Raw genomic sequence first — 72089 nt, forward strand, 5'->3', positions numbered from 1 at the left:
GTCATTTGTAGAGACATGGATGGATTTAGAGACTGTCATACAGAGTGAAGTAAGTCAGAAAGAGAAAAACAAATATCGTATATTAACGCATATATGTGGAACCTAGAAAAATGGTACAGATGAACCAGTTTGCAGGGAAGAAATTGAGACACAGATATAGAGGACAAACGTATGGACACCAAGGGGGGAAAGTGGCTGGGGCGGGGGGAGGGTGGTGGTGGGATGAATTGGGAGATTGGGATTGACATGTATACACTAATATGTATAAAATGGATAACTAATAAGAACCTGCTGCATAAAAAATAAATAAAATAAAATTCAAAACAAAAAACAAAAAAGAAAGAAGGTCAGTGTGTCTGGAGGGCAGAGGGCAGAAGAGGGTCAGAGGGTATGCGGGGAGGGGACCCCTGAGAGAGATGTGACCAGAGCCTTTGCACAAGGGAGGGACTGGATCTGATTAATATTTTTAAAGATCCTACAGGCCACTGGGGAGAGACTGGTGTGTGGCGGGCCTGAGGGGAAGCTGGGAGCCAGGTTAGAAGGCAGAGACGGCGGTGGTGGAGACGGACGGGCCCAGACTGGCCGCAGGGCCTGACGCTGCTGTCTCAGGCCGGCACTCATCCCCTCCCCTGGGTCTGGACGCTCCGAGTGCCCTGCACACTCACGCTCATCCCTTAACTCCGTCTCAGACCTCCACACCCAGCCCCGTCGCTGAAGCCGGGCCTGCAGCCTGGCCCTGCCTGTACCCTATACAGCACCCACCTCCCCGCCGGGACCAGGAAATCTTTTGTATTTCCCGTGTCTTGCAGAGTGCCTGGCACATGCTGGTTTGTGCTCAGTAGCTAGTTGTCCAGTGAGTGAATGAACTTATTAACTCATTTTAGAAAAATAAAAAGGGCCCTGCTCCAACCAGGCAAATCTGAGCCTAGACCTTGACCTGAAAAAGAGGGCTTCTATTTCCAAACCCAGCACATTTCCCTCTCATTAGATGTTAAAAAAAAAAAAAAAAAAAAAAAGAGGAGAAGCTGACACCCGAGGCTGTGGCACCCAAATTACAGCCTCCGACTATTGTTTACGCTATATTTGTCTTGTCTCCAGGCGTCATCCTCTGGGACAGGGCTTAACATGCCAAACGGTCCCTCTGGCTGCAGCACCCCAAGGAGGAATGTTGCCCTACTGCGCCCTCTCGTGGCGAGGGCGGACACTGCATATGTCCCAAGCGGTTTTTCCAAAGACTGCAGGAAGAACAGGAGGGTTTTGATGATGAAGACTTAGAAGGAGGCGTGAGCTGCCCGAGAGGCTTGGGAGCTGAGGTCCTCTTGGGTTGGTGGTCTCCATTAACCTGGGATGTTACTTATCCTGGGTCGTCCCCCAATCTCAGGGTTGCCAGACTGTACAAGAGCTGGAGGACAGTTCTGCTGGACAGGGGATGGCAGCCTTTGCCAGAGGAGGACAGACACACTGAGCCTTTACATGGCTTTTTATGGTCCCTTCACAGAGCTGTTTTATTTACCTGCTGCATGGATGAAGTCTAAGAAAAACCCAGATCCACCATATAATTTGGAGCTAAGTACATGATGGATGCCCAGAGATTTAAAATTAGCCAAGTAAACTTAATACCGGAGCATTATGCTTGCTTTCAAGTGCCTGGATGTCTGTTAGGGAGGCATCACTTGTGAAGGACTCTTGATAAAATAATCAGATTCTGTTCACCCTAGAAATTAAAAAAAGGGACCCACTCTGAAGGGGACCAGTTGTCCCAAATGTCCTCCAACTAAAGCAATGAGTAGAGCTGGTAGTCCGTGTGGGATTATTTTGCGGTTTGCACAAATCAAAGTGAGGTTTGAGGTGATTTCCAAAAGGCAAATATACATTTGCTATTTTATAAATACATCCCACTCAGCTTTCAAAACGAAGTCTCTCCCCACTCTATGGTAGGAGGGATGGTAGGTGGGGTGGGGCAATGAAGAGGCTCGACCCTTGACACCTCCTCCTGCAAGTTCGTGATAAGAAAAGGGATGGCATCAGTTCACATGAAAAGCTAGCATATGAGGGAATGCTTATCCTTATGCGCTTTACTTGCATTATTTCATTTATTTCTTACAACTTCAGGAGGTAGATATTATTATCTCCACTTACCTAAATGAAGAGGCTGAGGCTTAGCCTGGTTAAATGACGTGCCCATGATCATGCAAGAGGAAGTAACGGCAGAGTCAGGATTCAAATTCAGGTCTGCAGGACAGATGCTCAAGCATCCTGCGCTATTTTCTCCCAGAGTAGAGTGGAGTTCACCAGTCCACCAGTTACGCCTCAGATCCTGCCTTCTGTTGGAACCATAGGGAGACAATCAATCACACCCTTTATTGCCCTTGAAAGTGTGCAAACGACTGAGAAATAGATTGTATTAGTTATCTGTTGCTGTGTAACAAGCTCTCCCAAAATGTAGCAGCTCCAAACAACAATGAACATTCACTACCTCCCAGTTTCTGAGGGTCAGGCATCTGGGAGTGTATTAGCTGAGTGACTGCAATGCAGGGCTTCTTATGATGTTGCAGTCAAGAGGTCAGCCAGGGATATGGTCGGCTCAAAGCTCTGTTGAGGCTGGAAGATTTGCATCTAAGCTCACTCGCTTGGTGTTGGCAGAAGGCCTCATTCCTTGCCATGTGGGCTTCTCCTAGGGACACTCATGATATGAATGGTGGCTTCCCTTAGAACAAGCGATGGGGAATTAGAGGGCTCAGAAATGACATACTATTATTTTTGCCATATGCTTATGGTCGCAGAGACCACCCTGATACAATATGGCTCTGTACCAGGGCAAAAATACCAGAAGGTCGGGATTATTGGACACCATTTTGGATGCTGCCTATCATGTCGACAGAGAAGTTGGAAGGATGGAGAACAAAATGATGGCTTTAAAACTGGAAAAGCTGCATCAAATGATGCGGCGTAAGGGACTTCTTAATAGTTCATCCCTGAAATAAACACACTTAGCCACCTGGTCAGAGGTGGGACTGGAGAACCATAGCTCCCCCTGCAAGAGCACAGCACGGAGGCTTCACACATTAAGGAGAAGAGAACGCGTGCTGAGAACAAGACATTCTGCAAAGAGAATGGGCTGAGCTGGGCAGGCTCAGCAACATCTCCCACCTGCCCAACTCGGGACATTTCTCCTCCCCCAGGAGTCTGGGAATGCTCCTCTAGTAGACTTGTTCTCCTATGAACATATGGCCAAAGAATGCATTTCTCACTAATACCATCCCTGGACAATCAATTCTCTGTTCCACCACCACCTGCTACATCTCACGGATGCTTTATGGACCCTTGTAGGCAAGGAATGCTTCTCCTTGATTTTGGTGTCCCCAGAACCTAATGTGACACGTACCATCATCACCATCACCACCACCATCATCATCTAGCATGTGACAAGCAGTGTACTAATTCCTTCACAGGAATGACCCCATTCCATCACCATAACCCTCTGCAGCAGGTACTGGAACTACCTACATTTAATGGAAAAGGCAAGTCAGCCTTAGAGAAGTTAATGTGCCCACGGTCACATACTTAGCAGGTGGCAGAGGTGGGAACTGAAGCAAGCATTCTGACTCCACAGGCTTGCTTTTAAATCCCATGCCAGAGAGGCCATTCAGTCAATATTTGTTGAAAGAGATTAACTCAAAAATAACTTTTGACTTACAAAAAGAAAAGAAAGCCTACGTAAGTAAAGTTGTTGGACCACAGCAAGTTCTAGAGAAAACCTAATTCCCACAGTGCTTTTTCCGGGTCTTAGGAATAAACTTAAGGTTGAAAAAGTGACAGCATCTTGCAAAATAAATAATTAGTTTCTAGGAGGCAGAAGCATAGGCCAGGACATGGCTTCCTTTTCAGTGTAGAGCTGCTTTTCACTCCCATTCACTTCTGTAGGTGCTGCTTCCGTGGTTAAAACAAGGGCTGTCCATGAGATCTGAGCAATGCAGGAGTAGGTGAGAACTTTGCTCCTCTAAATGACCACTGGAGGCCAGCGCAGTGGTCAATGCAGATGGCTTGTTGGCTGTGAGCACCAGGAAATGGGGATGGGTTCATGCTGCACTTCCCGAGAAACAGAAACCCAGAGTTTGTTTGCTTATGAGACAAACAAAGGAAAAGCCAAGAGACAAGATGCTTAGAGACTTAGTGCTTCCACTTGAATTGTTGGCCTGCCTGGGAGCAACTGCCCACTTGCTGTTACCCACTGGTGTCTTGCATGCCTCTTAGGCCTCCCCTAGCCCCCACCAGCTGTGTCCTTCTGGCTACACCAACTCATTTAAATGTCTTAACCCAACCAGAGGCTAGAGTTCACCAATGGCCACGAGAGCACCAATTATGCATAAGACACAGGGCAGGGCTTATGGGGAAACAAGGTCTCGTGAGACACATGGGGAGACAAGGTCTCATTGGGGGAGATAAAGGCGAGATAAAATCTCATGGGGAGACAAAGAGGTATAAGGAAACACTTACCCTGTGGGGAGTTGAATTTGGGTTTTCATTTGTCCTCAAGGAGCTTGCTTCAGTCTTGGGGTGATTTAGGGGTCATGGCACAGAATAAAAGGGTGATTAGCAGGAGAGAGGCTAAGAGGCATTGGCCACAAGGCTTTAGTCCTTCAGAGGAAGGAGGGAGCGCTTGGGGCTGGGCTGAGGAGGGATGCTTTCAGGGGGAACATGGGATCTGAGGAACTGGGAAGATATAGCCCAGTGTTCCCCAGCCCTCATTCTCAATAATTTTGGCAATATTTGGCTATAGCCTGTACTATTGTTTATTTGAGATTTTCTTTAAATTGAATCATTTTTTCACATATAAATAGATTCCTCTTTAAGGGAAACTTTATATCACCACAGTAAGTGGAAATCCAGTAGCACCTTCCATCATAGAATGTAGCCATAAGCTAGAGACAATGAAAACTGAACAGTAGTATTAAATTCTAGCCAGACACTATTGTTGATGAAGTCTCTGACTCTTAACAGGTGTTACAGAGGTGTTAAAGACACAAGAACACTTAATTCACACTTTCTCCATGATATAATCTGAAGATTAGAAATGAACACAATTCCTCTTGCAGGAGTATGGCAAATCAGTTCCTCCGAAGACCCCTCCCACTATACTATAACTAGACCCTAGCAAGATTACAATAAGCATTCTTGTATGATTGCTAGGTTTGTATGAAAATGAGGACAATCTCCAAGGTTGGTGGGGGGATAGAAGAGAATATTAAAATGACAGTAGAATGGGAATAGTCAGCAAATGTGACAGTGAGAGATGGCATGAGTACCAGCCCTGGAATCAGGGCACGAAGCCTTGAGCCCTCTGCAAGATGGGAGAAATAAAACTGAGACTCCTGCTATAAGCCCTGAATCTCTGAATGGAGCCCAAAGTGCCCGCCCAACGTGGTAACAGCTCAGCTACTGAAAAAAAGCAAACATAAATCGTCCCTGGAAGAAAGCATCGCCAATTTAGGCTCTCAGGATCCCTACAGATTATGTTCAACCAAATGTAAACTCACCATAAAAAATGGCCAAGTACTCAAAGAAACAAGCTTCATGGAGTGAGATGAGTAGAATTAACAAGACACGGATTTAAAATCATATGACTTTCTGATATTGGAATTGTAAGATAAAAAATATAAAGCATGAAATGTTTATAGAAAAAGCTATGTTATTAAAAAATGAACAAAGAACAATAAACTATAAAAATTGACCAGGAAAAAGAACCAAATAGAACTTTTAGAAATGAAGAATATACTCACTGAAACTCAATGGATCTGTTTAGCTGCAGATTAGACAGATAGTGGGTGAACTAAGGAACAGATGTGAAGAAAGTATCCAGAATGAAAAACAGAGACAGGGAGGAGGAAAGTGTCAAAGATAAAAAAGTTATGAGAAAGTATTAGATAAAGTCAATTAAATTAGTTAATATAGGTAAAGAACTTAGAATACTGCCTGGCAATTAATATGAAGAAAGACAAATATTGGTTCTTCAAAAAGATCTATAAAAATTTAAGATCTCTGGAAAATGAATCAAGGGGAAAAGAAGACTGCCCAAATAAGCGAGATCTGGCATAGGAAAAGAAACTGCAGATGTAGCTGAAATTAAGAAAATAATGAGCATATACTATAAACATTATGCCAATTAATTGGAAAATGTTCATGAAATAGACAAGTTCACAGAATATATAACTTACCAAAACTGACCAAAGGAGATATAGAAAATTGAACAATCATATAATTATTATGGATATAGAAGTTTTAAATAATAGTTTAAAATGACCCAAAGAGAATACAGCAGTCCTAGAGACATTTACAGGTGGATCCTACCAAACTTGCAAAGAAGAGATTATTGGAGGGAACATTTCCCAATTTATTCTATTAGACAAAGTTTTGACATAAAAGCCACGCAAGAATAATGCTAAAAAGGAAAATTATAGGTCAATTTCACTCAGGAACATTGATGCAAAAATTGTAAACCAAATATTACCAAATTCAATCAACAATCTACGAGAAAAGTAAGAAAGACCAAATTGGATGTAATCTAAAAATACCAGGGTAGTTTAACATGAGAAAAATTTATAGCACAATTCGTCACCTTAACAAATTAAAGGATAGAATCACATGATCATCTTAATAGATGTCAAGAAAATCATTTGAAAAAGTTAATACCTATTCATTAATAAAAAACTCTCAGCAGATTAGGAATAGAAGGGAATTACCAACAGCAAGCATCATTCTAAATGGAGAAACACTAGAAACATTCTCTTTGAAATCAAGAGCCAGACAAGGAGGCCCACCCTTCCTATTGCTATTTAACATTGGACTGAAGGTACTAGTCAGGGCAATAAGACAAGGAAAAGGAACAAGAGTTTAAGGATTGGGAAACAAAAGTGTCTGTATTTCAAGATAACATGATTATCTATAAAGAGATAACCCAAAAGATTTTCAGACCTAATTATTAGAATTAATAAAATAGTTTAGCAAAGTGACTGAAAATGAGATCAATATATGAGATCAAAAATCAACTGTATTTTTATACACAAGCAACAAATGAAAACATTAATTTTTAAAAAGATGTTATTTACAATAGCAACAAAATAGAAGGTACACAGGAAAAAATATAACAAAGATGAGAAAGAAGTTGATAGAGAAAATGTTTTAACTTTTTTGAAAGACATTCTTTAAACACTAAATTAGTACTATATTAAAAAGATATTATCTCCACATTAATCTATAGAGTCCATGGAATTTCAGTCATAATCCCAAAAGGTTTGTTGGGGTTTTTTTTTCTTTTTTTGAGAAATTTGAGAAGCTGATTCCAAAATGTATTTGAAAGAAGGGTGATGGTCCTAAAATAGTCTAGAGCTTTTCTCAACTGAGTTATTCCTCTGAACTGCAGAACACAGAAGATGATTTTAGTGGTTATTTTCTCAGTTGTCTCAGGTATGGAAGTAACTAGTACCAACCTAGATGCCTAGGAGATAAATAATTCTTTATGTATAATAAGCACTTCAGGGCATTAGAGTGAAGAAAGGCTGGCTGGAAGGTGAGGATGGAGGAATTTGCCTAATTCCATATCAAGACTTATTACAAAATTATAGTGATTAAGATAGTGTGATGTTGAAGCAATTACAGACATAATAATCAATGCAACAAAACAGACTCCCAATTATTTGCAAACTTGATAGATGAAGAAGAGATGTAGCAGTTCTATGAGGATGGATCATGCAACAGATACTCAGACAACTGGTTATCCATCTGCAGTAGGAGTGGGGTTGAACCCTTACCTCACACCTTACACAAAATCAACTCCAAGTGGATTAACAACTTAAATGTGAGAGGTAAATTTGTTAAACTTCAGAAAAAATTGTGAAAGAATATTTTCTATGACCTTGGGATAAGGAAAGATTTTTTTACATAGACTTAAAGAAGAACTTAACACACTGAGTTACATAAAAATTAATAATTTCTGCTCATCAAAAGACACCATAAAGAAAAACAAGCCGTGAATTGGGGGGTATATTGCACACATATAACCGCAAAGGATTGGTAGCACATAAAGAATATATATATATATATATATATATATATATATAAAATTCCCACAAATCAATAAGAAAAAGACAGATAGCCTAATAATAAAACAGGCAAAAGGATACAAGCAGGTCTTACACAGAAGAGAAAATGTATTTGATGGATAAAAATATGGACTGATAATCAGCCTCATTAGTAATCAGGTACTAACTTGCATACAGGACCCTAACGAACTGTGTTATTTTACACCAGACTCCAGAACCACACTGGCTGAGTGCCACCGTGGCTCCTCCAGGACATGGGAAGGCAACAGCTTCTCCGGGCCTCAGCTTCTTCTATGTAAAATAGGACACTAACCCAGTAAAACCTTATTGAAAATTGGCTCCCACCATCCACCCAGCCTGTTTTCATTCCATCAACTTGATAATAATGCCACCTAGTATCTTAAACGGTTGGGTTTTTTGGACCTCGTTTATAGGATTAGGTAGAGTTTTACTGTAGTACCTATTTCATAAGGTTGTCGTGAGGATTGCATGAAAATTAGTATACGGAAAATACAGAACAATGCCTGACACATAGTAAATATTATATAAGAATTAGCTATAGTGTCATTGAAAAGTCTGAAATTAACAAGTGGTGACAGATGGAGAGTAATGGCAACTCAGCTGTTGCTCAGGGTTGGGGGGAAGGGTGTCAACTAGAACAAGGAATCACTTTGGGAAACAATTTAGAATTATCTCACAAAGTTAGTGTCTTTGTTCATTCTGGCTACAGTAGCAAAATGCCATAGATTGGGAGGCTTATAAATAACAGAAGGGTTTTTTTTTCACAGCCCTGGAGGCTAGGGCATCCAAGATCAAGGTACAGATACAGTGTCTGGTGAGGTGGCTCTTTCGTTGTGTCCTCTCTTTTATAAGGGCACTAATCCCATTCATGACCTAATCTTCTCCCAACGGCCCCACTTCCAAACACCATCACCTTGGGGGAATAGGTTTCCACATATGAATTTTGGGGAGACACAAACATTTAGCCTACAGCAGTTAAACATGTACTTGCAAATGCACTTTCCCTATAATCTAGTAATTCCGCTCTTAAATTTATACCTGTGTTTTTCAAACTTTAGTGGGTATCAGAACTCCCTGGAGGGCTTGTTAAAACCCAGATTACTGGGCTCCACTCTCAGAGTTTTCAGTTCAGTAGGTCTGGTTTGGGGCCTGAGAATTTGCATTTCTAACAAGTTCCCAGGTGATGGTGATGATGGTCCAGGGACCACACTTTGAGATGAACTGGTTTAGAGAAATTCTCAGTTGCGGGCACCGAAAGACCTGTACACGAGTGTTCATAGCAGCACCGTTTATAACAGCAAAAAACTAAAAACCCAACCCAAATGTCCATCAGCAGGAGGTAAAAAATATACTGATAGTTCCACACAATGGAATATTACACAATAGTGAAAAACGGATGAACTATGCTACATGCAATAACAATGAATATTAACGTAATTTTGAACGAAAAAAAAGAAGCAAGTTAGAGAAAACTATACACTTTAGGAAACTTTTTTAGCTCGTAAACAAGAAAATTAACTAATCGTTGTTTAGCTACATATACATATGTGGCAAATCTATTTTAAGAAAATCAAGAGGAGAATAAATACAAAATTTGTGATCATGTTAGCTCTGGAAGTTGGCAAAGAGAAAATCCTATAGTATTGGTGATATTTTCATTTTTAAGTTGTTTAATGAATTCACAGATATTAATTCACTATGGTGCTTTATAATTTATGCTTATGTTATATATGTTTTTGGCATGTGTCAATTATTAAATAGCTTTTTACAAAAGAAAATTAAAAGGAGAATAACTTTCTCACTGTGTGATTATTATTTGACGTAATGGAAAACACTTTGTAGCAGAGGTCAAAACTTTTACCACTTCCTTGGAGGTAGGTGGAGAACGAGTTTTCCTTCATTTTTTATAGGTGTCCTCACTTTGATCTAGATTTTGAGATTAGAGGAACTGAAACACTCTAGTTATCACTAACACAGTCTCTTCTGGTTTGGAACAGTCCTCTAACATCTATCCATGCTCTTTTTGGGAAATGCTCAACTTCTCTCTCTAAATAATATCTGGGTGCAGGGGAAGTTTTCGCATCTCGTGGGAACAGTGGCTGTGGTCATTAAGTATGATGTGAGTACTCTGGCTTTGTCCTTTTGGGCATCCTGCTTGCCTTTGGGCATTGGCCTCTGTCCTTGCTGAATAGGCTGGTGATGTCATTGGTCCTTCCTGCTCTTAAGCCACAAGCTGGCATCTGCTGTTGCTGCTGATCTTCGGCTCTGCCATTTGTTCTGGTCATAAGGTCACTGCTGCCGGCGGTCTCCCAGGCCTGACCCAGGGTTCCATGGAGACCACTGGTCCTCTTAGCATCTCTTTCCTTGGGGGACATGAGGGACTTCTCGCTGTGGGGAGCCAGCTGTGTCATTTCAGGATCACCTACCTGGAACCTCTCTGGACAGCTCCCTCCACCACACTTCTTCCTCGCCATGTTGCATGTTTCTGGAAGCAGAAGTTCAGCCCATATATTCTTGGGATGGGCCCTCAACCTGTCCGGGGTTTCTGTTTTCTTCCCATCACCCGTGACCTTGGGCAGAGCCCCGAGGGGCCCAAGCAGCATCTGCTCTCCCCTCTTCTCCCTTCTGGGTGTCTTCTTTACTCTTTTTCTCACTTCAGAAATGTTCATCACTTCCCCCCTAGGCAAGAGCGGCCCAGGAGCTGCTGGGCACATGAGTCTGGAGCTTAAGTAGAGATCTGGCAGGAAACATAAATTTGAGAGTAGTCAGTACTTAGAAACCATAATTTTGATGAGAATGGTTTGCAAAAATATATGCCACTGGGTCATTTGAGACATTTTCAGTTTCTGGAAAGTACTTATTAAACGACTACTAGTTTGCCTGTTATTCTTTCACTTAGAGACACTTTGTTTAGTTGGATATACTCGAAAAACAGTCGGGAAAATAAAAACATTTCTCATTTCAAGACACCTTTGCCAATATAGTTACATAAATTGATTTTTATCTGATCACATGCTTTACATATATTTTCACAAAAACCCATAGAGCTGCGAATATTGCTCATTGAATTAATGGGAAAATTCTGCCAGGAAACCTAATTGTCAAAGCCAGCTCTCTATCAAATCAGTAAACCAAATCAGACATTCCTTCTGTCAAGAGTCTAACTTTATTTCAGTTCAAAATAACGTGTTGTTATACACCTTCTTGAGAATTCTGATTCTTCTTCTGAATTCTAATTTTAACATGAATATATAGATCTGGCAGGAGGCTTGTCCATGAGTTTGCCTCCTATTTGAAACAAGGGGCCTTTGTTTCTCTTTGTTCTCCCTTTGCTTTGGTCTCTCAGGGCTTTCCCTCAGAGCCATGCATCTGGGTTAAGAGCCAGAGTATGGAAGAGGCCAGGTCATAAAATTAAATTGTCATCACTCTGGCCACGTAAATTCAGAATAACCCAACGTGGGTCAAAATACCCCAATTCTAAAGCTAGATTTCACCCTTCACAGAAATATCCCTACAACAAGAAAAAAACATAAAGCTCTTCTGCGGATTTATGGTGTTTTGCTCAGAGGAGGCTATGCAGACACCAACATTTGAAATTGTCCCTCACTTGTCCTTAGAAGGTTTTTGCATCCTTTAGGCAATGCCCCATTGTAGGATGAAGGAGGATTCAGAGATTCGTCTTCCTACAGCAAAGGAGAAGAAAAACAGTTGTGGAAGGGGAGGTAGATCCATGTTAGGAGGAAAAGAACCCATGTGAGTTGCGAATCTGAAAACTGATACCCTTTAAACTTTCCTGCCTGTGTGTGTCCCCTTGGTCACTGCCGCCTCCAGTGGTGTGCTTCCCACTTGGAAGGCTGCTACTCTGCTCCACTGACTTATTTCTTTTCATAACCCTCAGCACAACCTCTGCAGACCTTATTTATTTCCTTATCTATCATCTGTTTCCCCCACGGCGTGTAAGAGGCTCAGAAACAGCCATCTGGATGCCTTGCTCCCTGCCACATCCCTGGAGCCTAGGACACTGCCTGGTACACAGTCAGATGTTCAACAGATCATTACTGAATGAAAGAATAAATAATGTGTGCTGTAGCTCCTTGCTGTTATGCCAGTTATAAAAACGTGATCGGGTTCCCTGGCTCTGCTAAGGAAACAGGGATTTACCTCCAGTAACATCTCCCAGAAACTCCCCTGCGCCTCTCACCTATCTCCAGGACCCCTTAAACGTGCTGCTCCAATATAAGGAGAGTCCTTGCCCCATCTGAAGGCAGCTGGGGACAGGGATGGGGGCACAGAGGCTCTGAATATTGGACTGCTAACATAAAAGCTGTTTGCTTCCAGCTTTATTAGATTTTAAGCCTTTTCCTGTTTTCTTAGCATGGCCAGATCCACCTCTTGGCAGATACTAAAGTCCAGATTTTTGAATTAGATTCCTGAATGGCGATTAAAACAGATTTGGGACCTCAACAAAAGAGATTCCAAACTACCAACAAAATCCAGACTATTCCAAAGAAACCGTGCCCAGGGGAGCGAGGCAGGGTGGGGTCTCGTCCTTTGGGCCTCTTGGCCTCATCTCTGGGGATGGCACTGTCTGCTCTGGGCACGGGATTCCAGGCTGGGATGGCACAAGTTCTGTGGTGGGGTTGCTGCCATCACCAGGGACGTGGGCAGGAGCTGGCAGCGGAAAGGGTGAGTGAAGTTGCTAGAGTTCTCACTGACTCGCATGGACTCGCCACCAGCATTTTCACAAGCCCAGTTTCCACCCAGGGAAACAGAGAGAGAAAGACCAGGATGGATGTCTTTAAGGCCACCACCCTTCAAGAGAGCAGTAAGATAAACAGCAGCCTCCAGCCCTGTCCCGACTCGACTTCCCAGCCCCCCACACGGAGACACATTCATTCAGATTGCTTGCCAAGCAGCGCCGAGTCTCCATAATGAAGGGTCCTCTGAACACACCAATGAAAGGAGCTTTCTGTGTGTATCGGTCTGAATTTTCAAAAACAACCATCTGCCCCAATGCTTGTCCATCCATTAAAAACTCAGTGTTGATCAGGAAAAGAAAACAACAACAACAACAAGCGAACAAAACAAAAAACAAACGAACAAAAATCTGATTCTATGCTCTCAACCCATTCAAGGAATCAGTGACCCTTTTCTCCCAACCATCCAACATACCTGAATTCAAATCCACTGATCGATTCAGCCAGCTTTTTCTTTTGGGTGGGGGAGGGAGGAAGGGTGGTATATAAATAAGCAATTTGTTGTTATTACACTGGAAAAAAAAAATTACCAGTGGCCTGTGTAAGTGCTTTCTGCATTTCTTTGGTGCAGTGTGGAGCCAATATCAGATTCTGAGTAAGTAAAATGGGGTGTCTCACCTCCCCAGGGAAGGGAGTGTTCACCCCCCAGCCAGGTCAGAGCTCTCCATTCTCCTGGAGTCTGTGGGTCCCTCTCTGTGGCCAGCAGAGAGGCCCAAGGCTCCCCCAGGACGACAAAGTGCACAGAAGCCTGTTGATCCACAGAGGTGAATGTTTTCCTTATTGCTTCAAGCAAAGGCTCCACGCTTTTAATAGATCAGGGAAAAACTGAACATCAAACCTCATTCCTCGGCCCAAGACAGCCACAGAGCCCCACCTCGGCGACGAAGACTCAACCTTCCTCTGCCAAGATGAGGGGTGAGAGTGGAGAGGTTGATGGCATGTGTGTCTGTCAAGTGAAGACAGAGAGGGGACAACCGGCTCCAGGCAAACGTCACAGCACAGCTGCCGCTGCTGGGCGTGCAGTGTTTCCTGAATGAGTGAATCAATGAGTTACAATAGTGAATGAACGACAGCATGAATCCTGAGCTGCTGCTGGACCAAACGAAATTATGAACCAGCTAAAACGTGTCTTTAGCATCCCAGAGCTTCCTGTCTTATGCACCTTCTCCTTCTTGGCGATGTCCAAGAAACGGGTCTCCTTGACATCTTATCAAAAGCTGCTCTTGGGAAAGGGAGAGAAAGCCATTCACAGCAAACTCTGCCAGACTTATAGTGCTACCTGCCATCCTTCCTACGTATGCTTGCATTCTGAAAGGGATCAGGTTTCTAAAAGGGATTTAAGCTAAGGAATGAATATTGTTTATGGAACTTTAGCCCTCAGCCAGTTTGCAGGGGGACAGGGGTATGTACCAAGATTTGGAGAGATGCCCCCAAGACTTTTCCAGCATCCGAGAAATCTCACAAGCCACCTGTTCATTCTGTCTTTGCATAGTCAGGCTGGCTGGAGGTATATGGTGTGCTGTTGACTCAACCTCCAGACTGAGCTGGGCTGGGATTCCTCGACGGTAAGGATCTCCTAGCAGTCCAGATAAAATCACAACTCTCCTTTCACAAATATTGATGGAGCACATAACAGAGGAAGATGAATGTATCAGCAAGCTCCTGGCTGCAGGGAGCTCAGGGTATCCTCAAAGGGGGCAAAGAGACACCATAGCTTAGAAGGCATTGGCTCAACCCTTTAACTACAGTCAGGTGGGGTGAGGTGGCCCTAATGCTGGGAGGAGATCCAGCCAGGCAGGGGGACAGAGTAGGGGGGTCTTCAAACTGTGAATGCACACGGCTTTCCCCAGGGGTAGGCCAGCAAGGGATGGGTTTCTCAAATTCTCAAGCTTCGTAGGTTTTCCTCTAAAACTGCTGGAAGAAAGTGATACCTTCATGATAACTCTTTCACCACTTACAAAAGAAAGGCAGCTCCTCATCCATCCTGAATTTTATTATGGAGCATTTTTCTGGGGTGAAAAATTCTCTTTAGCCCCAGGGTACCAAGACACACTGTCTTTCCCTGTTTTGCGTACCTGCTGTTAAGAGAAGAGTTTGGCCTATGCTGGGGTGTTCTGAATTCAGGATCAGGAGGTCTTAACAAGGGATCAGTTAACGTTCACGTGTTGACGTTGGGAAATGACATCGGGGCCTGCTCAGGTGACACACTGAGAAAACTCAACATCCTTCTGTGGTCATCCAGCCAAAAATGCACACCTGAATCTAACCATGAGGACAGAGCAGACAAACCCAAACTAAAGGACAGTCTACGAAGTAACAAGCCTGTTATCTTCAAAAAGCATCAAGCTCAGGAAAGGTAAAGAGAGGCTGAAGCAGAGTTCTGAGATCTTCTGGAGACACGATAGCCAAAGAGGGATGTGATGTCATGGATTTAGATCCTGAAAAAAAACAAATCTATAAAGGACATTATTGGTACAATTGTTAAAATTTGAATATGGGCTGTGGATTAGACCATAGAACCCTTTTAATATTAAATTTTGTGATTTTGCTAATCCAACTGTGGCTAAGAAAGAGAAGGTCTCTGTCCTTAGGAAATTCACACCCACGCATTTAGGGCTAGAGGACATTGATAATGAAACCAATATGCAAATGTTTGTAAAACGTCTGTAAAACAGAGACAACAATGAAGCAAATGGGGCAAAATATAAGCAAATTCATGAATCTGGGTCAAGGGTATATGGGAGTTCTTGAACTATTCCAGTTTTTCTGTAACTTTGAAATTATGTCAAAAGAAAAAGTTGCAAACAGACATACAAGGAAATGTGAGCATATGATAATTTTTCTATTTTCCTGTTTTTCCCATTCCTTTAATGAATGCATATTTTTTATAATAAAAACTTAACACATGCGCAACATTTAAAAAATTTGTGAGTGATGCTGACTCTTTGAAGTGTAGCTGGAAAGTTTTCCAGGTCTTTTATCAAAAAATGTCAAGATGTATGGTTAAAAATACGTAGATAAAAATTTTATATAATTTTTCATGATCATTGTGTTATCAAATCGCAACATGAAATATTTTTTCCAATTACAGTCAGTCTTCATCTTATTTCTTTTCATGAAGCATTTAATATGTACTACCTCCCATTAAAAATAGACTTATTTAACTCTATGATGAAAAATAATTGGTACCTAGTTTTTCAAAATTCCTTTAGGGGGTCTGCCAGCAAAGTTGTGTGCTGCCCATTGGAATAGGGCATGCACTAGTGTGACTGACAATAGGAGGGGCAGTCAGCATTGGGGTGACTCCTGGAGAGAGATGGGGTGCTTTGGCAAATAGAGGTAGTCCAATGGGTCAGAAAGCCAAGCCAGCAGCCTATTAGTGGAATGGCAGGAGCCAGACTCCAGATGGGGTCCTGATGCAGAACATTAGTTCCTAGGTGGAACTGGGAGATAATCGGGTTTCCCTGAGGGAGCCTTGGGCCCAGGGAGCCAGACAGGGATCTAAGGGGCTCTCAGGAATCAGGCCCAAGGCGAGGGTTGGACTAGCAAGGGATGAGTTGATGCCGAGTCCTTATTTAGCTGGGTTTCCTTAGGCCAAAAGGAACCAGTTCCACTGAGTCCATGTCAAGAACCTCTGCCCTCGAGGCTAGGGCTGGCTGAGGGTTCAGGTGGGCACAGGTGGCCATTGGAGGACTCGAGAGGCTGAGAACCAGGCAGGGCCTGGCGGAAACGACCATCACAGCAACCATAGCAGTTGTACTCCGTGCTGTGCGTAGAACCCTCCAAAGTGGGAATAACACACCCATTTCAAAGAAGCAGAAACTGAGGCTCATGTAGGCTGAAGAACACCATGGAGCTGAATTGTGATTCTTAAACACTGAGGCTCTTTCCAGCAAAGCAAGCTGCTGTGATTCCTTCAGCCCCAGCACTACTCCGTACCCGCCATCCCTACCCTCAGCCTCATCCCATTCCTGCTGTAGATACATTTTGGGCCCAGGTCACTCACCTAAGTGCACCATTTACCCCTGAGTCACAGAGGTGCCTTTAATCTCAGCGATATCTCAGCTCCAGAGCAGTGTGGGTTGAGAAGCAAGGGAAGTTGTTGAGAAGTCTTCCCAGGCAGCCTGGAAGTTCTGCCTGCTGCCCTGGGACTGTGCAGGGGCCTCAGAGAACACAGGGCACAGGAGAGATCCTAACACTCATTCTGCACCATCCCTCAGGGTGGAGGGTCCCAGGCTGAGGGCTCTGGCTCTGCTCCTTCTCCTTCTGCAGCTTGGTCTCCCACCCTCAGCTTGGGGTGCGGAGGGAGGCTCCTACTTCTTAAAAGTAACGTACAGACCTCTCCTTCCAGATCCTTAAGCAGACCCAGCACTAGCCGACAGGCTCATGTCCTGCAGCAGAGGGGCTGAGGCCCCACCCGTTGTTCTAGGCGACCCAGACGACCTGCGCGGTCTCTAAATCAGTGGATCTCAAAGTGGGGCCCCAGGCCCAGCAGCAGCGGCATCCCTGAGCACTTGTTAAAAATGCAAATTCTCAGGCGCCACCCCAACCTATGAATCAGAAACTCTGGAGTGGGGCCCAGCTCTCAGCATCTTAATCTTAACCAGGCAAATCTGATGCACACTTGCTTTGGAAGCCCCTTTGGAAACCATACTGCTTTGAAAACCTGTCTCCTTGGATGTAAGATGGGTATTATCAGTGTTCTTAACCCAAAGGATGTCCTGAGGATTACATGAGATAATGCTGAAGGTCCCGAAGTTCCCGGGTAAATGTCACTGTTATCTGACCAGTCACCGCTTTCAGAGCTCAAGCTGTTTCACAAGAATGTAGGAATCTCCTGGCATGTACCATCCTTGTTTCCTTCTTCCCTCAACTGGGCTGGTCTCAGACTTCCAAATCCCCTGTGCTTCACTGCAGCTTCTTTAGTCTAGCCCTGAGTCATCCAGGTGCACAGTGGTTCCAACCTCTGTACCCAGGAGCAGTGTCCCCTCTCTCTCCTCTGCCGTGGCAGTTGTTGAGGAAGGTCCCCCACTAGGCCCAGCCAAACTCCCCAGTTAGACCAACAGTACCTGGCCCTGTCCCCAGACCCAGGATGGCCTCCAACAAGATCCAACTCCTCTACCAGCAGGTCAGGTGACCAACCTTGTAGAATCTAAACACATCCCTGGAGGGCAGGGGCCAGGGTGGGTAGAGGCGCTTCTCCTTTGTCAACTGGAAAAAAAAAAAAAGTGCACAACGTGAGAATTGTGAGTTAAGTTTTATTTGGGGCAAAATGAGGACTCTAGTCCAGGGGACAGCATTTCAGACAGCTCTGACAAACTGCTCCAAAGAGGTAGGGGAGGATTTCTCTGGTGGCTCAGTGGTTAAGAATCCGCCTGCCAATGCAGGGAACACAGGTTTGAGCTCTGGTCCGGGAAGATCCCACATGCCGTGGAGCAACTAAGCCCGTGCGCCACAACTACTGAGCCCGCATGCCACAACTACTGAAGTCCACATGCCTAGAGCCCGTACTCCATAACAAGAGAAGCCACCTCAATGAGAAGCCCACGCACCGCAACGAAGAGTAGCCCCTGCTCGCCGCAAGCAGAGAAAAGCCCGCACGCAGCAACGAAGACCCAACGCAGCCAAAAATAAATAAATTAAAATAAATAAATTTTAAAAAAACCCAAAGAGGTAGGGGGAGACGTCAGTATCATATATGATTTTAGTGAAGTGGGGTACGTGCATCAAGCACACATTTTGGCAGAGGCTGGCTGCTAGTCACAAGGAGAAGATGTCACCGTTAATGATTTTAGTGCTTTTCTAGATACAAGGAGATGCAAGACTTTGGCTCATAAAATCTTCTCCTGGAAACATCTGACTATCTGAAGGCCTGTCCCACCAGTTTTTCCCAGAGCACAGAGTGCCTCATTCCTGATCTCCAAACGCCTTTCAGGGTGTGTTGAAGGTCAGCGGTCACAGGTCACAGCAGTTTGTGACTTAGTCCTTGTAGAGGCAGATGGCAAGTGCCAATTTTTAGTTGGCACCTTCAATCATAACCCAGCCCCAAGCACCCTCTAAATGAGCTGCACTGAACCTGTTCTCCCACCGAGGCTGCATTTCATCTCTGTTCCCAAATGAAGTCTGTCTGTCTTTTTTTTTTTTACTTTGGAGTGGATTTGCATCTATTCTCCATTTTGCAGGATAGACGATACAGGTACCATGCGGTCTCTCAACAAACATTACTGGTAATGCAGTAATACCAATAAAACGCATTAACGTGATGGGGGAGTCAGTTCAGCTTATCCTTTCTATCTCCAGTTTTCTCTTTATGTTTCCAACCCCTTGACTCTCCAGGGTCCCTTCCTCTCCTTATTTCAGGTGTCAGCTCCTATCCTGTAGCCCCAGGACAAGACTTCACCTGGGAGATGGTTAGAAATGCAAAATCTCCCCAGGAAGCTTCACAGCATTTTAACAGTGACTCACAGGGTCCCGCTGTTTGAGAAGGGCTGCCAGGGGGCTCTGTTTACTAAATATCCCTGGGGATCCTGGCTTAAAATATGGATTCCCCAAGGGTCTAATTAATGAGTAGAGGGTGGGACACAGGACTCTGAGTTTTTAAGCAATCTCCTCACGTGATTCTTATTACAAAGTAAATTTGGAATCTGGGGTTTAGGAGGAGGATCTGAAAACAACCAGTTTTCACCTCAGGATGGAGCTTTGGGGCATTCGTCTTCTGGTTCTTTTTGCTGAATGGAATTTGTGGCATCTGGGAGTGGGCCACCTCTCCAACTCCTCCCCTTAAAAGAAAAAAAAATTTTAATTCCAAGCGTTCAAAAGGAAATAAAATCAAAACATAAATTCTCTTCCTGTTGCTAACGTCCAGGACCTGAGATCAGGGCAAGATTGCTTAAACCAGTAAAGTGGGGACTTGGGGGCCAAGGTCCAGGATTAAAGGGGACGAGTCCCAGCTGGAAGTGCACACAGGTTGGTGACCAGGTGGGTCCCTTTGACATCCTTGGGCTGCTGCGCCCCACCGACTGCGCAGGTCTGTCCTGGGCCCCAGCACCGCAACGCTGTATCCAAAGTAGGAAGAGGCGGATCTCGCGCTCAGCCTTTTTTCCAAAACTGCCGAAGCCACCGGGGCTGCTAAGCTCCCAGCCAGCTCTCTCCGGCAGCTCCCCGGGAGCCCGCCCGCTCGCGGCCCCTGAACAAGGGCGCAATTTACCAGCGCGAACCGCCTCTGGCCCACCCAGAGGAGGACGGCCACTTTTTTTAAAAAAACATCAAATTCAATATTTACAAGAACAATCCCTTGCTTGGTTCTAAAATGACTGGCCACACAAGGAACAGTTTACTTCTAAGAAGAAAAACCTACTCTTGTGCCTTACTCTTAAAAAAGGGAATAATGATGTTTAAAAATCACCAAAAAAAAAAAAAATTGCTTACTGCCTGCCTGCCCTTTCCCTCCTGTCGGGGAACAGAATAAAAGCCAATGTTGCCGGGGCTCGGGCCCTCCGCGCGTGCCGGCAGCGCCCCGCGGCCGCGGCCCTGTAACTTTAAACCTGGCCTGAGGTCATCGTTTTCGCGCTGGCCAAACAGAGGCAGGGGGCGGTCCTAGGGAGCCCCGAACTGGGACCACCTTACCGCGCGGGCTATCCCCGCCCTCGCCCTCTTCGGGAGAGATAAATGCTGACTCTGATCCGAAAGTTCCCAACTGCAAAGTTTGCTCCTCCGGCGGCCGCTGCGGGCGAAGGCGGGGACCCCTCCTGCGCTGGGACTTTTGCTCCCCGCATTTTCCAGCCCCCAGTCTCGCGCTCCATCAAGCGAGGGCCTGTGGCTGAGGAGCTTTTTTCAGAATCTTCCCCCAGCACAGAAACGAGCTGCTCGGCCCCCCAAAGAGCAAGTCAACTAAGAAAATGTGGAAGGTGCCAATTCTGTTCTTCGTTTTGGGAAGCGCATCGCTCTGGCTCCTGGCAGAAGGAGGTAAGACCCGGCGGGCGGGGCTCCCTGCAGCTGCTGGCGGGGACGAGCGAGCTGGGACTTGCGGGAATGCCCGGGCCTGGTGTTTGAGGTTGCCCGGGAGAGCAGAGGCGAGCTGGCAGTGTATGTGTGCGCACGAGTCCGGAGGACCCGGGAGAACGAGAGCCAGCGGCTTTGCTGGTGCCGGGTCGCAGAGAAAGAGCTGAGCGGGGTGCCCGGAGGAGACCCCGAATCCACAGGCAGCAGGTGGGGAGCGGAGGGGGTCTCCCTCGGTGGCGGCCCACCCCCTGATGGCTCCTGAGAGATAGGGTGGAACGGTAGCCGCCAGGAGCCTTCCACTGGCGGCGCTGGGCTTTCCTACAGGGCTGTGTATTGGAGGACCGCCCATGGCCTCAGAAGAAACTGAGCCCAGGGAATCGGGAGGGACAGGGGCCGGGGGTGGAATTCCCCTGTGCTGCGACTGCCTCCCTCTGGGGGGCTGCCAGGTCTTATACCCTGTAGGAGGGCACGTTGGACACACTCAGGACCCTACCAGTGGAGACCCATTGGAAGAGGATAGTGTGTGGGGAAAGGACTGAAGTGGAGGGTCCTGAGTGCGTGAGGGAGTGGAGGATGATTGTGAACATTGAGGTTTAAGTTCCTTTGGGGCCATGTGTCGAACTTGGCCAGGAGCGCCAATGACTGAGTGTTGGTGACTCCTTAGACCTTCGCTCCGCTGGATCTGATGATGGGAGCTCTGCCTGCCCATTATCTGCATCGTCTCCTCCCCTTTCCCTCTTTCCCTTACATCTTCTTCTCATCTTGCCTCTTCCTGGCTCAGTGTGCTGTGTTTGTGGCATCCGTGAACATTGGTCGGTGTTTAATTTTTCTTGGGTTTTTATTCTTAATCCGTTTCCACAGTAGAATATAAGCGCCCATGGACACAGCTATGTCTTCGCCTTGATCCCCAGGGCCACACAACATCTGGCACCTCAGTGGTTGCTCCCTGAATATTGGTCCAAGGTGTTGTGAGCTAACTTGTGATCTTTGGAGTCGGAGGTTGAGGAAATTAAACTCTTTTTCATTTTCCAAATTGAGGATGGAGGTAAGCCTGATGCCAGAAGAATCCTGCTTGAAGGGAGGGGTTTGAGGGAGGACTCCACACAAAGACAATTATACCCAGCCCTAGGGAAGTGATATCGGGTCTATTACTCTCTGCCGGGCCGTCCGCTTCGGGGAGACTGAGCAGCTCTCTTTGCAGGGCCGTGAGCTATTCGTGGCAGTCCTATCTTTGGAACTTCTCTCTCCAGGGCGATATACATGGCTCTGTGTTTCAGTTACATTTCCTTTTTGGCAAGACGGTGTGCAAATGACAACATTTTGTGCTCAGAGGGGCAAGGTGTGGGAGGCCCGCAAACTGAGCCGCTTCCCAGCTCTGCCCAGGAAAGACGGCCGCTGGGCGGCATCCTCTGTTTTCTCCCAGGGAAGGGTTAGCCGTAATTATCTTAAAGACAGTCCCGAATATCAACGGTACTCCTAAAAAGAAGTGGTAAACCTTGTCTGAAAAAAAACAGCCACCCCTAGTACTAGCAACTCGATTGCTAAAGACAGAAGCATCCCCGGACCCCCTCCCCGGGGGCTGTGTGTCAATGCACAGTTGCTGGGCTGCTGGCGAGGATTTGAGGCCCAGGAGGAGGCTTTGTCTGAGGATAATGAGTGAGGCAACTTGAATATGGATGAATAACTTCTTTGAGCTGAGCCATTGTGGGCTCTTGTTGGGGAGCTGGGCTGGGGGTAATTACGGTGATGAATTTTATTATCCTTCTCATGGAAGTCTACTCCCCACTGGGTTTCCCTCATCTAGTGTTATAATCTGGTTCAGTTGTATAATCTGGTCCCATGTGTTGTCTCTTGGGATGTTAGTGGATTCAAAGGAGCTCTGCTGTCCACACATCTGGCATTTTCCTCCTTTGTCAGGCCCAACCCTCACTCTGAACTTTCATCCAAAACACGTACACGGGCCTCTTCATGAGGTTGTTTATTTTGTGAAATTCTGCAGGCTGCCGCTTGCTGAAAACCCACATGTGCTTTTCCGGGACCAGTCCACCCAGGATTAATCATGCGGTGAACAAATTTCCCTGTGATTTCCCCAAAACCCTTGCCAGTTTCGGATGCTCGGGAATCTTCACGAGTTGCTAAGAGTTTTTGTTGCACTTAAAGCATCTCAGGTCTGTTAGAGCCTTCGTGAGGGAGGCTATCCATTACACTGGCGTATGAGATCCAAGATAGCATTTAATATAGAAAAGCACATTTTTAAAAAGTATCCAAGCATAAGAAGGCTAAGTTGGGACATGGCAAATAGGGAGGAACCCAGGCTGAGCAGAGGTACATGGCCCCTTCTCATCCTCTGTCCTCCGTAATGAGTGGCCGGTGAGTAACTCTATACTGAGAATTACAGAGACCCCCAAACCTTGGAGTGACAGTGGATGGTGTGGCCAAGTAGGAAGGACACCACCTCCCTCCCATTCCCATCCCCCACCATGTGCTAGGAATGTCACAGTTCCCTCATTTAATCATCACAAGGCCTTGAATTATACATTATTATCTTCAGAATATGCCAGAACCGGGATTCAAAAAAATGGGCCTAACTCCAAACCTCAAGCTTTTTTTGCTACATTACACACTGAAGAAAAAAAAAAAAGGAGAAGAAGGTTGAACTTGAAATTAAAGGTTAACCTTGCTTTAAACTCCTTAAACATGAAAACAAAGTTTTTTTAGGTATAAAAAGTTCTTTACATTGAATACTTAACCATAATACTCCTTTAAGAATGAAGATGTCACAGTACCTTAAAATAGGATTCATTAATTCATTCCCCAAATAGTAATTCATCATCTCCTGAAGTGCTGGATTTGAACGCCACGCACTTTTGGAGGAGGCACACCTCGCGTAAAGCACGCACTGCAGTCCTCACCAGCAAAACGACGAAGTGTGCTTTCAATTCCACTGGCTTATCTGAATATTTGTCATATTTCTGGCTTCCAAGAGCAGGCATGCCAGGTTACCACTTGTGGAAATATTACGGGGGAGGGTGTAGAGAGAGAAAAGTCTCATGTACTTGGCAGTACCCTTTTGAAACTCACTTGAGGAAGCTAAATCAGATCCTGTAAGGCTCTCCAAGGAACCTGCCATTCCTTGGATATTCCAAAGAAATATCCAGTGAGAGTGTTTTGTTGGAAGAGAATCAAATGATTGGGGGGGAACGGGTGGGTTACTGAGATAAGTCTTAGGATTCCCGTAGGGTGGGCAGGAGATAAAAGCACCTTTTGATTGGAGTTCTGAATCTTTCCCTACTGATGTCTTAAAACTTTTTGGGGAAAAGAAAGTGATCAAGCATTTTATCTGAGGGCTCTGAGATGGAGCCAGGTTAGGGAACAACCGGGATTCTGCCAACCTTCTCCAAGGCAGGAAAATAAGGTGGCTGTTTCCTTCCCTCTGTCTCACCCCAGCGCCCAGCAACCAGCCTGCTCATGGTGGCTTGTCCACGGCAAGCATTCCCTTGAACTTCAACAGGTAGGGATGGCCGGGCTCTCCCGCCATTTCATCAGGCCGAGTGTCTTTGCCTCGGGAATTGCTCAGAGGAGATGGGCTTAATTCTTTGAGGGGAATCGCGCTAAAGTTCAGAGGGAAATTTGCAGACCTGCCCACCTCATTCACCTAGTTGCCTGAGGAGCTGCAAACTGAAATTGTCAGGGCAACACTAAATTTTATGCAGGGAAAAAAAACACCCACAAACCAAAAAAACAACAAACCTACCAGTAGGATAATCACCTTTCCGGAGGAAGGTGTGCTCTCGACCTCTGTCCAGAGGGTCAGGGCTTCCAGGGCTCCAGGCAGTAGAGAGAGGTCACTGAGGTCCCTCCCCCCGGAGCGGGGGAGGTAAGAATTGTCACTGGTACATTTGTATCAGGCAGGGGAATGACAGTTATATGGAACATAGGTGGGAAGCAGGGAAGGGCCACTAGAAGATGCGTCAACATATTACTGATGAGAACGAAGCATTTCCTGTAATTCATCACACTGTCTCCATCTGGGTGAGTAAAACTCAGCTAATATAAGCAAAGCTGTGATCCAGTGAATGGTATCCTGCCCAGAGGAGAAGGGAGTCTATTTGCCTAGAATCTAGACAGGGAGGGGAAAGGAATAAGGACTAGATGACGTGAAACCTGCCTTGCCCAAGGAATGCATTTATTTAACAAATATTTACTTACTAACTTCTTTGTGAGTCAGGAGAGGCAAACGTTATCTTTGCTAAAGGCTAGTATGCAAGATGTCTTATCTGGTGGCTTCTGATCTCAGTCAAGGTGTTCCTGTGAATTAGGGATCCCTGTTCTTTCACAGTCTGGAAATGTATTCCACCCAACTGCTTCACCCCAGACTTTGTTCTATCTGCACCAGACAGCATTTCAGGTATTTCACTCTTGAGAAGGGCACGCCTTGAATAGCAAATATGGGTAGAAAGCCTTGGGAAACTATTTCCCATTCTAAATAAGCTATTTGATTTCCTGGCCTCTTATGAGCTTGGCTAGGGTGAAACAGTTTCATCTGAGCTAGATCACCGTGTAATAAGATTAAATTTCTGAATCTGTAAAACTAAAGGAACTAGATTCTGGATGGGTGGTATTCATAGCAGTAACTCTATAATAACAGCTAACAGTTACTGAGTGCTTAGTGTCAAGCACCTTCCAAGCCCTATTTCATTTAATCCACACAACAGACCTACAAAGTAGGAACTATTTGTATTTTATAGATGGGTAAAGAGGCTCAGAGAGCTTCAGTAACTTACACACAGACACACAGCTAGAAAATAGCAATGGTGAGACTTGACTCCAGGCAGCCCAACCCCAGAGCCCACACCCCTAAACATTCAGCACAACAGCCAGCTGTGCTTAGGGTTGTGGCCGCCAAGGACACTCAAGAGATGTCAGCAGGTTGATTTCAAGTAACTTTTACAGCAGTAAAACTCCACTTGTTATTTGTTGGATACATAATTCAGATTGAAGAACTAGACTGACGTTGGGGTACCTAACTAAAGGACATAATCCCTGTTCCCTTAAACATTTATAGAGCACACATATTATTAAGATCTTTAAGAGTTAGAATAGAATCATACAGTGGGGCTGCAGCTCACACAGAGAGGCAAGGCAGATGTGTGTGTGGTGTATCCAGACAAGGCAGCACAAAAGTCATGTCCTGCTTGGCACACACCATTACCTGCTGCTAGTTTGGAGATGAGATTCTTGTGGGCTTCAGGAGCTGGAAAAACCCTTGTGGGGAAGATGGGACTTGATCTTGGCTGTGAAAAATGGTGGGGTTGGTTGGGCAGAGTGGCAGGGAAGGGCAGTCCTGGCAAGAAAGACTGCTTGAAAAAATGCGTGGAAATTAGAACAACCTGGAGTTTGTGTGGGAAGAGGTGTGGGCACCTAGGGCTGGGAAAAACCATGAAGGCTGGCTGGAGTCATGGGTGTTGAGTTGGGGAGGGGTAGGAAATCAGGGAGAAGGCTGAGTCCGTGTTGAGTGGGAGGTAGACCTTTTTCTGTAGGCAATAGGCAAATGGGAGCAGATTGGGCCATGAATAGTGATTGCCAGAAGAAAACGTAATGACAAGGACACCATATGGGATTGAATCTAGTTTATGGGACTAGTCTTGGGGGAGGGGGAGAGTCAGGAGAGAAAGAGACTAAGTGTGGTTACAGAAGAAGGGCGAATGAGGTCAGATTTGGGGGAATAAGAGCCAGCAAGACTTGTAGCTCAGTATCTCCAAATTTCTTCTTATTCTTTCCTCATTTTCTGATTTCTTCTTATTCACCTCTTACACCACTCATCACTGCTTTAAAATTTTTTATTGATATGTAATTCTCATGGCATAAAGTTACCCCTTTAAATGAAACAATCCAGTGGTTTTTAGTATATTCAGAGAGTTGTACAACCATCACCACTGTCACTATTAGAATATTTTCATCACCGCCTCCTCCAAAGCCCCACACCATTAGCAGTTGCTCCCATTTCCCCCTCCCTCACCCCCTAGCAACCACTAATCTGCTTTCTGTCTTTATGGGTTTGCCTATTTTAGGTATTTCATATAAATGTCATCATACAATATGTGGTCTTTTGTGTCTGGCTTTCACTTAGCATGGTGTTTTCAAGGTTCATCCATGTTGTAGCATGAGTCCGAATTTTATTCCTTTTTATGGCAGAATAATATTCTATGATATGGCTATACTGCATTTTGTTTAGCCATTCACCCATTGATGGACATTTGGGTTGTTTCCATTTTGGGGCTATTATGAATAATGCTGCTATGAACATTCATGTACAAGTCTTTGTGTGGACATATGCTTTCATTTCTCTCAAGTATGTCCCTAGGAGTAGAATTGCCAGGTCTTATGGTAACTCTATGTTTAACTTTTTGAGGAACTGCCAAACTGTTTTCCAAAGCAGCTGCACCATTTTACATTCTTCCAACAATGCAAAAAAGGTTCCAATTTCTCCACATCCTTGCCAACACTTGTTATTTTCCATTTGGTTGAGTGTTTTTTTTTAAAATAGTAGCCATCCTGGTGGGTATGGAGTGGTATCTCATTATAATTTTGATTTGCATTCCCTTAATGACCAATGACGTCACACTTCTTTTCATGTGCTTAAAGTCCATTTATATATCTTCTTTGGAGAAATATCTATTTGTCTCTTTTGCTCATTTTAAAATAGGGTTGTCGTTTTTTATTGTTGAATTCTGTGTGTATTCTGGATACTAGACCTTTATCAGACATATGAATTGCAAATATTCCTCCCATTCTATGAGCTGGCTTTTCAATCTCTTGATAGCATCCACTGAAGCACAAATTTTTTTTAATTTTGATGAAGGCTAATTTATCTATTTTTTTCTTTTGTTGCCTATACTGTTGGTGTCTTGTCTAGGAAGCCATTGCCTAATCCAAGGTCACAAAGATTTACTCTTATGTTTTCTTCCAACAGCTGTATAGTTTTAACTCTTACGCTGAGGTCTTTGAGTCATTTGAAATTAATTTTTTATGAATTAATCATGGTGTGAAATAGAGGTCCAACGCCATTCTTCTGCATGAAGATATCTAGTGGTCTCAGCACCATTTTGTTGACAGTTCTTTCCACTGAATTATCTTGGTACCTTTGTCAAAATCAATTGCCCGTAAAAGTGTGGGTTTATTTCTGGACTCTCAGTTCTATTCCATTGATCTATACGTCTGTCCTTATTCTGGAACCACATGGTCTTGATTACTGTAGTTTTGTAGTAAGTTCTGAAATTGGGAAGTGTGAGCCCTTCTCTTTGTTCTTTTTCAAGATCGCTTTGGCTACTCTTATCACTGTATTTTAATTATCTGTGTACATCTCTTTCTCTTTAGAGAAGAGAGCAGGACCCGTCTTATTCAGCACTTAAAAGAACATATGGTTGGTACGTAGTAAACATTTGGCAGGAGGAAGAGGGAAGAAACACAGTGGCCCAATCCGTTTGGCAGGAATGGCAAGAAGGCAGGTGATAGAAATCAGATTGGAGGGATGAGAGATTAGGAACCAAGGTGATGAGAAGGAACAGGAGGTTATGCATTGTCTTACAGACACAGTGAGTTTGAGGTACTAGTAAGACATCCAATCTGATGTATCTGATGGGTACCTAGGGAGATCTCAACGAAAATGGCATCAGAAATAAGCCCCGGACACAAAGTTTGCTGCCTGAATTCTCCATTCTTGGGAACAAGGGAGAAAGACGGCAAGGAAGCTCAGAAGAAATAGGCTTAGGCTCAAGGCCAAGGGCAGATAGTGGAAACACAGCTACATACTGTGCGTTCCTGTAGGGGCTCACAGCTGGGCTGTCTGTGCAGGATGTCTGTGCATGGGTGGATGGTGAGGTCAGAGCCGAAGGGGCTTCTCTTTTCACTGTTGCAAAATCAGGGCCCGCTCAGCTGACAGCCCTGCGTGAATCACAAGCTCAGTTTCCGAGCAGATGGTGAGTGTTTCCCAAACACCCCATCATCCCATTGAGATGCTGTGCTCCAGGCCAGCACTTCTAAAGCCCGCTTTAGTTGTTTGGTTATTCAAGTACTGAGCGGTCCACCCTAGGAGGTGGCCTCTTTGTGCAGGACTGCAGGCCCCGGCCAGGTTCCAGAGAAGTTATTACAGAGGTGTTGATTCCAGTCTACAAAACTGTGGACTCATTTCCTCTTTTTACTGAGAACATTCCTCTCTTGGTCAAGAGAGAAACCTCTCCCCAGGTTGAGTAATCTTGGTTGAGGTTGTAACCAACAGCCTCGAGTTTTGGCATTTGAAGGGTCCTGAGGCCTCTTTGAGGTTGGGGTGGGTGGGTAAGTTGATTCATTCTCCTGAGTCCTGAAAAGTGTAAGTATTTATTCATTCATTCGTTCATTCAGTTATCAGAGACTATGCTAGTGGTTGGGCCATAGACTTAACAGCAGAAAGGAATGCTGCCCTCAAGAAGTTTGATAAATTGATAAATGCTAGTAGGGAGAAAGTCGTGAATGCGGTGTTATCAAGCCCTACACTAATTTAGAGGAGATTACTTTCTCCTGGCACCTCGGGAGGGTGCGGGTGGGCTCTGAAGAAAGAGGTGTTTTCCCTGGGCCATGAAGAGTAGGTAGGGTTTGGGTGGGCAGTGATGGAGCTGAGTGGGGGAGGAGAATGAGTGGGAGCTGTGGAAAAGTAACCAATACACATAAAGGCTGTGTAACGGAGTGGTTAGAGCTGGGGGATTTCTTTGGAGTCTGACACATCTTTTGATGTGTAACCCCTGCATCACCCCTTGCTGGCTACACGGGTAGATTACTCTCAGCTCCACCATCCTCATTTACAAAATGAGGATGATGTTAGTCTGCAAGGCTTTTGTGAAGATCAAAAGAGAGTGCTTGGCACAAACGTTGCTCACGTTCTCCTATAAAATAGTCGCCATTATTAAAATACCTACCTCGTGGATGGTCACGGAGATTGATTGCGAAGATTCGTGAAAGGTACACACTAGGTCTCAATTCCTTTTCCCCCATCGAAGGGAAGAGAATGGATGCGGTTGGGAGACCTGTCTTACGGACTGTGTGTCCTGCACCTTCCACCTGCCAGTGAGCGGCGTGAGTCCTTGCTTCTGAAATGAAACAGGAGTCCCCAGCCATCACTGGCCCCTCTCCTTTCTTTATTGCCATGTTCAGCAGCAGAGACTTTCAGAACGCTGCCTTCAGCTTTGGGAGATGACCCAGAGGGGTCAAAGAAAAATGCCCCTTGGGGCACTGAGCATAACCTCCCCTTCTCTGAAGCCAGGGGAATGTTCGCTGCTCCAAATCTTAATGGGTAGCATTTCTTCTGATTTCTCTAGAGGAACTAGTGACACTTGTCTGATCTCTGCAGGCATGACATGTTTCTCTTGAGTTTTATGGGAGAGGCACGCAGCCCCGATGCCGACAGCGGGCAGTCTCAGCCTCAGCCTGCATGGGCTGACAGGACCGGATGCGATGAGTGGACCGGCTGCTGCTCATTAAAAATCAAACGGCAGAGCAGCCAAGTTCATCCTCGTAGGGGAAGTGTCCTGTTTTCAGCCCTGCTGTCTCTTTCATCAGGGGAAGGCATTGAACAACTCTTGGGTGAAGCAGGGTGGACCGTGGTGGGAATATTACAAGGTAAGGGGGAACTCAAAAGACATCTGCTACTTGGCTGTAAGTGTACTCATTCAGTCAGTCACTCAGCAAACATCTGCTAAATACTTAACCCTGGTGCCAGGCATGGGGAATATGGGGCTCTGTGGGCTGGAGGCTGTACTGTTTTGCCTGGAGGAAAATTAAGAGCACGTGTGTTGCTGTGGGGTACTGAGTGGTGTGGCCAGACTTCTAGGAGTTGCCTAGATTCTCCATGGCCAAACTGTGATGCAGTAAGCAATTTACCAGGATCCTTGGAAGGGGTGGACGTAGGTGGGAAGCCCACAGGCCACATCAGTGATTGTACTGACCACAACCCGGGGTCTGCCAGGAGTTGAGGGTCTGGGTCAGCAAATGGCTTTCAATATTCCACAGAAAGCCTACTGTACAAGTCAGGATGTGGGCCAGCCTATGGGACCAGAGGGGTCCCGCAAAAGATGTGGTAAATAAAAGCAAAGTCTGTACACCTTTCTTCCGGCTGCAGAAACCCTCATCGTGGTAACGAAAGGAGTGCCATCAAACAGCTAAATTGGGGATGTCTTGCATGGAGATGAAAGACTGTACAAAGATCTGACTGTCTCGGTGATCACAGTGGGTGGTCTGCAGAATGTTGGAAAATGTTGGAGGTTGACACCCCTCTGCAGTTTGGGGTGTGTTTATTTTCAGGCTTCTGAGCACAGTTTGAGACATGATAGAAAAATAATGTATAAAAGCCAGTGTCTGGGCAAAGAAACGGAAGCAGGTATTTTTGGTTTTGTTTTCTAAATAGGTGTTTTGACCTCCCTCTAAAAGCATTACATTCTCCCAAATTTAATTGGCATTATTTGTTTGTCAGTTATCTTACAGTTTCTCCTACAGGGAAAATCCAGAACTTCCTAGGATGTTGCAAGAAAAGAAAAAGAGCATTCTACTTCTCGATGGCCACAAAAATCATTCCAAGGCCATGCAGTCATCCATCTTCAAAGATGGATGACTTCCGTCTTCATTTGTGCATTTAGATGCTGGAGCAGCTCAAGACGCTAGAAAATCCAGACAACATGAAAGATGCCTTAGTCTATTGGCTAACACCACCGGTTTTCTTTGAAACCCTGGGGGTAACTCAGCTTGACTTCTTTTAAAATCAACTTTCCCACTTTAATCTCCAGCTGTTGGATTCTGAAGCTTCAGGTCAGCAGAAATAGGACCACAGGGAACTTCTTCCTCATGTGGAGATGGAAATGGGGCAGAGGCTCTTTACCTAAACTGATGTAGGAGACTTCTGTGGCTGTCCTGATAAGACAAGGTGAAATCCAGTAAAGGACTCAGCATCATGTGGGAACATCCTACTTTTCTCAGTTCACCAATTCATACTCTAAATGTTGTTATCAGGACTTCCCTGGTGGTCCAATGGTTAGGGCTGTGCCTTCTAATGCAGAGGGTAAGGGTTCGATTCCTGGTCAGGGAGCAAAGATCCCGCATGCCTCACGGCCAAAAAACCAAAACAAACCCCAAAACCCACAAAATAGAAGCAATATTATAACAAATTCAATAAAAGACTTTAAAAAAATAAAATAAATGTCGTTATCCACAGAGCTGCAGCAGGTGGTAAAATGAAGTCTCGCCGCTGAGGTTTCATATTTATTTCTGATTGTTGGGGTAATGACTTCAGATGCTGTCCAGCCATCACCCGTCCAGTTCTTTCCCTTCCCACTGCTCTGTCCTGGTGCAAACACCACCCACTTCTGCCTGGACAACAGTCTAAGTGATCTCTCAGCTTCCGTCTGACCCCAGCACCATCCCTGACACCCACATCTCTTCCGTGGCACTAAGAGTGGTTCCTGGGACTGGGGTTATGTCCTGCCCCCACTCAGAGCATCTCCTGGCTTCCTTTCTACTCCAGTTGAAATCAAGACGCCTTCCTTGCAGAGTTCCACCAGACGGGCCCTCCACGCCTCCCCGGTCTCCTTTTCTTACCATCCAGCCACACTGATCACCCTGTTTCTGGAGTGTGTGGTGCTCCAAGCTCATTCTGGGCTTCAGGGTTAGTTAGACCAGCTCTTCACCTACCTGGAGATCACTCAGTCATTCAACAAATGTGTACTGAGTGCCTTCCCTGTGCCAGTATCGTAGGCAATGGGGACATTGAGGTGAAACAGCCTTTACTGAGCTAATGTTCTAGTGGGACAGTCGATCAGTGAATATACAAATATTTGCTAATACTAGTGTGTGGGGAGGGGGGTACTGATTTCCATGGGCGGTCAGGAAGGCCTCCCGAGAAAGCGCCCTGTGAGCAGGGACCTGAAGGGGGTGCACTGTCTTGAGATTCTCCCTGTTTGTCTGCTTGTTGTCAGTACCCGCACTCCACCACAACAGTACCCAAATCCACGAGAGTGGAGACCTCACCTGGTTCACGCCTCTGTCTCCAGTGCCCAGAATGGGGCCCAGCATATAGTAGGTGTGCAGTAAATATTCAAGGAGATAGAGGTGAACCTCCGGAAGGCTCCAGTCTGCATCATTGGTGCTGCCTTTGTTTGTAGAAGCAAGAGAACCTCTGCTCTGAGAAATACAGCCTTTGTAAGGCAGATCACACCTGACTTCTAACCTGCCACTTCTGGATGCTTAGTCCGAGAAGGGGACTCATTTGAGGAAATAGAGGTTGTGGTCACTAAATAATTTGACTGGGGGATTCTAACAGATGGGATTTCATAAGAGGAGGTGAGATGCCCAAGGAAGCAACTGCTTCCGACAACCAGGATTATAATTTTTTTTTTTATGAAGACATTGGATACTGTAATTCAATTTATTTGGGTGCATAATTTACACTTTTCATTGTTAATGTAATCTTATGTTAATCTTTTATTTAACCTCTTTATTGGAGTATAATTGCTTTACAATGGTGTGTTAGTTTCTGCTTTATAACAAAGTGAATCAGCTATACATATACATATATCCCCATATCTCCTCCCTCTTGCGTCTCCCTCCCACCCTCCCTATCCCACCCCTCTAGGTGGTCACAAAGCACCGAACTGATCTCCCTGTGCTATGAGGCTGCTTCCCACTAGCTATCTCTTTTACATTTGGTGATGTATATATGTCCATGCCAGTCTCTCACTTCGTCCCAGCTTACCCTCCCCCCTCCCCACGTCCTAAAGTCCATTCTCTACATCTGCGTCTTTACTCCTACCTGCCCCTAGGTTCTTCAGAACCTTTTTTTTTTTTTCTTTTTTTTTAGATTCCATATATATGTGTTAGCACACGGTATTTGTTTTTCTCTTTCTGACTCACTTCATTCTGTATGACAGACTCTAGGTCCATCCACCTCACTACAAGTAACTCAATTTCGTTTCTTTTTATGGCCGAGTAATATTCCATTGTATATATGTGCCACATCTTCTTTACAGGATTATAATTTAAGGGAGGATGAGGATGGGGATGAAGAGGAAGGATGTCAGAACCCGGGACGGGTGGGCATTTGCCAGGCAACAGCTGCCATAGAGGCACAAAAGGGTCTTGGGAGCCAATGAGCAGGCAAAACACTTGGCTTTGCATCCACTCACTGGCCAGGCCAACTTGGCAAATCGTTTAACTTCTGACCTTGTTAAAGAAAGTTATTCTGGCACTTGTTCAAACAGTTGGAAAACTTTATTCAAGACTATTGCCATAGGGGAGAGAGATGGGGCTCAACTTCAAATAAAATAAGGACAGCTGGGGATTTGTAGCCAAGGAGCAGAGTGAGGGGCAGTGGATGGAAAATTATGAAGAAGAGACCTCGAGGGTAGGGGGATTCTTGCTAAACTGGCCTTATAGGATTCTTGCTAAAGGCAGTCCAGGGACTTAGACATCAAAGGTGGGAGATGGGGAACTTCATCAGGTATCGAGGGGTCGAGAGATTGTCTCTAACCTGACTTAGCAGGGTTCTTGCTGAAACTGGACTCTGCAGTGATGGACACGGAAGCCCAAGGCCATGGCCTCATTGAGAAGAGGGCTCAGAGGAGCCTCACTAAGGTTTGGTCAAGGAGGGCCTTTGTCAACCTCACCTTCCTCATCTGATCAATGGGGACAAAAATGCCAGTGCAACCCACCTTGTGATATAAAGTCAGCCTGAAGACGTCATGTAAACCCTACATTGCTGAACAAATGGGAGAGAGGGTGCTGTTGTAATGCTGTTCCTCCTGCCCTCAGCAGAACCTATGACTCGGAAAGATCTCAGTGCACTTCTGTTCGAGTGTGGCGCCCTCTCCTTGCTTGCTCTCTGCACCCTGTTTTATTCTAACTACATCCCTGGCACAGAATTAGCTCAGCAGCGGTCAGCTGATGTGAAGAGGAAGAGGGAGATGATGGCGAGGGGAACACAGATTTAGGAATCAGTTCTGGAAAGAGTCTGCAGACAGAGGGTGGAATGTAGGGGGCACGGGGGCAGACGGCAGTGCCCAGGTCATTTAGGCTGGTCCTTGTGCTAAAGGTTTCTCCCAATACCATGACACAGTATTTGGAAGAAACCATTTGTCTCAATGAGAGCTAGTTTTGAAGCAGAGAGGAAAAGAGGAGTTATTGAAATGACAGTTTAATCCTTGGGGGAAAATCAAATTTATATTCCCATTTTACATCATGCTTTGAGATAAACACAAGACAAATAGAAAGAACCTTAAGGAAAATATAGATGAATATTTACATAATCTTGAGGAAGGGTTTGTAAGTATGACATCAGAGGGACAAAACAAGCTTAATAAGTTTGACTAGTGATGGACCTTGCCACTTACAAAAGAGACAGGCCAATTAGTAAAAAAAAAAAAAAAAAAAAAAAAGATTGCTATTCCAAAGAATACATTCTTAAGGCATAGAGAGCACTTAAAAATTATAAAAAAGGTGAATACCATAAGAGAAAAACGGCCACAAGAGAAGACACTCCCGTCGGCCAGCAAACAGATGGAACAACTCACCAGCACAAATCAGAGAAGCGTAAATAAAACCACAAGACTGAAAACACTTACACAAAGGCTTTTAATCAAGAATTTGGGACTGTTGCAAGACAATCACAGTAACAGTGTGATTTAATATTCCATCCAAATTCTAAAATATTTTAAAAGAAATGCCATCCCATAAATGTATGGAAACTAGAATAATTTCTTTGGAGCTATTAGACTTTAATGCTAAGATAAAAATGATTCATAATTAACACTTTTATCCCAATAAGCATCTCTTCAGTGCTCATTTGTTCTCAAACTTAGAAACCTTAAGATCAAATCAAATTATCACATCATCTTCTTAGAGGTAGTACCTTTTTAAAGAATAACACGTACACACAAATTCCAAAGCAAATGGATGGGTTACAGCCATATTTGGAAACTTCCATTGGTTCTGACCGGCAGGCTGGAGGAGGCTGGGTGTGGCAGGAAAAAGGTGTTCATGTGAGCGTAAGGGGACACCGCTCCAGAACAGACTCTGTTATTGTCGGTTCATCGCTGCACTTATATAAACAGTTGTGCGTGTTGCCTGTGCACACACGTGTCTTAGGAAGAAAAAAAGGATTGGGGAGCGAAGGCATCAATACATGATTTGAATTTCACCATTCAAGAGAAAAGGATGTCAAATGCTGGCTGGAAACTCAGCAGCTGGGCTCGTAGGAACCCTTCACCCAGGAAAGCCTTCAGCCAAGATAATGAGAGGGAGAATTGAGCATCTCTTGTTAAAGATCAACTTTCCCATGGAGCAAAAAGAACGCCAGGGCAGTGAGACAAAAGAAATGCCTCTTAATCATGAGTGTCATTCATAAAATGTCCTTTGTCTATTCAGAGCAATTTTAGTCCTTGGGTCTGTGGGCCAAGAGTAGAAAAGAACAAGAAGGAATTTTTATCAAGTTACGCTTTCAATGAACTGAACATTCTATGAAAGAATTCAAACTAACTTCATTCAGTACTTAATTTGTTTAAAGCAAGGGTGGTTTTATTTTGCTTTTTAAAGCTAGTGGATGCCATATAGTAAGTGATTTTGCTGAACACTCCAGAAAACATTTTTTAAATGGATGGTCTGTTAACTGAGTTCAAACCAGGAGTGGAAAAAAAGAAAATAGGATGCGTAGTTTTCTAATAAAGACTGCTTGCCTAGCAAAGGGATAGTTCCCCTTGAGCTTGATAACTACATTCAACATTTGGGACTTCCCTGGTGGCACAGTGGTTAAGAATCCTCCTGCCAATGCAGGGGACACGGGTTCGAGCCCTGGTCCGGGAAGATCCCACATGCCGCAGAGCAACTAAGCCCATGCGCCACAACTATTGAGCCCGCGAGCCACAACCACTGAGCCCGCGAGCCACAACCACTGAGCCCATGAGCCACAACTACTGAAGCCTGCGTGCCACAACTACTGAGCCCGTGTGCCACAACTACTGAGCCTGCGTGCCACAACTACTGAAGCCCGCGCACCTAGAGCTCGTGCTCCACAACAAGAGAAGCCACCACCCCCCACAACTAGAGAAAGCCCGAGCGCAGCAAAGAAGACCCAATGCAGCCAAAAAAAAAAAAAAAATACATTCAACATTTGCTGAGATTATGGTCATAAATCCTTAGCAGGAGCCACTCACTACCCCTACCCCCACCCCGACCCGAGCAACCAGCCAAAAAGGGAGGCAATCCATTTGCAGGCACTGCGGTATTCAGTTATTGCTAACTAGTGAAAGCCTTTCCCCCCACCCCAGGTGAAAAATAAATGCATATGCTTGGGAGGCTCATCCAGAACATCGATTGGCAGCACTGGATTAGGACCCTCAGTGCAAAAAGAAGGCTCATGGAACAAGAGAACTTACTCTAGAGGTTTCCTTCCTCTATGCATCAGCAAAAAAGCTGTGATCAAATACTTATTAGCTGTGACTTTGGCTGAGCTATCTAAATATGGGAAAAATAAGGAATCTTAAGGCAAGGGCCAGATCACTCACTTAGGCACTGTCTAGATATGAACATCTGCCCTTCAGTTAAGCACATAAGTCTCCAAGCACCCCCTCGCTCTTGCTCCTGGGCTGTGTGTGCTCACTTATTTTGCAACTGCATTTAGTCATGGAATTTCTTCCAGAGCCACTCTGAGTCTGGAGAGGGAACCCATGACCAATGAGTCAGATTTGTTTTAACTTGTGAAGAGGGTTATTTGATGAGTTGAGATGGTGCTCCTACTCGGTCAGGATTAGCTCCGATCACTGAGGTAGAGGGTGAAGAAGGGGCCACTTCTAGTTCTCTCCCGAGTCCTGGAATTCAACCTGCAATCCCACCCCACCCATCCCCTCCTCCTCTGGAAACCTTTCTCGTTGGCACACGGGGTCATTCATCCAGTGGTAATGCAGAAAAGCCAGGGCCAGGGGCTGTGAGGTCTCTCTTTAGTATAGCTCTGGGCGCACTAAAAGTTCTATTGGTTATCTCGGCATCCTTAAGTATATTACTGATCTCCCCTGTAGGCGATAACCCCAACCGTAAAAGAAGAGGTTGAACTGTGTGTCTTCTATGAGGTCTGTGGTCAGAGCCAGAGATTCTAATCATTCAAGCAGACAACAGTCTCAAAATTAAATGGAGAGTGAGATTGATTTTAAAAAGAAGGAGGCCCTGCTTTTGGACATTCTGATTCAGTAGGTTTGGGAGAGAGCCTGCTAATTAGCATTTTTAGAAATCTTTCCAGGTTATTCTTCTAGGTCTAAACGATATTCAGTTGACCCGAATGCATTAATTCATTGTATGAAATGACACCAGGAAGAATCAGGTTCATTACTGAAAAGGCAAAGTGTACACCCGCCATCCAGCATACCTCAGTGGGATACCAGGGAGGGGCTGCCTGCTTCACCTTTTTATATTCCCATCTTCCTTTCTTTTACAATGGAGATAACCAGGCAGTTGTATGTATGTAGAATGGTTTGTGTTAAGCCAGAATGACAACCATCCTAAAAAGAAAAAAACACCCAGAAGAAATGAAAAGAAAAGAATCTGACTGAAGCTGGCCAGTTAGGTCTGCCCACATGATTTCCACGTTAAGTCTGACTCAGTCTTTCCTTTTCAGCCAGCACAGTCCGGCCAGAAGATGCCATGACTACAGGTGTGGAAAAAGACAAGGCGACCCTGCGTGTGGAAGATTACACAGTGACCCCAGGTGCCGGTGGAGAGCCCCATCAGTCTGCTGGCTTGACAGCTCAGGTGAGTGATCACATGCAAGGATATTTATTATATGTATGTGATCACATGCAACGATATTTATTATATGTATGTGATCACATGCAAGGATATTTACTATATGTATTTGATCACATGCAAGGTTACTTATTATATGTATGTGATCACATGCAAGGATATTTACTATATGTATTTGATCACATGCAAGGTTACTTATTATATGTATGTGATCACATGCAAGGATATTTATTATATGTATGTGATCACATGCAAGGATATTTATTATATGTATTTGATCACATGCAAGGTTACTTATTATATGTATGTGATCACATGCAAGGATATTTATTATATGTATGTGATCAGATGCAAGGTTACTTATTATATGTATGTGATCACATGCAAGGATATTTTGTGACTGGCTTATTTCAATATGCTTGAACATAATGTCCCCAGTGTTCATCCATATTGTAGCATGTGTAAGAATTTTTTTCCTTTTGAGGTTGAATAATATTCCATTGTATGTACCACATTTTCTTCATCCGTTTGGATTGCTTCTAACTCTTGGCTATTGTGAATAGTGCTGCTATGAACATGGTTGTGCAAATATCTCTTCCAGACCCTGCTTTTAATTCTTTTGGGTGTACACCCAGAAGTGGGATTGCTGGATCATACGGTAGCTCTATTTTTAATTTTTCTAAGGACCTCCATTCTATTTTCCGTAGTGATTGCAACCTTTCTACCAACAGTGCACAATGGTTCCAGTTTCTCCACATCCTTGCCAACATGCTATTTTCTGTTCTTTTGATAGTAGCCATCCTAACAGGTGTGAGGCAATAATCTCATTGTGGTTTTGATTTGCTTTTCTCTGATGATTAGTGATATTAAGCATCTTTTGTATGTTTTTTGGCCATTGCGTATCATATTTGGAGATTTGTCTACTCAAGTCCTTTTGCCCAGGGAACTCCCTGGTGGTCCAGTGGTTAGGACTCTGTGTTTCCACTGCAGGGGGCATGGGTTCGATCCCTGGTCAGGGAACTTAGATCCTGCATGCCGTGCGGCACAGCCAAAAAAAAAAGACTGGAAGTCAAGTCCTTTTGCCCATTTTTTAAATCAAGTTATTTGATTTTTTTGTTATTGAGTTGTAGGAGTTCTATATACTTCAATCAGATATTAAAGTATCTGATTTGCAAATATTTTCTCCCATTCCATAGATTGCCTTTTCACTCTGTTGATTGTGTCCTTTGATGCACAAAATTTTTAAGTTTGATGTAGTCCCATTGATCTATGTTTGTTTTTGTTGCCTGTGCTTACTAGCATATTTGTTGAATGCTACATTGGCATGAACTTTGGAGTCAACAGAACCATTTCCAAGTCTTGTTCTGTTGCTTGTTGGCTCTGTGAGCTTGGGCATATTATCTGATCTCTCTAAGCCTTATTCATACTATAGGGCTAATAATAGAATTTACTTAGGGGTTTTCGTGGTGTAAATGAGAAGGTATTTAGAGGGCCTGGCAAATAGTAAGCTCTTAGTAAAGGCTAACTATCACTCTGATTGGGGGAGGAAGGGCATTAAAAATAATACAACATAGTATGTGCCAAATAAATGTTACAGGGGAAAAGTGCCATTCAAGTTCAAGGAAGAGAAAGAATTAATGCCTCGTGCCCCAGTATTTTCTGAGGAGTTTAGACCTTAGGAAGTCAGCATGCTAAACATTTGGCATTTATTTCAGGATTTTATTCCTATCCCCATTCTTGTTGTTTCTTTATGTTTGTTTTCTTGTTTCCACTTTAAATTTAGGTCATCATATAGCTTATACACTTATGCCACCTTAAATCCTTTTCTGTTATAAGGCCGAGTATAAAGCATTAGGTTTTATTTCTGTTTTGCCTCATTTACATCTCTAATAGATGCCGACAAGAACAAAGAGTATAACAGACGGTCACAAAGAGGACCTGCCAACTGCGGAAAGCACAACCCACTCCCAAGGACAAAGCCGGAGCACCACAGCCCCGAATGTGGCAACTAGTCAGTCCCCGGGTAAGAAAACCAGACACCCCGGTAGGGGTTGATCTTCTTTTGCATAATCAGTGTATTCCAAAAAATCCAGGAACAAATATAATAATCAATAGGGCACATATTGGAACGCAAGCACTAATTTTGAACCAAGCTTTCTGTGGTAGGTTCAGAATTTGTATTTATTGGGTTGCTGAACGCAGCTTTCTAACCTTAAATGACAACTAGTGATAATGCCTCCACAAGGGCAAGTTAGGTAGCTACTGGTGTCATATTGCTGACCCTAACCTGATATAATGCCACACTAAGAACTTTGTGTTGACACCCAAAAGCGTAAAACTTAGCCAACCTATGTAAATCTTAGTAGATTCTATGCTAACATTTACCATCTTACACTGAGTTCATGTCTGTACACATGAAGCAAGAATCTACTCTAAACCAGTCTTACCAGGATTTGGGGTTGTGCTTGTGATTCACAGTTGGTACCTGCAGCAAAGTGAATGGGACCCCTTGAGGTGAAACTCTTTGGGACAACTTTGAGTCTTTGTCATTATTATGAGGTTTAGACCATCACTAATGAGCATGAGGAAAGATCATTGCCATTACAACTTAGCAAGGGAAAGAGCCTCCTATTTCCAGAACTTTCTTAAGAGAAATTCAGTTGTTTGGGATATTTTTAAAATATACCTTATTTTGTAGTAGATAGGGGTGGAAGAGAAAAGGAACTAATCCTCTAATAACTGCAATGAGTGCTTGCTAACTCAAGCAATTTTCTATAATCATTTTATATAGTTACGTATTTTCATCTTTAAATGAAAGCAAACATAAGGACCTTCCCTAAAGCCGTGGTTCCTGAAACCAGTTGCACAGCTGAACACTTAGAAAATTATTCCTTACTGTTTAATATGCATTTCCAGACCCAATCGCCAATCTGGTTTTAAAAACTCTGTAGCACTTCTGAAGATTTTTTAAATGCGTTATATTTGTACACCCATGTTCATAGCAACAGTAGACACAGTAGCCAAAACATGGAAGCAACCCTATTTTCCATGGAAAGATGATTGGATAGACAAAATGTGTCATATACATACAATGGAGTATTATTCAGCCTTTAAAAGGAAGAAAATTCTCACACATGCTACAACATGGATGAACCTTGAGGGCTAAATGGAATAAGCCAGTCACCAAAAGACAAACACTGTGTGATTCCACTTAGATGAGATACACAGAGTAGTCAAAATCATAGAGACAGAAAGTAGAATGGTTATTGCCAGGGCTGGGGGAAGGAGGGAGTGGGGAATCGGTACAGTGTCAGTTTTGCAAGATGAAAAGGAGTTCTGGAGATGGCTGGTGGTGATGTTTGCACAACAGTGTGAATGTGCTTAATACCATCAAACAGTGCACTTAAAAATGGTGAAGATAGTAAAGTTTATGTTGTGTATTTTACCACAAAGATAAAAAAAGTTTTAGAACATGCTTTGAAAATAAAGCCTACGGTTACTCCAAGATGCTAAAGAAATGGTTAACAGTAAACACCAGAGAGAACCAAATAGGGCTAAGCAAGGAAAGAATCGTCAATATATTGATAATTGGTCATTGGAAAGCATTTCAAAATTTTGGAGAAGCATTGATCATTTGTAACAAGAGTTCACAGCTAATTAGCGGCAGAAAATGGAGCATTACAAGTTGACTAGTTTTTATAGCATACCAGGATATTTCTCCTATTCCTTAAAAATAAAAATTCTCAATTAACTGGAAAATGCTCACGGTTACTCTCTTGTCCTGTCCCCTACCCCACCCTTTCACACAAACTGTGATTATGGCGCATTCCCACTTCATGCGTCAGTGTTCCAAGAAATTTTCACTTGTGAGTTAAAATGTAATTATAGGGGCTTCCCTGGTGGCACAGTGGTTGAGTCTGCCTGCCGATGCAGGGGGCGCGGGTTCGAGTCCTGGTCTGGGGGGATCCCACGTGCCGCGGAGCAGCTGGGCCCATGAGCCAGAGTTACTGAGCCTGCACGTCTGGAGCCTGTGCTCCGCAACGGGAGAGGTCGCGATAATGAGGGGCCCGTGCACCGCGATGAAGAGTGGCCCCCACGTGCCGCAACTGGAGAAAGCCCTCGCACAGAAATGAAGACCCAACACAGCCATAAATAAATAAATAAATAAATAAAAATTTTAAAAAAATGTAATTATAAACAATTGGGTTTTTTTTTTTACATTTTGCATTCTTTTTTTAAAAATTATTATTATTATTTTTTTAATTTTATTTATTTATTTATTTATGGCTGTGCTGGGTCTTCGTTTCTGTGCGAGGGCTTTCTCCAGTTGCGGCAAGCGGGGGCCACTCTTCATCGCGGTGCGCGGGCCTCTCACTATCGCGGCCTCTCCCGTTGCGGAGCACAGGCTCCAGATGCGCAGGCTCAGCAGTTGTGGCTCACGGGCCCAGCTGCTCTGCGGCATGTGGGATCTTCCCAGACCAGGTCTCGAACCCGTGTCCCCTGCACCGGCAGGCAGATTCTCAACCACTGCGCCACCAGGGAAGCCCAACAATTGGTTTTTTAAGAGGTAATTTTATAAGGGCAGCAGATGTCTTTCCCATGGAACGCCCCAGTTTGATGATGTCCATATGTATGACACACTTGCATGATCACAGTCAGTATAACTGGGAGGGAGCTAGCGGGTACAAGACTAGTAAACTCTAATTTGGTAATGAATCTTCCACAAACTTCATTTTCGGTGATGTATTTTGTGACGAATGACGTCATTGATGGTGATAATGTTATGTTGTGAGCCCAGTATGCGGCTACCATGTTCAGAAGACATGACCTGTCTCTACTGGTAGTTGGCAGCCAGGTATAACATTTAGAGAGTTGATTTGATGACACCTTTGTCCTGGGCAGGCTTCAAAACCAACAATCTCCCAGTCTCCCAACTGGGTTGGCGCAATCAGCTTGAGCTCCACGTAAATGCTGTAGAGCTGTGAGTTCAGCTCATGCAGGGAGAGCTGAGTTCAAGGACCCATACCCTGGGGCCATCTTGAAAAGATGTCTTTTTTTTGAAGATGGATTTGGTACAGAGTGGATGACTTCTTTCCAACTCAACCGTTAGAAAAAGAAAGCATCTTATAGCTGATGGTTGGCTGGTGTCACCTTTGATTAGGAAAGCTACTGGATATCTGTGGTATTTTGCAAATTGTGAACTAAGTTTCTAGGGAAGGGCCTGATTGCATCACTTCTCTCCATTGTCTCATTATATCGAGGCCTCTTGACTCCTTCATAAACACCTACCACCCAGAGGAGTGAAGGACTCAGTATACAAAGAAGTTGATGGGAGAAACAAAACAAAAGGCCTTTATTTTTTAAAAGAAATTGTGTAAAATTACCTGAAAGAAACTCACAGTTTTATTACTTACAGGAAGGTATTCATAATTAAACAACTTCACATGCTTGGTAAATGAGAATATTCACATTGTAACTATTGGATTAAGTTTAGCTGCAGATAGAAATCCTACAATAATAGTGCCATAAATACAAAGGGTATATTCTCATTAAAATCATGTGCCCTGTAAGATCTGGATTTTGCTAGGAAATTGATATCACGAGGCAAATCACAGTCTTGACCACAACTTCCAAAACATTTTGCTCTCAGAATGACGTTTCTTCAAAATAGACCTCATCATAATGGGTGAGTTTTCCATGATCTTGACATTGGACCAAGAATCAAGGGGCTTGGATTCTTTTGTTACCCTAACCTCTGAAATCTTTGACTATTTATTTAAGATCTCTATGGGTCCGTTTCCTTGACACTGCTCTCTACAGTGGGTGAGAAAAAAAGTAACATCCACAAAAGAACTACAGACCCATAGGTGTGAAGAAGCATCCATAAATTCAATAATAATAGTTTTGAAACAAGATCATGTCAGAGCTTGCTTAAAAATCCACGGATCCAATTTACTTAAGAAATTATCCTCTTTGCTTGTGTTTTGCTACCTTCCATTTAGGGTAAATTCATCTTCTGCCAATTGTTAAATTATAGTTACTAAATCCTAATAATTCTATGTCATTACATCTCTCTCTTTTTAGGGAAAACAGATGGAGAAAACCCAACAACAGTTGAGAAAGGTGGGTTAGATTTTGGTATCAAAATATTCTCATGTTTTAAAAAAGGTTTATTTGAACTTAATCTTTGTCATGAATTACATTCTTTCCTGGATTGTAGTCAATGGGAGCAGAATACAAACCTTCTGAGAACAGGTTTCAAACCTCTTTTAAGAGAGAAAAGCCTGTATTTGAAAATAAGCAAACTGCAAATGAGTCTATTCACTTAATGACAGCTATGGAAAATGGTGTCATATCACAACTGATCATTCCTAAGAATGAAAATAGGGGCTAATTTAGTAGCTGTGTGTACACAAACACTACCCAGTAATTAACAGTGAAACCACCTAGTAGGAGTGGTATGCTTGATAGATCTTGAGACCCAGAAAACTTTCCATTCATAATATGAGATTAGAATAACCCAACATTTCTCCCTTCCTAAGTCAACTCCCACTGAATACAGGAGAAACAACATAGAACATCATTTGTTATCTACAGTGGGCCAGTGGCATTGTTTATTGCTGGTGTATTTGTTTATCTGGGGCTTATGCTTTTTTTTTCTTCTCAATCAGGTGGCTTGTCAACAGTGAGCCTGGTTGGAATCATAGTTGGGGTCTTACTAGCCATTGGATTCATTGGTGGAATCATCACTGTGTTTGTTCGAAAAATGTCAGGAAGGTACTCGTAAGTAAATATCTTAGGCCCGTGTGATAGGTAAATGAAGGCAGCCATTTCCAACCTTTGAACTAATAGAAACCTCCAAATAAAGGTCGTGTTCAGAAGCCACCAACCTCCATAAGCACTACACCTGAAGCTTCCCCAGAAGAACAGGTGTCTACTTGGGGCCTTATAAATTTCCAAGAAAGTGCCAGAGATGGCTCTTTAGTTGACTTCCATTGAGATCTCACCAAATGTGACCTCTTGTCTTAATTTTCCAACTAAGTGAACTTGAACGAAAACCCATCTGTTGGGGAGATAATATATGATTGGGTGGGGAAGGATAAATGCTATACAACTGGGGGGTCGAGGGACACAGTTAGCAATACAGTTGCAGATTTATGTGTCTGGAAATGCCCGGGAATCTGACCCTGGGTGTGAGGACCAGGCCTGGAGGAGGGCTGAGTGGGGAGAGAAGAGCCCCATAATCCAGAACTGGAAGACGTAGACAAAGAACAATAGGAACAATGACTTACGGGATTACTGGTCACGGTGCCAGTAAAAGAAGTGACCGTCACCTTTCTCTTTGTTTTCACAGGCCCTAAAGAGCTGAAGAATTGTGCCCTCCTGCCAACATGTTTTAAAAAAGAGAGTTTCCGACTTCCCCCCCCATCCCTGAGCGTGTGGAGAAGATGACCCGTGGAAATGCTTCACCACTGCACTCAAAAATCCACGGTGATTCCGCCACTTGCCAAAAGTAATGGAAGGAAAGAGTATTCATAAGACTTGCTTCTCTAAGCGTTTGTCTTTTGAAAAAAAAATTGTTCTAATATAAATTTTGTATAAGATGACTTAAAAGACAAAATGCATAGAAAACGGAGCAAAACTATGTCATCTGATGTGTAACTAAGGTAGACAATATAATCCAATCGATGTTAGAAACTGAAATCATGTCTTTGTTCTGATTGTTCTCTGTTGTTGTTAAAATGCAAAGGAATTTGGAAATATTTATACCAATGGCGTCCTTGGGTGTAAAGCTATGGCAGTAAGTGGCATAAGCATTTTGCAGTTTCTGATCTGTTGAAATGTATGCATTCCAGTCTAATTGGGTCTGTTTTTAAAGCCTGATTTGGTGTGAATAATCAAGTAGAAAATCTAAACTTACATAATATGTAATGAGCAACTGCCTTTCACTGGTCTGGGTAAATCATTTCAAAGGTATCTATTTTAGATCATAAACAGAAATCTGTACTTTGGGGAAGGCATTTTGTGCCTCACAACAAGGGCACCGACAGGGCCTCAGTGTGCTCGGCTGCCTGCTCCAGTGATGACTTTATGAAACAAAGGTTTGCTTCTACCTGCCCCCTTCCACTTCCCTCAGATGATGGGGATCCAGAGCTAAAGGGGTGACCTTCTCTCTTCCCCCTGACACAAGTCCTCCAGATTGGCTGCTTTGCTCTGGAATATGAGGACCTCAGCCCTGGATGCCGAGGAGGCTGCTGAAGGCCCAATGGTGCCAGAGGCTCAAGTGTTCCAGGAACCCAGAACCACAGTGACCCCCAAACCCTGTGTGTGCCTCTGAGAAAGAGAACCTGCCAGTTTCCTAACATTTACTTTCTGCCTCGGAAGAAAGATATGGGAATACTGGTTTTTAAAAAGCAGCTGGATTTAGAGACTTTATTTTAAAATGAAAGATATTTCTGGTCTTCATGAGATCCCACATATTTCTGTGGGGCCACAATTGACAGTTCTGTATTGGCAACATCCAACTCAGGACACTTCTCCCCGTAGGTCAACTGAATTCTTTCTCCTACACAAAAAATTTTTGTACCGAGCAGATGCTATATCACAGTTGTGGTTGTACAGTTCTGATAGCCTCTAAACTTGTACGGGTTCATAAAACAGGAAAAAGTAAACTATCAGTCTACTTTGGCATGGCCTGTTCCTCTATCTTTTGCAGATATGTGTGGATGTAATTTTAAACAGTATACTCTAGTGTCACTCAAGTCCAGCTGCTTCACCAGCCCAGGTTCCATATTTGAACATCAACTGATGGGGAGAAGGGTCTTTGGAAAAACTTTACAAATCTCTTAAATATCCTCTGTATCATCTGTCAGATTCCTGAACAGGAGTTGGGAATAATGTTCGTTTCATCTTTCCTAGCTTCTCTTTTTTTCTCTCACTGTGAAAAATAATAGTCAACCCCAAGTCATACACTGGACCCATCACCTGCTGGGACAGGACTGTGGGTTTCTTGGTCACATCTGTGTTGGTGCTCAATGCAGTGTAGACATGTTTTGAAATAAAACAGATGATTGTGTATAACAATGAGTCAGACCTTTGACTGGGAAACTTGATCAAGTCTGGATCACCCCTGAGAACATCTCCATATAAAATTACATGTTATATAAACATTTGCCTCTTGACTTGATTGGGAGTGAATTATAAATGGTTATAGGAAGTACATCCATGGGAAAGAAATGTGACTATACATTTCACCCAGAGCTCTGCCAAAGTGGGGAGGTTAAGGTCAAGTGGAGGAATCGGAGGAGAAGTGGCACCTTGGCACTACTTTTGCTCTCTCTGGTCACAAAGGGTTAACAAGGTTTTGCCCGGCTCCTGATTTCTCTGCCCTGGGGACAGGGGCCACGTCAGGGAACAGGTATACCTTCTTCCTGCCAGTCGTCCTACCCGGGAACCTGACCTCATGTGGTTAGGGCTTGACCACACAAGAAAAAGAAGTAATAACCCCTGTGAGGGTTTTCCAACTACCTATGGCCTGGGATGCACGTTGCTCCAGAATTCCTGTTCCTGGGACGTCTCACTGCTCCTTGGCCCTCGGCTGCAAACACTCCACAGGATCTGGAGACTGCAGTGGCCAGGCGTTCTGCCTCTGTCCCTCTGTCAGTCTATCTACTCCCACCGCCACCTACACTGCCCTATATGGATTCCAGTGCCACACCCCGTGTCTCTCCCTGCCAACCCTACCCCCACTCATAAAGGTTGGATGCTAAAAGCAAGAGAGCCACTCACATCATGCCTTCCTCACTATAAATACTCAGTTTCTGTTAAGTCAGGGTTGTTGAATTTGCCAGATGTCAGGAATCCTGGGTGCCTGTTTCTAAGGGGTGACACAATGGAAAAGAGCAGAATTCAGGTGCTTTACAGCTGTAATCCCTCAGAGGAGTCGAATTATTTGGGCTACAGTTTCTTCATGGAAATTTCCATGAGAGGACTTGAAAGCATCCCTTTTCTAGCAGAAAACTAACCATATTCACCTAGTCCCGCAGACCCTCAAAGGAACTGGGCCCTCGGCTACATCGAGTGTAAATTTATATTCCCTTACACACCGCCCGCAGGAGATGACTAGGAACTAATGGAGCTGCCAAGGGCACTGGAACTTTAAGGAAAAAACTCCATCCTCTCTTCCATCAGAAATGCCTGGGCACCAAGCAGTGCCGAAGTTAACTGTTTATGCCATGTTAAAGCCTCCTTTTTACGCCAATTGTTTTTTCTTTCAACCTGGGAGAAGTAATCAAAAACCAGGACTTAGTTCTGCTTCATGTGCTGCCTTTAATGAACACGGAAAGAACAAGTAACTTAATCCCTTACTCTCTCCATCTTTATTTTAATTCATATTGATTTAGTATTCAGGGCTGCTTGTGATAAATGCTTTGATGGGGCATAATGCATATTCTGACATTGTCTGCTAATTTAAACTTTGTTTGCTAATTTAAAGTCCAGTGGAAGTAAGAGAAGAATTTCGCTGAAATACAGCTGGATATTAACACATACACTTGGGACAACAGTTATCCACCCGTGAGCATCAGAGAACTTGGCGTTCCCTGAAAGACTGCATTTCTCTTTGCTCCTCCTGAAACTTAAAGCCAAGTTAGCATGTACAGTAGATCCTGGGGCTTTTAACTCAATAAATACACAGTATGTAACCACAGTTCATGGACAATAATGCAGACTAAATGTAAAATCCTGGAGTAGAATAATAAAGACTGTCCTGCTGGTGTGAAGAATGTGAGATTTTGGCCCACGGGCCCAGCACTCATGGATCCGCCTGATTCAGGCAAAGTGCCAGCCTGGATTCACGGAACATTAATCCTCAGCACTTTTCACTCTCTCTGAGGGGTCATTTTATCAGACACGGACGCAAAGCACCCAGGGTTCTCTTTCTGCATCCAAGGGCTCCGGGCCACAACACAGAGTCCCGTGCATTTTCCTGAGACCTTGATCCTCCCATGTTTTCTTTCCTACCCACTTCTTTCTTACTGCCTCTAACTCTCCACGGATGCTCATGTTTGAGAAAACAATCCCATACCAGTCACAAGAGGGATGTTTCTGAAGTGATGGTGAGCCTCTGGGTGCTACCAGAGAGCTTACCTGAAATAAGTGCTTGAACAATCTAAACCACTTAACAGCACCCTGTGTGTAACCTCAGGCATGCAAAGAATGTTCTGAGTGAAGGGGAAGCTTGAGCCTTCCTTCTACTCCCCACCCCGCCTTCCACACGGCACCTGGGCACGAGGCTGAGGCTGTGGATGGTTCACAGCTGGTTGGAAAGGGATTGTGGGGTGTGGGTGTTTGTCCAGCAAGACCCGGGGACAAAAGACACTCACAGGCTGACAAGGTGTTTGGGGCTGCTGGAGAGATATACCCTCGAGAGCCAGGAATGATCTGCTTGTTCGTTCATTCATTCAACAAACATTTATTGTCAGTCCCTGTTCTAGGTACTGGGGATACATAGTGAGCAAAATCGACAAAAATCCCTGCCTGCGTGGAGCTTTCATTCTAGTGTGGTAGACAGACTGTACCCAAAATAAATCGGTAAATCATAGAGCCTGTCAGGAATAGGCAGAGAGCTCACCAGAGGAGTCTTCCACCATCACTTGGATGACATACACCTCTGGATGACCTATTTCCTTTTGTTCTCATTTATACCATCTAACAGCCTCTGATTAATAGTTCAGCTCTCCAAGTAGCTTAATGCTGGGATGGGGGTGCCCTTGATAAGGGACACAAACATTCCCAACACTGGAAAAGAATCTCACTCGTTGAAAATGACCAACCTGGCATGTGGGGTTATAAATCAGTTTTTATAAGTTTGATTGGTATGAGTTAAGCCCCAGAACCACCTCAATTCTTATGCACTTAGGATTTCAGAATTATGGATCTGAGGACCAGATCCTTAGAGAATGATACCCACATCAACTTACCACTGCGATGAAGACATCCAACTCTCCTCCCTACACAGCACTTCTGTTATAAGTCCCAACAATTATGGTGTCTCCGTGACCTCCCACAATCTAGCTTCCACCCACCCCATTGACTTGCTCTGACCCAGCTTCCAAATGATCCCCTATTTGTCAATGTCAGTGGCCTCTTCTTGGTCTTGTCCTCGGCAATGAGCAGCCGTGGTCAGCCCTGTGGACCCCCTTCTTTCTCTTGGTTTGCCTGCCATGCTACCAAACCAGTTGCCCCTCCTGGCCCTCTGCTTGCTGCCCCACTGGCTCTTTTTCTTGTCTTTGTTTCACCCTTTTCCTTGCAGGCATACCTGAGGCTCACTTTTCACTCCACCCTTGGAGAGCTCATCTACTCTCACGGCTTCAACGAGCAGAAGCTCCAGGAGGGCAGGAGTCTGTTGGGTTCCCCGTTACATCTTTAGCCCCTGGAGCAGTGCCTAGGACATAGCAAGTGAGCAATTCTTTCACCCTTTATGTACATACCACCACCCTTCTGGTTCAGATCCTCGAGCAGAACCTTACCATTACTACAAAGTTAAACATCTCCCTGATGCAATTGATCTATATTCCATGAGTGGTAATCTTCCCAAGACATCATTTTGCACATTTAACCACCGCATTCTAAAACTGTTCCAATGGCTTCCCACAAAATAACTTGATATTCAGGGCTTCTACACTTTATCATGGGACCTATATCACATTTGTACAGCTAGGGTGGTAGAGTGGAAAGAGCATGGTTCTAGACCCAGATGGCTGTGGCTTTGGTTCCAGGCTCTGCCACTTCCACTATGGGGGAAATGACTTAACATTTTTATGTCTTTATGCTTTTTTGATTGCAAGGAACAGAGACTTACCCAGGTGTCCTCATTCAGTGCTATGTATTCTGTGGCTACTTGTGAAAACAAGGGCGACAGATCCCATGGCAACCCCCAGGCAGTGGCAAAGCTTGACCACAAGGGAGTGAGAGTGTTCTCAACAGTGCTGGATTCTGGATTATCTTGACACCTCTGTCACTGCACTGGACAGTTTTCATTTGTCCCTCTGAGTCTATTCTCCACCTTTCCTCACCTGGCTCTGTGATCAGGGAGACTGACCTGAAGGGACCAAATTCCCTTGTCCTCTGGGTTTTGGTTGGGTTTGGCCAATTAGAGGCACTGAGAGGTGATTTGGGGGCAATAGAAGAGAGAGGTTGGGGTATTTATTCTTCTAGCTCCTTCCCTGCCAGACTAATGGGTTTCCGGTGGTTGCGTTTCTCTATCAAAAGCCACAGCTCCTGTTGGATGGAGCTACAGTTCTGGCCAGGTTCCAGTAACCAATCCCTGCTCTTGCCTATTCAGGGCTGTGAGTGTAAAGGGCCTCCCATGGTTGCTAGCCCCAGGTGTCTTACTGTCCCTTGTGCATTTCCTTAACTCTGTGTTGCCCTTGGTAAATTGCCCCTTTATCCAACTCTTCTCCATCTTTCTTTTGAGGGTGACATATGTTTCCTTCTGGGGCCTTGACTGGCACAACCACATGGGTGTTTTTTGATGTCCACTATTAGGGTGATTCAACCCCTCATTTTCCCTGCCACTACCAACCAACAAACTGATTCTCTACTCTGAGCATCTATTCTCTGCTTCCTGGCTTCTGCTTATTTACAACTTCCACTAACTCACAACTCAAATGACACATGGGCCAGTGCTGTCCCCCTAAACACACCCACCCCCTGCTTCAGCATCCTCTCTCTGTGTGTTCTCTCAGCTTTGGTTTCTGCCACTAATGGACTCATTCACTCTCTATTTCCAAGACCGCTGATGTCCAAGGGAATCTGCTTAGCTTGGCTATTCACCGTTGTCTTGGTTGGTCAGAACTTCCTGTGCCAGGCCACATGGGTCACCGACAACTGTAGGTGCCCCACCCCCAAGTCATTGCCTGTTCCCTGTTGGCAAGGGTTGGTTCTGGAAGGAAAAGCATGGGAAAACCATACGTTTCTGAGCTTTACTATTTTTTAATGTGGAAAATAATACCTACATCCTAGAGCTGTTATCAGCCTTAAAGGATATAATGAATGTCTAGTGCCTGTCTGAAAACACAGCTGCTGCTCAATCATTAGCAGTAGTTATTCCAAAGAGCACTTCTTACTTCTATTATCATAGCCTCATTTATTCTCCCAACATCCCTGTGAAGCAGGCAAGACAGAGATTATTCCCATTTTATAGATGGAAAAACTGAGGTTCAAACAGTTACCTAAAATTACAGGGTTACAATATGCCCGAAGCATCAGCAGGGAGCTGGTGTCTCTGCGCTCCTTTGTTTAGTCCACATGTCATCTTTTAAAAACAGTGTCTCCTTATCAGCTCAACAGTAGTGCATTTTGAAAACACAGTTTCTTCAGCCAGTGGAAAATAGGGAACTTATTTTTTTTAATTATGAAATATTTTAAACATATAGAAAAATACAGAGAGTAGTAACAAAGCCCCATATACCTACCACTCAGCTCCAGCAAGCTCTAACATTGTCTCATATTTACTACATAATTTTTTTTTGAGAAATAAAAACTCGCACACATCATCCCTTGGGTACCCTCCTGACATCAGTTTCTTCCTTCTTCTCTTCCCAGAGGGGTCATTCTCCCGTGTTGTGTGCAATTCACTGGGAAACATATATATTTTTCTACTATTCTTATTTTATATGTACATAACCATAATCAAGATATAGCATCATTGTAAATATTTTTAACTTTTATTTGCATGGACTCCTTCTCTGAAACTTTCTTTCTCCATCCACATTATTTTTGTGAGATTTATCCTTGCTGATACCCTAATGCATCTATGTAGCTGGTGGAGAGGGTAAGATTATGACTATACCACCATTTACTTATGCTTTTCCTGTGGATAGATATTTAGGATGCTTCTAAATTTCGGGGCTGCAAACAATGTTCTGACAAATGGGGTCATAATAAAAGAATTTCCATTTTTCTAGAGATCAGAATTTTGTCCCCTAAAAAAATAAAAGTAAAAATGAATTAATTTTTTGGATATTTAAATATCCAGCCTTGACTAGGAATTACTTCACGTCTATCTTATAAGTGTGATACTCATAGAAAGAAGGTCTAAATTAATTGGATTTAAACGACCAATAACTTCACAATGGTGCTTTGTCTCTACCCATCTATTTTCCTTCAAATGACCTTCTGATCTTTTTCCAATATGAAAATATTGGAAGAAAATTCATTTATTATTTCTTTTCAAAATGATAGACATGTCAGCTACATTTCATGAAAACATTTTTGGAGCTAGTTATTTCTAATAAAAATACAACAGTGAATTTCAAAGTCAGCATTTTTTTAAGTACAAAGTGATATATCAGAAGTTGGAAGAGATGTTCTAACATGCAGAAGAAAAAGAATTTAAAAATATGAAATTGGCTTCTGAGAAAAATCCTTCTAGTGACCCAGAGTCCAAAATATTTCTGACGAAGATGTCAAAAGATTTCATAATAGGCACCGTCTCTGAAGTGAAAAAGAATTGCTAGGCACACAAAATTAAATTCAACATTTTCCTCTTTTAAATAAAAAATAAGGAATTCTTGATGTTGATTGGGAATTTCTCCACACATCACTTTATCAGTATCATTTTCAGAAAGTAAGTGGAGCCAACCTCACCTGTAATGGGTTGAACTGTGGCCCCCAAAAAAGATATGCCCAAGTCCTGACCCTCAGTCCCTGTGAAGGTGACCTTACCTGGAAAAAGGGTCTTTGCAGATGTAATTAAGTTAAGGCTCTATCTCAAAAGATGAGCTCATCTCGGATTAACCAGGCGGGTCCTAAATCCAACAAGTGTTTGTTTTTTTTTTTAATAAATTTATTTTATTTTTGGCTGTGTTGGGTCTTCGTTGCAGTGTGCGGGCTTCTCCTGATGCGGAGCACAGGCTCTAGGTGGGCGGGCTTCAGTAGTTGTGGCCCGCAGGCTCAGTAGTTGTGGCTCACGGGCTCTAGAATGCAGGCTCAGTAGTTGTGGCACACAGGCTTAGTTGCTCCGCAGCATGTGGGATCTTCCCGGACCAGGGCTCAAACCCGTGGCCCCTGCATTGGCAGGCGGATTCTTAACCACTGAGCCACCAGGGAAGCCCACAAATGTTCTTATAAGAAGAGGAGACACAGACAGAAGAGGTGAAGCACAGGGGAGAGGCCATAGGAAGATGGCGGCAGAGATCAGAGTGATGCAGCCACAAGCCAAGGAATGCTCGGGACCACCAGAAGCTGGAGGAAGCTAGAAGGCTCCCCAAGAGCCTCCAGAGTGAGATTCACCTGCAGATGCCTTGATTTCAGACTTGTGACCTCTGGAAATGTGAGAAAATAAATTTCTGTCATTTCAAGCCACCCAGTTTGTGGTAATTTTTTACAGCTTCTCTAGGAAACTAATACACCCCCTGAGTAACCCATCTGTGAGAGCAGCCCCCCAATTGCCCATCCAGCCCATCCCAGATGGAAAGTGACACACACCTCTTCCACTCTGACCTTGAGCCATTCCCTTGGTCCTTCCAAACAATGGTTTGGCAGCCACTGTGCTTCCTTTGGGACAGATGTTACTAGACCTTCCCACACTGTCATTCCAATTTTGCACTCACGTTGGAGGAATCCATGGTGAAAGAAATGTGACCTAGAACAATAGGCAAAGCCAACCCTTACAGGATGAGTGAAACACAAAGGTAGACCCAGCTGCACTAACCTCGCCACCCTTCATGGTGACTAACCCTGAAATGCCTTCCTCACTCAACACCTCCCTTGAGTGGTCAGAAACGTTTCAGTGAAAATAAAATCCCAATGTCTACTGAGTGAGCATTCAGCAAACATTCATTCAGTGCCTCCTGTGAGTCAGGCACTGCCATAGATGTCAACAGTGAGATGAAATTATTCTAATAACTCATCAAGCGTGCCAGTAAAAATAGTCCTTTGGGTCTGTGGCTAAAGGAGAAACTCTCTGGGGTCTGAGGAGCACACTTCTTTCACAGATCTCCAACTTACAAATAGCGATGGTATTTACAGGCTGCTGTCAGACAGCGGACACACGGCGACACAATATCAGAGACGGTTGTGACAAAGTTAAGAACTTCTCTGGTGTCTGCTCACCTCCCTCCCCTTTGTCCATTCCTCTCCCCCAGGCTCCTAGTCTCGCCCCCATTGGATCCACCTAAAAGGAAAAAAAACAGAGTAGAAAGAATCATGTTCAAGGTCAAGGATGGGAAAACCTGACCTTGCAGTTTACTCCGTAAAAATTAAAATGATAACACAGTCCAGCCCAGCTCATAACACTGCATCTGAGGCAAATAGAAGGTGCGTGTGACAGTGTTTTATAATTTTTAAATATACAACAGCAATATACAACAGCCATAGGAGTTGCTGTTTATTTGGCAGCCATCACATCCAAGAACATGCTAGATTCTCTTACACGCATACATCTAATCCTTACAACAACCCTGAAATGTGGGTATTACCGTTGCCCTTTTTTAGATGAGCAAGCCAAAAGTTGGAATGGCTGAATTACCCAAGGCCACCCCATAGTGGGTGAAGGAACTGCAGTTCCAAATCCGTGGCTCTTTCACTATATGCCACTGGGCCCAAGTATAAGGTACTATTATATCTGTAGCTCACTCAGATGATTTTTTATGTCTCATCTAGAGAAATAAATTGTTTTAAAAAATCCAGGAATCAAAGGACTATCACCGATGGCGGAAATCAGGGACTGGGACAGGTAATAAGAGATTTTTTGAAGGGAGACCCTGCAGGGTGCCTGAAATCATGCCACGGAAGCACCACCTGCTCCCTGCACGCACCTTCTTGTCTATGTCACAGACCTGGGATATGGCGTCATGAAGCCTTATTCTTTGTTGCGGCCCAACTCATGTGGCTATCTCTCCTGTTGAGGAAGGTCAAGTCATCGCTATTGTGAATTCAGCAGTCATAAAGCCATGGCAGTAGCACACAGACTCATGGCCCTGCTCATCCCCCACACCCCACACACAGGGCCACCCAGAGCTCAGGTGTAAGGCAGGTAGAGCTTTGGGTGCCTTTGACATGATTCCATCCTCCAGGGGAGGGCCTGACAGAGGGAGATGGGGGATAGTAGTGGGAGAGTGGGGAGGGGGAGAGGGAGGTTCTGGGGAAGAGAGGTCACTTTCCTAGGTTTGGGCTCAAATTCCACACCTCACAGCCCAGTGCCCAAAAGTGTGATTCGCATACTTCCCAAGACTCCAAGAGGCAGGCCGGGAGCAAAATGCAAACTTACCAAGCTCCTGCATTGTCCCCGCTGTACTAACTCTGGGGTCAAGTTTAGGTGCTCGAGGGAGACTAGAGCCATTAAAGTCTAAATTTCCCACCTCCAGGGCTTAGGATCTGAGTTGGGGAAGCAATAACAGGGTAAAGCAGCGCTGGTTTGATCATCTGACCAAAACTTTTTGATCCCTAGCAGTAAAAACTGTCAGCACTCACTCCCAGTGTAGTATTAGGTTGAACCGCATGAAACTGCCATTTCTGTAGGATAAAAAATAATCCAATACCTTTGCGCGACCCAATACATGTTTATAAATTACATGCACATGGACCTCAGCCAGCTTGCATACTCAATATTAGAAAGGCTTCATTTCTTTGTTTTTTGAAGACACAGACTGAATAAAAAGAAGAGTTCTCAAATCTTCCTCTTGTATCCCAAATGATCGTTGTATGCCCCCCCACCCCAACTCTGGAGATCACTGCTGTAGACGAAGAAGTACCATGGGTGCTCAGATGTGAATGAAGGGATATTTGAGCTGAGCCTGAAGAACGGGTGGAATTGCCTAGGCAGAGGGTCCCGGGGAGGGTCTTCCTGAGAAGAACAGCAAAACCAAATCACAGAAGTGGGGGGGGGGGTTATGGGTTGAGGGATGGTGGGAACCCCCTGTCAATGCACCCAGGGCCCGCCAGCCAGCCCACAACATAAACATGGCCGGAACTTAGCCTTCTCCTGCAGCTCAGTGGGATGTTTAACCCTCTCCTGGAAAACTTCATCCTGTAGGATAGAGAGCAAGTAGATGTGTTTTCCCGTATCGTGCTCTCTAACCTTCTTTAAGGGACTAAGGGCATTAGGATGAGAATCTGTCTAGGTGGATGGGTTCAATGGTGGCTCTCCAAAAGATATCTCTGTGTCCAAGTCCCCAGAACCTGTGAATGTGACCTTATTTGGTAGAAGGGTCTTTGCAGAAGTAGTTAATTTGAGGATCTTGAGATGAGATCCTCCTGATTACCCAGCTGGACTCTAAATCCAGTAAGTGTCCTTGGAAGACACAGAAGAGGAAGCAATGTAACCACGGAGGCAGAGATTGGAGTGATGCAGCCACAGGCCTCGGAACGCCAGCAGCCGCCATAAGCTGGAAGAGGAAAGAACGGATTCTCCCCGAGAGCCTCTGGAGGCAGTGTGGTCCTGCAACACCTCGATTTTGGGCTTCTGGCCTCCAGAGCTGTGAAAGAGTAAATTTCTATTGTTTTAAGCCACCCCTGTTTGTGGTACCTTGTATGGCAGCCACCAGAAGGCGATACACTAGGAAAATGCACTTCGACTCCCTGGGCTGGGATACCTGCCATAGCTGCGTTAACATAAAGCAAGCGGGGAATAAGACCCATCTTTGAACAGCCCCCAACCCAATCCCCAGAGGGCTCTCCAAATGCGATCATCTTAGCACAATATGCAAGCAAGCCTCTAACCCAATCCTTCTGTCCCTCTCCCCCAGGACCCCACACATACAGCATGACTGTTTACAGGGGAAAAGCTCTGCTCCCCCAGGTCAGGCTGTCCTCAATGACCCAAGCCCTGAAATCTGCTCCCAGCTAATCCCAGCCCACCCCGGGTCACCAACCTGGTTGCTATAAAGGGCAGTCACAGTGAGCAACGAGATGGGGAACATGCAGCCCGGGGGGGCCACCCAGAAGAGGGGCTGGCAGCGACAAGGGTCTGAGTCACAGTCTTTGCCGCCCTCCAGCCATGGCCTGAGCCCCCTCAGTAAATAAGCCGACATCGCCCCAGCTATGTGCCTCTTTGTCTGCATCTGCAGATCCAGGCATCAGACCAAACCCACAGACCCCTCTCGGTAACAAACAGTTGGGTGAACGCACAAAGATCTCCATTCAACCTCCTTGCTTGTTAATTTCTCTGAGCTGAGGAGAGCAACACTTAAAACCACTGTGCAAATCAAATCTGAGGTCATTTTAACAGGCTGGGCCCTTTGTACTTTCATATATTTTCGGGTGTCAGTATCCAGCGTCCAGAGGGTCCATACCCATCACTTCTGGCCTGGGGGATCTCAGTCCTGGTAACGGAGTGTCCTGGGCACAGAGTAGGAAGGAGCACGGGGCGAGGGGAGCTGGTGATTTTTCTTTACTCTGCATTCAGTAAAGAGGTAACATATTTAGAACCCCAATCCCCGGGGTTCTCGAAAACAGAACATCTCGTCCTGTTGAATGCATCCATCAGACACCGTGAGAGAGGTTCTGGAAACCAAAGATCTTCTGGAAAGGAGGCCCCAATGTCCTTTGAGACTTCCAGGATCACTTCACAGTAACCAGAGGAAAGCCCCGCCAGCCACTCCGTGGGTCTCCGTTTCAGGCCAGGAAGCAGAGGAGCAGCTGGGGCTGGGACTAATGCACTGGATGTCCTTTCCTGTATTAAAATTCTCATCAGCTGACCTGGAGCCGCAAGAGCAAGGGAAGCAAGTGGGAGGGATCCCAATAATCAGAGGATGGGTTTACACGAGCACAATTCATTTTTTATCAAAAATCATCTGCGTTGGGAAAACCAATTGTGTAACAAGTCTTCTGGAGTACTTAGAAGGCCACAGGCGTTTAAATTTCTCTTTTCAGTCACCTCCTCCTCTCTCAAGTACATGTTCACACCTCTTCCAATCCTAGGCCAGCCCAGATACACATGCAAGTGCGACGAAGACCTGGGCCTCGCGCGTCTTACCTCTCCTTGTCCTGAAACTACCCCACACCTCAACCCACCCACTTTGTCAAGCCAGCAACTCCTATTCAACTTAAGACGCAAATAACGGTGGCAGACACAGATACAGCCCTTGCCACGTGCCAGGCAATGTTCTGTGAGTTTTACGCATCCTCACGACAATGCAGCTATTATTATCTCTGGTTCGTAGAAGGGAAACTGAGGCATAGAGAGGTGTAAAGTCACCCGGCATTCAGCGGCAAGGCTGAGATTTGTGCTCTTAGCCTGTGGCTCTACTATGTCTCAGTGTCGCTTCCCTGGGAAGACGTGCCGGCACGCACCACCCCCCGGACCAGGTCAGGTCTCTCTTTCATAGGCATCAACACACACTCCTTCACCTTGACCATCGTCAATAAAGATCTGTGTGATTAATTACCTGATGTCCATTTCCTCTGCCCGGCTGTAAACGCCTGTACTCATTTCCTAGAGCTGATGGAACAGATCATCTCAATCTGGAGGCTCCAAGTCCAAGATCAAGTCTCGGCAGGGCTGTTTCCCCATGGAAGTTCTAAGGAAGAATCTGTTTCTTACCTTTTCCAGCTTCTGGGGGTGTCGGCGTTCCTTGGCTTGTGACCACATCCCCCCAGTCTCTGCCTCCATGTTCACGTGGACTCCTCATCTATGTGTGTCTCTCCTCTGTGTGTCCGTCCCCAAACTCCCTCTACCTCCCTCTCTTATTAGGATACGTGTGATGGCATTTAAGGCCTCCCTGGATAATCCAGGGTAAACTCCTCCTCTCAAGATTCTTAACTTGATCACATCGTTTGGCATATTAGGTGATATGCACAGGGGATTTGGACATACGTATTGGTGGTGGGGAGGAGCTACCATTTAGCCCCTATAATTCTTAAAGATCAGCAACTGTGTGTCTCATTCCCAGCTGTGCCCCAGTGAGGACATGGCTTCCCCCGGGCTCTGAGTCCCCACAGCGCATTTCTGTGAGCCTACAGGAGCCCCAAGCCACTCTGTAAAGGAAAGTTAGGACTGTAGCTTGCATGAATTCTCCTTCTCTGTCTCATTGGTACCATTAACATTGGCCTCATGGGCTGAATCTCTAGCAGTTATTCCTACAAGGAGGGGAAATGGGGAAAATCCTCTGCTCTAGGACTCAATTCTTGCTAAAGTACATCAGTCAGTGTGTATTTGTGAAGATGCCACATCCTCAGGAGGAGTTTCTGCAGAATGAATTGGTTCAGATCTACTTGTGTCCCAGACTCATTGACCGACATCACAGGGAATAAAGTGAGTGTTTCCTCTAAACAAGCAAGAGTATATTATTTGGGATGTGCTGGCATGGCTGAGCTGCCGGCTTCCAGATTTGATGTGCAGTTGAGATGATTTGAACCCCAGTGCCTGAATCAGTTTTACAGAATTCCTGCAGAGACATGGGTTTGTCTACCTCCCACTGTAGCTCCCACCTTCCAAAAGCACCTAGGGCCTCTCATCTCTTCCTCAATCCCAATTCCCTTCAACAGAACCCTCCAGACCAATCAACTTCCTTCTGTAAAGCTTGAATGAGTCTTGTTTGCTGAGGAAGTTCAGGGTGCCGACTTGCCATGGAAACTAAAACCCCAGGGTATGAGCCAAACTACCACCCAAGGGGAGATGGTACTTGGGTTCCTTAAGGCTCTGAACACTTGGGAAGAGAGAAGCAAGAAGCAGAGCGTTGAACATCCATAAGGCAGGGTAGCAGCCCCGAGAATGAATAAAGAATCTGTTCATTGCTTTGTGGACTTCAGGCAGGAGTCCCCACACAAACAGCTGGTTTCATACTGATGATGAGTTCTAAACGGATAAACACTGTCCAGCTTTGATTTATATATGGAACAAATTTGGTAAAAGCCAATGATTACAGGAAAGAATAGACTCTTAGATGGCTCCACAAAAAGACTCAAAATTATGTTTAAAACGTTACACACATATGGCCTATCTCATTTTTAAAGAGCAACTGGAGAAAACACAATTTTGCATCCAAATAACATAGACCAGGGGGCCATCTCAAAATCTCTTCTGGGGCTTCCCTGGTGGCGCAGTGGTTGAGAATCTGCCTGCCAATGCAGGGGACACGGGTTCGAGCCCTGGTCTGGGAAGATCCCGCATGCCGCGGAGCGACTAGGCCCGTGAGCCATGATTACTGAGCCTGTGCGTCTGGAGCCTGTGCTCCGCAACAAGAGGGGCCGCGATAGTGAGAGGTCCGCGCACCGCGATGAAGAGGGGCCCCTGCTTGCCGCAACTAGAGAAAGCCCTCTCACAGAAACGAAGACCCAACACAGCCAAAAATTAATTAATTTATTAATTAATTAATTTTAAGAAAAATCTCTTCTGATGGCACCTAATATATTCTGGCACTGAAGCTTGGATTTTGTTTTTTGGGATCTCTGGCTAATACGTTTACACCAGAGTTATAGCACCTCCTTATTTGAGGAGAAAAATAAAGTCTTGACCTGAACCTTGAAAGTCAGGGTATGCATTGCAGATCCCTGCAGAGGACACAATTTTATGTGAAGATACAAGCTCAGGGTACTCATTTTATTTAAAATGAAGCAAGTGATGCTCTATTTTCAGAATTTATATTCAGTCCATCATCAGTCGCCATTTATCCTGAAAAGCTACAATTGCATTTAAATAAAATTTTTCAATGGAAGAAATGGAATCTTGGACTAACTTTTTTTTTTATTCACTTATTTATTTATTTTTTGGTTATGTTGGGTCTTCATTGCTGCTCACGGGCTTTCCCTAGTTGCGGCAAGCAGGGGCTACTCTTCCTTGCGGTGCACAGGCTTTTCATAGCGGTGGCTTCTCTTGTTGCGGAGCATGGGCTCTAGGCACACGGGCTTCAGTAGTTGTGGCACGTGAGCTCAGTAGTTGTGGCTCGCGGGCTCTAGAGCGCAGGCTCAGTAGTTGTGGCGCACAGGCTTAGTTGCTCCGTGGCATGTGGGATCTTCCCGGACCAGGGATCGAACCTGTGTCCCTTGCATTGGCAGGTGGATTCTTAACCACTGCACCACCAGGGAAGTCCCCAAACTAACTTTAAAATACCCTTCATTTTAAGAAAAGAGAACCCCCCTACACTGTTGGTGGGAATGTAAGCTAGTGCAGCTACTGTGGAAAATAGTATGGACGTTCCTCAAAAAACTAAAAATCGAGTTGCCATATGATCCATCAATCCCACTCCTGGGCATATATCCAGATAAAACTATAATTTGAAAATATACATGCACCCCTATGTTCATTGCAGCACTATTTACAATAGCCACGACATGGAAGCAATCTAAATGTCCATCGACAGAGGAATAGATAAAGAAGATGTGGTACATATATACAACGGAATATTACTCAGCCATAAAAAGAATGAAATAATGCCATATGCAGCAACATGGATGCACCTAGAGATTATCATACTAAGTGAACTAAGTCAGACACAGGAAGACAAATACCATGTGATATCACTTATATGTGGGATCTAAAATATGACACAAATGAACATATCTACCATAGAGATACAGACTCACTGACATAGAGAACAGACTTGTGGTTGCCAAGGGGGACGGGGCAAGGGTGAGAGATGAACTAGGAGTTTGGGTTTAGTAGATGCAAACTATTATGTATATAGGATGGATAAATAACAAGGTCTTATGTATAGCACAGGGAACTATATTCATATCCTGTGATAAATCATAATGGAAAAGAATATAAAAAAGAATGTATGCATGTGTATAACTGAATCTCTTTGCTGTACAGCAGAAATAACACAACACAGCAGAAATAACACAATTATAAATCAACTAGACTTCAATAAAAAATAAATAAAATAAAATAAAATACCCTCCATTTTAAAGTGGTCCAACTGTAGGCATCTAGTTTGCAGCTTGTGCCACACGTGGTTCACCATGCAGGTTCAACAGCACCCAGACTGTTCTATAGCAGAGGCTTTCTACCCACTTCAACAGGATTGGTCCCCGATCATGAGCTTGGATGTCACAGGAGCATCAAATTGCCATAGAAATTTCTCAATGTTTACTCACAGTTTCTGAACTTTCTGCTCATGAACCAGTAACAGTTCTCAGACCAGCACTAGTCCACCAATGAATCAAGTCCAGCCCTCTTTTTTATTTTTAACAGATGTATTCATTCAATTATTCATTCACTCAACAAATAGCAGCTGTACCAGGCATTGGGGCTAGAGGAGTGAATACTTCAGAGAAGGTCCCTCCCTCAGGGTTCTTACATTGTTGCCGGGGAGACAAATGGCAAATACAAACCTGCAGTATAATTTCAGGTGGTGACAAATGCGATTCAGAAACACAAAGCAGAGGAAGGGATGGATAGTGGAGGGATGGAAAGGGTGCTAGTCCAAAACACTGTGGTCATGGAAGACCTCTGGGGAGGTGGAAGTGGTGGACATCTGAGCAGAGAAATGAAACGAAGCATGGGAGGGAGCCATGCACGGTCCTAGAAGAAGTCTGGTGTTTTGGGGAAAGGGAAGAAGGCCAGTGTACCTGGTGGAGTGAGTGAAAGAGAAAGGAGGTAGGAAATGAGGATGTAGAGGTGGGGAGGGGCTGGATCACACAGGGCCTGGAGGTGAGAAGTTTGGTTAAGACTTTAGATTTTATTCTGTGTTATGAGAAGCTATGAGAAGGCGTGGGGCAGGACAGTGAGTTTGATGTGCAAAAACAGAGGCTGGATCCAGTTAAAGTGAGTACGTCTATAGGAATGGCCCCCAAGGATCCTCACCTTGTGATAGCTACACTCTGTGTAGAACTCTCCAACATTAAATAGGTCTGACCTTTGTAACCAATAGGATATTGCGGTAATGGAAGAGTGTGACTTAGGAGACCAGTTCACAAAGGGCCATGTGGCTTCCTTCCTGTTTCCACTCTTGGCTCATCTGCCTGGGAGAAGTCAGCTGCAATGTTGTAAGGAGGCTCAAAGGACCCTCTGGAGAAGTCCACGTGATGGATAACCAAGTCCTCCTAACAACCAGCACTGACCAGTCAGCCATGTGAGTGAGCCACCTTAGAAACGGATGGTCCAGCTCTAGTCAGTCCTGCAGCTGACCACAGCCCAGGCCAACATCTTGACTGCAACCTGTTGAGAGACCCAGAGCCAGAAACTCCCCACTAAGCAGTTCCCCAATTCCCAGTCGATAGAAATTATGAAATAATGTATGTTCTTTTAAGATGCTAAACTTTGAGCAACCTAAGTGTCCATCATCGGATGAATGGATAAAGAAGATGTGGCACATATACACAATGGAATATTACTCAGCCATAAAAAGAAACGGAATGGAATTATTTGTAGTGAGGTGGATGGAGTTAGAGTCTGTCATACAGAGTGAAGTAAGTCAGAAAGAGAAAAACAAATACAGTATGCTAACACATATATATGGAATCTAAGGGGAAAAAAAGGGTCATGAAGAACCTAGTGGCAAGATGGGAATAAAGACACAGACCTACTAGAGAATGGACTTGAGGATATGGGAAGGGGGAAGGGTAAGCTGTGACAAAGTGAGAGAGTGGCATGGACATATATACACTACCAAACGTGAAATAGAGAGCTAGTGGGAAGCAACTGCATAGCACAGGGAGATCAGCTCTGTGTTTTGTGACCACCTAGAGAGGTGGGATAGGGAGGGTGGGAGGGAGGGAGATGCAAGAGGGAAGAGATATGGGAACATATGTATATGTATAACTGATTCACTTTGTTATAAAGCAGAAACTAACACACCATTGTAAAGCAAAAAAAAAGATGCTGACCTTTGAAGTAGTGTGTTATGCAGCAACAGATAACTGATACAGGGAGTATTTTCGGAATCCTGGAGACTAGTATATCAATGCAGCATAGAGGGTAAGGGGATCCTGAAAGCGCAGTTTACTGGTACACAAAGATGAGTAGTGTTTTGAAAGGGTGTCAGCCCCAACCTGTGTCAGTGAGAGTGCTAGAAAGCAGGATGAAAGGTGCATCAGGGGAGGTGGAGGAGAATGCAGTTGCTGGCTGTCACATGGAATACTTGGGAAAGGTCAGGGAGGATCCATTTCCCACTATAAGCAATCTGAAAAGAGAATAATCAATGCTTTCTGAGATAAGGCAGGAGTACTGTGAGCAGACCTCCATTCATTCAAACAATATTTACTGAGAACCTGCTATGTGCCAAGATGCTGATAAGTATCGGACACGGAACAGGACACAGCACAGACTTGGCTCCCGTCTGCATGGATATTTCTATCTATTTCTGTGGATATGATAGTGATCACGTAAACCCACTAGCAACTAGGCAGGGCAGGTGGGTAAGTACATTGAAGGAGAAGGAGATAAAAATATACATCAGGGACATGAAAACCAGCTTGAGGGGGATCACAGAAGCCTTCTGAGGAAGTAATATTTGAGTTGGATCTGAAGGACTCGTAGGGTTGGGGGGCAATGACTGGGGATAGGAGAATTCCAATGGAGGGAACAGCATGGAGGGAGGCACGGAGGCAGGAAGGAGAGGTTTGAGGAACCAAAGACCAACGTGGCTGGATGCAGAGAGCAAGAGGAGAGAACAGCAGAGCAGGCTGGGCAGTGGGTGGGCCCAGACTATGCCCAGCCTCATGGCATGTTAAGGATTGGGGTTTTTATCCTAGGATCAATAGGAGGCCTGAGAATCCTGGTTCTGCCATTGGATCCCACTAAGATCAATTGATATTATATTGATCCTCCAATTTGTTTTTTGTGTTTTCTTCCCAACATATCCACTTGTGACATCAGCCAAGTCCCAAAATGAGACCATTGTTGGTTGACAATGGTAGAAGCTGGTACCCAAAGGATGCTCATTTGCCTTTGCTTACAGATCAGTGCGTGCTCTGAGTTACCAACCCCACAGCTCCTCCAGAAATAACAACACTGAGGAGTCGGGAGAGGCAATCTGTGGCCTGGCAGCATTGCTCTGCATTTGAGCTTTGTATGAAATTCAGTCCATCTATCGTTATCCCAAAGAGCCTCCTTTAGGATAAAGGCTAAGTGTCTCCAGCCTTGCATTGAGCCTGAGCCAAACAAATATTTGCATGTATTAACTTTCCTAAATTTGTCAGATGACATTTAATATAACCTACAATTGATGCTAATTTTTCTTCAAAGCAAGCACAGTTTTCTTGCCTCTGAATGTGCGTTCAGGAAATGGAAACGATCATTTCTTCAAGTGAACTGTGGCTCTGGAAAATTACAACATTCCATGCTGTTGCGGGGATAGTCTACAGCTATAGATTTGCATGCCGAGGCAATGTCATTGGGAAATCAATTAGGGTTGTATTAAAAAGAACTTTGACATTGCCAGCAGTCATGAAGACACCAAGCTTGGCTGTCAAAAGGGGCAGAGGGGTGCCAAGCTTGCACCATAGGGTGCCAAGTCTCCCTGGCTCCCAGCTCCCCATTCATTGGTGATCATCTCCGAACACTGAGAGCAGATGTCAGGGGATGGACACTGCTGTAGCCAGTGAAGACCGTCTGATCCATAATGAGATACTGCACCTTTCTCTGGCCATTGTCACTGTACAGTCCTGTCATCTATAAAGAGAATGGGTCATCTGAGGTTGACACCCCAACACCCATTATCCGTAAACAGTCATTCTAGGCCAATCACGGAGCTCGTGCTCCTGGCCAGTGATTGATTTAGAACAGGCGTGGGAACTAATCCTGACTGCAGAGAAGACAGAGGAGGTCTTCTGGGGCTCGGGGCCTTGGGACAAGCAGCTTCATTTCCGAGACTCCATTTCTTCATCCGTATCTTCCTTAAAGAGCTGTTCACGAGGATTAGTTTCCTGCTTATTAAGAAGTAAAATTGGGTCATTTCCCTAGAACAGTGGCTTTTAAACTTTCTGATCTCAGACCTCTTTATATTCAAATATTATTTAGAACCAAATAGCTTTTGTTTATGTGATATATCTGCCCATGTTTACTGTGTTAGACACTAAAACTGAGAAAGTTTTTTTTCATGTTTTCTATTCATTTTAAAATACAGTAATAAAACCATGACATAGTAACACAGATAGCACATTTTTAATGAAAAATAACTATATATTCCAAGACGAAAACAATTTTGTGAGAAGAGTGGCATTGTTTTTTATCTTTGCCAATCTCCTAATGTCTGATGTAACAGAGGATAGCTGGATTCTCATATCTGCTTCCAAATCCAATCCGTTGGTTTGGGGTTGAAATACATGAAGAAAATCACACAGATAAGTGGGAAAGTGTAGCCCCCCTCCCCTCAAAAAGGGCTTCCAGGATCCCTCAGGAATTCTTGGACCACACCCTAGTATGCTCAGAGTCACCACTCTAGAAAACTGAATATCCACCCGTTGATCCAGAAACAAGCTACTGTGTTTGCTAGAAGTCTCCCATATAGGAGTTGAAACCAAGAGTAGTCATCTGTTAGATCTCTTAAACTGGAACTTGCTTAATAAATAATGAACTGTGACCTGCCTTCACTTATCCAGCTCGTTTTGTTCTTTTAACAAATTCTTGCATGTCCTCCAAGCATCACGTAGCCAAAACAATAAGATGTTTGCCCAAGTTGTTTTTCAGGAACTTGGAGTCAGGTGTGTCCAGTTCCAGCTTGAGCTGGTTAAGACTGGTTAGGACCACTGACCTTCCAACAGGGCTTGTCCGAAACTCCACCCTCAGAACATGCTAACATCCAATTTTCTGAACATCCATCCCATGAAGAAGCCTGTAGCTTAGCTGCACCTGTGCAGAATGACGATTACCACACCCTTTTCTTATTTCCAATCACCTTTCCCCATGAATCTTTATCCCATTAGTTTTCCGAGCCCCGAGCCCTGAGGGAGGCAGATTCGAGATTTGTTCTCCCATCTCCTCGCTTGGCTGCCTTGTGAATAAAACCTTTCTCTGCTGCAAACCTCAGTGTCCCAGCCCTTGGCTTGCTGTGCATCTGGCAAATGAACCTGGTTGGTTAAGAAGGTAAAATGACTGTCCAGTAACAGACCAGGAGTTCGGAACTTTTTAAAATTCATCTGTCAACAGACTTCCATGCTGTCTTTTGGTTTAGAACATACATTTGACATTCTGATGGACAATATATGTGGTAAACTGACAAGTGAGTCAGGGAATCACAGGATCTCAGAGTCAGAGGGGACTCTAGCATTCTCTTCTAGCTCCGTGTCCTGTTCTGTAGCTCATGTTCTGTTCAAGCACGTCCCATGCGAGGACATTCACCACTCATAAGACAGTGTGTTCAAAGCAGCAAGGGGATTGGGAATCACCTGGACAAGTTCTTACCTATCGTGAAGGAACTTGACAAGTTCACACAGTTCATGACTGGCACAGCCCAGTGTTTCCCTACTTCCTTATGTTAACTTTTTTTGAGCCCAGGTCATAAAAACAGGTCCTTTTATGTGCCTACACTGAAGAAATACTCCCTTCTGGGAATGAACAAACCAGTCACTTGGTTTTACACAGTGTATTTTAAGTGGCCAAAGCAAGTCTGGGAGCTGTAAGACACTTCTGCTAAATGAACTGTTTGAATCAGTCTGTTAGGTTAAAGGCAAGGAAGGTTTCCAAATAAAACGTTTCTTTACTGAGTAATGAAGACGCAGCAGCTCACATGGCCTGTTGGAGCACCTCTCACCTCTGTCTCTGCATGGACCTCCCCTTGGCCTGCCTGCAAAGGTCACTGTCGGTCCCAGTGAGCCGGAACCTTCCTGCCCAGAAGGTCCATCCAGAGGTGAGATACTGATCTTCCAAAATCTTTTTGGCAAAGAGCCTCAATGACTGCTGTTTTATTTTTTACATTTTATTACAAAGGTTTTCATCACAAAAGAACAGTGTAGTTAACTTCCGTAGACCCATTCCTCCCGATTTAGCAATTTCAACATTTTGATTTTGTCACACATTCTTTTTCGAACCATTCTTTATCCCTCTCTCCTTCCCTTCCTTCCTTCCTCTCTTTTTTTTCTCCCCTCCAATAATTTAAAACCTATCCTTAACACCATTTCATTTACCTTGAAAGACTTCTATAGATGTTTCTAAAATATAAGGCCATTTTCCACAATGCCATCATGTCATCTAACTTAAACATTCCTTAAAAAGAATTATTAGTCCATTTATACTCTAATTTCTCCACTCATTGCCTTTGATTATTATGGCTCTGAAGTCCTTTTCTAATCTGGAACATCTCTTCCCTCTGTTCTCCTCATGCACTTGACTTGTTTTAGAAACTGGATCCGTTTTTCTACAGAATGTCCCACATTCTGCATTTGTGTCACTTCTTTCTTCTGAAGTCCTTTAACTTATTGGTTTGTCCTTTGTTTCTCCTGTAAACTAAAAGTTAGGTCTAAAGGCTTGATTAGATTCTTTGACAAGAATACCTCACGGGGCTTCCCTGGTGGCGCAGTGGTTGAGAATATGCCTGCCAAGCAGGGGACACGGGTTCGAGCCCTGGTCTGGGAAGATCCCACATGCCGCGGAGCAACTGGGCCCGTGAGCCACAATTACTGAGCCTGTGCGTCTGGAGCCTGTGCTCCGCAACAAGAGAGGCCGCGATAGTGAGAGGCCCGCGCACTGCGATGAAGAGTGGCCCCCGCTCGCTGCAACTGGAGGAAGCCCTCGCACAGAAACGAAGACCCAACAGAGTCATAAATAAATAAATAAAAATTAAAAAAAAAAAAAAAAGAATACCTCACGGTGGTACTTTCTATTGTATTCTATTTATAGGTGTACTTTCTATGGCATCTCATCTAATCTGGCTGTCCTACATTTAGGGATGCTGAAATTGGTCAGTGGACTCAGGTGATGGCAGTCTGATCCCTCCATTGTAAACTTCCCTGCCAATCATTCTCCATTAGGTTTTGCGTCAATTTAATCTCTGGACCAATTATACAATTAGGAGTTGAAAATGGCGATTTTTTTCCCCTACCATTTAAATTCTATTATTCCTTCTAAATGTGTTAGCTGGAATTCTCCTGTGAAGAAGAACTTTTCCTCATCAACTAAGGCTATTTAGGAACCCAGAAATACAGTTCATATAGAACAAGAAGGATAAATGCTTACTTCTTTCCCTTTAATGATCAATTCTCAGAGTAAGGAGTTTGTCTTAGTTCAGGCTGCTATAATAAATACCACAGACTGGGTGACTTAAATAACAGACACTTGTTTTTCACAGTTCTGGAAGCTGCAAAGTCCAAGGTCAAGGTGCCATCAGATTCAGTGTCTGGTGAGGGCCCTCTTCCTGGCTTGTAGATGGCCACCTCCTTGCTGTGTCCTCATGTGATGGAGTGAGAGAGACAGCTCTGGTCTCTTCCTGTTCTTATAAGGACACTAATCCCATCATGGGGGCTCCACCCTCATGACCTCATCTGAACCTGAGTTCCTCTCAAAGTCCCCACCTCTAAAAACCTTCACATTAGGGATTAGGGTTTCAACATACGAATTTGGGGGGATACAAACCTTTGGTTCCTAACAGAGTTGGTGCCCCAGCTACCAGCAGTGGTTTCAATGGTGTCCAATGAATTTTTCTGAGCTGCTATTTCTATTCCTCTTTCTCATTCATTACCATTATGAACTCATTGATTCTTATACACTTGTCATGTGTTGATCAGTCCCAGTTGTTATTCTTTCTGATGCACAGTGTTCCATCTGAGGCCACAACAACCTCACAAGTTGGGTTTTCGACATGCCCCTAAGGCTTGTCTTTGATGGCTTCCTTGCTTTCTGGCACAAGAAGCCCCAGGATCAACTCATACATTTCCTGCCTCCAGTTTGGACTCAGCCATTTCTCTACAAAGCCCTGTTTGTTTTAGAAGGAAATGGTGTGTTCGTTGCTACTGAGTTGTTATTGCTTCTGTTAATTGATTTAGAAAATGTATATTTTTCAAAAAGAAAAAGCCTAAAATATTCATAGTGATTTTTCCACTTCAAATTTAACATCATTGGTGTTTCTCTTAACTTCGTTAATTTTATATTTGTGTGTCTTTTCTGTTATACTAAAAATCTTGATTCCTAAGAACAACTTTTATTGCTGTAATGACTCATTAAAATATACTACACATGAGATAATTTCAAAATTGCAGTGTCAATATTGCTACTAACAAGAAGACTACTGAATGAAGTTTACATTTTCTTTGCAGTTATTTTTGACCTTAGAATATTTTCCACTAATGATGTACAGTCCAAATGTTGCATCCAAAAGTGACTTGAAATAGCTCTTTTATCTTTGGTGGTATGATATCAAGTTGATGTATAATTTAGTACTAGTTTTGATTTGTTTTCAATTTTCAGGAAATGCTTCCCCCCATCCTCTCCTTTTGATTTAATTTTCTTTTTTGAATTTGTAAAATATTTCATGATTCCAAAGTCAAAGTTTTCTAGCAAGATATATTCAGAGAAGTCTCATTTCCT

General features: G+C 44.3%; 1 protein-coding gene across 2 annotated transcripts; it reads left to right on the plus strand.

Moving 5' to 3' along the window:
- Positions 1–20523: 20523 nt before the first annotated feature.
- Positions 20524–49416, plus strand: PDPN (podoplanin). Of its 2 annotated transcripts, none has more exons than XM_007174935.3 (6): positions 20524–20842; positions 38556–38689; positions 40577–40706; positions 44768–44806; positions 45355–45466; positions 46038–49416. In XM_007174935.3, the coding sequence occupies exons 1-6, from the start codon at positions 20776–20778 to the stop codon at positions 46042–46044; spliced, it is 489 nt and encodes a 162-aa protein (XP_007174997.1). In that variant the 5' UTR covers positions 20524–20775; the 3' UTR covers positions 46045–49416. The 2 variants fall into 2 exon arrangements, with proteins under 2 accessions (XP_007174997.1, XP_007174998.1); XM_007174936.3 differs by having other exon boundaries at positions 20525–20842; positions 45355–45460; positions 46038–49415.
- The last annotated feature ends 22673 nt before the right edge of the window (positions 49417–72089 follow it).

This window comes from Balaenoptera acutorostrata, chromosome 1, assembly GCF_949987535.1.
Source record: "Balaenoptera acutorostrata chromosome 1, mBalAcu1.1, whole genome shotgun sequence".
Lineage (NCBI taxonomy): Eukaryota > Metazoa > Chordata > Mammalia > Artiodactyla > Balaenopteridae > Balaenoptera > Balaenoptera acutorostrata.

Excerpts from the sequence above, each read along its gene's own strand:
- PDPN (XM_007174935.3), top strand. The coding sequence starts at position 20,776 with ATGTGGAAGGTGCCAATTCTGTTCTTCGTTTTGGGAAGCGCATCGCTC. Across the intron at positions 38,690-40,576 it reads CTGCTGGCTTGACAGCTCAG|ATGCCGACAAGAACAAAGAG; the intron begins GTGAGTGATCAC and ends CATCTCTAATAG. Across the intron at positions 40,707-44,767 it reads GGCAACTAGTCAGTCCCCGG|GGAAAACAGATGGAGAAAAC; the intron begins GTAAGAAAACCA and ends CTCTCTTTTTAG.